We start from the raw sequence: 60,516 nt of genomic DNA, 5'->3' as shown, positions 1-60,516 counted from the left end.
TCTCTCTCTAGCAAACACTCACAAAAGCCAGCGACAGAGGGGCCAGTCCCCTGAAAGGAACGTGGAGGGTGGGGAAAGATGGCTGGAAGTCTGAGCCTTAAGCATACTGGCTATTTCTCAGAAGCTAGGTACCTGACCAGCTCTCAGACTTCACTCTGGCGTTTATAAGAAGGTAGCATTTCTTGAGGTCTAGCTGGTGAATACTCAACACCAAATTTGACTTAAAAAAAAAAAATTACACTAGAGAATCCATCATGGCCAGATTCCCCTGAGAGCTGTTTCCTTTCTCTTCATAAGGCTGCTCCTCCACGGGGTGGGGCTACGGGGAGCCAGGACACAGGCAGGCAGCCAATTCTCACACTAGTGTTTCTTTTACGCTTGTTCAACATTGTCTACAAAACTACACTCAAGACTGGAGTCTGGGGAGCTGGCAAAGCATGTTCAAAGGATACATCCATCCAGCACAATCTTGTTAGGCATTAGATAAAATAACTCCAAGGCAGGGCGCTCTAGCTGAGGGTGGTAAGCTTGGCAAGGCCCAGAGTGGAGCCCCTTCACCCTTGGATCAAAACCCCTTTTGTTTTTCTTAGGAGTCTTAGTAGAGCTTGGGAATAGCATTTGCAACAAAGTATTATTATTTTAACAGTGTTCACAATGACCTTTCCTTACTTTATCCCTAATGTTACAAGCTAGCAACTTACTATTTGTAAAACAAATCAAACAAATTAAACAAACAAAAATATCAAGCGAAAAATTCAACCATGGAACAAGTTGGATTCTGAAAGTAAAAGTGAAGTACAGAATACAGAGATGTTTTCTTAGACAGAGGCAAAATTATGTTGTGTATGGAGAAGGGAGGTGGCTGAGAGACAGGGTGGTAAACGCTGCTCTGGGCTTCTCTGGGCTTCTCTGACCTTCTCTGACCTGTGACCTTGAACAAGTATCCTCTCCTCTCTAGCCCCCCCCCCCAAAAAAAAGAAACAGAAGAAAGAATTCTGGCCTTCTGACCTCTTTCCAAGTGGACTCTGAATAATTCAAAGGTAGAATTAGAAAGCCCTGGGTAGACAAAGGTGAGTGGGAGTTGGCCAGGACCTGCAGATGCTCTGAGAAAGGGCCATTTGCTGAGCCTGTGCCTAGAGCAGTGGGGTGCTATAACACAGATCTAGAAAAGCAGCTCCAGCTGGGTCCTAGAAACCTGTCACGGCAGCCCTGGGAGAAAGAAGGTGGGAGAAAAGGAATGAAGGGGCTCCAGCTGCGGCCCTGAGAGAGCTCGCACCCCAATGCACTTGGCCATCAAAGGACTGTTAAGTCAATGCAAACCTTTAACATACGTCTCCAGAGCTGTCTTCAGTACAGCTCAGGCCATACTAGCCCGTCCCCAAGGATTGCTTACATACCGAGCTGCTGAGGTCAGCCACAAAGACACCGACAGGAGGCACCAGAGAGGTGACTCCCAGAGAACCTAGTGTTCTCCGGGCTTTATTTACCTATTCTGTTCAAAAAAGAAGCTGAGCATTGCCACAGCTGCTAAAAATAGACACTTGTCACCTATTGTGAACTCCTCACAATGCAAGTAGGAAAAATCAGAGTTAGAAAATCTGCCACTTCTAACAGGATCTGCTTTTAAAAACCTGTACTGTCACAGATAAATACATTCTGTTCTCCAACAGTTCAGCCTTTGAACTAATTACATGTATTTATCTGCAACACATGCGATTTGAAAAGTTTAAAACTAAATAAAATATCCACACAAAGGGGCTCTGAAGACGTGTTAGAAGTGGGTCCCGACAGAGTCAGAAGTCTGCAGTGCCTCTAGCACTAGAGAACGTTCCCATAGAACAGTTCTGAGGAATCCTGACACACATCAGTCTCAATTCTTTCATTCTGATTGACATCCTAGAGCCACTGAGCCTCCCCCAGCCCACGAGTAAAGAGACACAACAGCCTATTTAGCAGAACAAAAAAAGGGGTGAAGTTAGGAATCAAAGCCATTTACTTCCATTTTTCTACGCTTTGATTCTCACACATACTCAAGAACAAGCAAAAAACATATACTGGCAACTGTTCCTAATGCACAACTCAGCTACATCAGCACAGCAATTGGAAGCAGTCTTGCAGGAGAGAGTCCAGTATTGACAGGACTCCCCCAGATTAAACCCACCAACCCCTAGTGAAGTTCTTTTCTTTGGGATCCACAGTTTCCTGAACTCTGGTGGAAAGATGGCCAGCTCACCCCATTACTCACAGGGACTCTCTGCCTCTTGCCATGTGGAGCCCAGGCGGCATTCTGGGTGTGTGGAAGACACCCCCATTCCCCAGCAGGAATCATAATGACTACCTTTCCAGCAAACAGCATCTTAAAGACACAGAAGAAATGGGCGTCACTAACAAACTATGTTGCTGTCTCACCTGGGCAAAGCCCTTCAACCTAGTCCCCCACACCCCTTTTTGGTTTTAGTGTTTCTTCTTGTCCTCTGCCTCATCCTGGCTTTCAGCGTCTTCACATATTCACAGGACTTGTTGCTTCCTATGGATATTTTGGATTTAAAAAAACTTATTCTGACGACTGAGCCATGCTATAGCCTGGGTTGGCCTCGAATATTTAGACCTCCTGCCTCAGTCTGCTGAGTGCTGGAATTCTAACCACACATATCACAACAGCCTAGGGATTAATTTTAACATTTGGAGGAGAGGGTAAGGCTGGGAGTAGATGACATATTAGTTATGGTTATTGTTTGTGATTGAGAAAACAAGTGTGTATTACTTTTGCCCTTTAAAAAAAAAAAAGGACTTTCGTGGAAATGTGTCTGTGGCCAGTTGGGGCTGTGGGGGTGGGGTATAGAAATCTGTACTCAGAATATGAGTTTAAAAACAACTAGTCAGCTAGCTAACACCTAGACATCAGACTACTGTGTGTAGCAAGGTTTTGATTCTTAGGCCTACATGACCAGCTCAGAGCAGCTGGTTTAGTTAATGCCTCTCACCTTCCATGATGGTGACATTTTGTGTTCCTCCTGCAGACAGGCAAGTTGAGGCCTGGAAGGCTAGACTAGACATTACAACCCGGGGCACAGAACCTCACAAGATAGAGTTCTAGTGGGGAGTGGGAGAAGCTGATCTCCCCATCAAAACTCAAGAGCTCCTTTCACCTATGGGTGGGATTCTCAAGACAATCTCTGAGGAGCCCAGGGAAACACTGGTTCCTCTGTTCACTACCAACTAGCATGTGTGAAGGGCACTGGATGAGCAGGAGTGTGACCAAGGTCTAGGAACGATATGCCTAAGACCACACTGACATACACAGGGGCCGTGGTGGAGGACACAGGAAAACCAGGCTTCCTACATTGTGAGAAGTGAGAAGGATGCTTCCTATTAGAGAGTGCAGAACAGGCTTGTGGTGGGAGGTTCTTGGCTCTCCTCAGGGTCTCCCTAAGGGCACACAGGTGGGGATCCAGTCTTGGAATCCATTGAGATCATGGAGCTGGATGGCCAAAGCACAGAGCACACATGTCAGAGAAGAGAACTAGGCAAGATGGTGCTGGAAGTTAGTTCACAGGGCGAGGGAGGCAGAACTTCGTGTATTTTGCTCTTTGTTTGAATTTAAAACACAGCTTTAAGTTATTAAGCATGCTGGAATAGCACAAACATTTTGGGCACTGCTAACAGGAGCAGAAAGATACTTGGGGAAGGATGTTCAAGATAAATGTCAGGAATGAGAAGTGTCAGAGGTGACTTCACTGCCTCCTTCAGAATTCTCAACAATCCCTGGGGTAGCCCCGAGGTCCTGCTCTGCAGCTTGCAATGGTTAGTCTCAAGTCAGTCCTATATAACAGGAACCCGCTGTCATATGGACAAGTGCATTCTACCTGCTTATTAAAGTGAACATTTATAGAACCTTACTGAGATGTGCTATGAAGGTAGGAACCCCTTTTTGTAAGTCTTTTCGGGAAAGGGCATAAAGCACCCCCAGAACAGTCAGGGGACCATATTCTGCGCAGCAGCAATTCTTCTAAATATAGAACACAGAGCCATCACACAAGGAGGCAAGAGATGTCCTTGGATGCTCCACAGAACAGGCGGATGACAAAGCTGCTAAGAGGGTTTTGCGCAGAAATCCTGTGCTCCCCGATTTAGCAGAAGCTCCCTCTGCTCCCTCACGTGAGTGGGCTGCGAAGCAGACCTGCAGTGGTTGCATTGTGAAGCTAACCACTTCACCTTGTCCCAGGCCTGCCTTCACAGGTACATAAATAATTCCCCGGACTCCAGGGGTTTCTTTTTTTAACCCCCATGGAAGTAAATTTACTTATCCAAACTTGAGCTATCTCTAACATTTGCCAGATCTCCCGGGCCGATTTTTTTTTTCTCTCTTTTTTTAAACTCATCTTCACGGCAGGAACATAAAAGGGGGCGATCCATAAACATTTCAGATGTTTAATATACTGCTTCCTCTAGGTTGCTCGAAGCGGAAACGCAGCTCACGAGACGAGGTGGGCATCTCTCAAAGTCATCAGGAGGGCTCGCCATGCACTCGGCCACAGCTGAAATGTGTTTTAATAAGGCTCTTCTCCTTTACAAGCTCCGATGCCTTTCAGCTCCAGCCCTCAGCCCAGGCAGGGAGGAAGATGCCTCTCAGATATCCTTTTGTTACTCTAATCGGAGCCAGAAGGGCCGTATTGACTTTCGGCCCTTGGGGAGTTGTAGCTCTTTAGTATCTATCTCATCCAAGAAATCAAGTTTGATTAATTTGTCATCAAGCAAAATGTGTGATCCGCTCAGAGCCAAGCCTTTGAAGTGGAAGGATGCAGTTGGGCTGGAAGCCCAGGTCAGGAGGCGAATCAGCGTTGGTGTCCCATGGAATAAGCGCGTCTAGGCACAGGGCTTGCTCACGCAGACAATGCTGCTTTTACATTCAAGACCGTTTCTATGCAAGCATTCCAAGTGGGATCCTCCCGGGCAAAAGCTCCCCTTTGTTGTCTTTGTTAAAGTGATCAGGGCTACAGAGCAAGGAAGTCCTAGTAAAAGTTGAGGCACTCCACAAAGCCATGGGATGGTAGCGACCTCCGGCCAATCTTAAAAGCCCGCGAAAGTGAGAGAGCTATGGGGTTGAGCTGGTGTCTGACCCGTTTCCGGAATGGCTATGGACGGGGTCTCCTGCTGGGTCACGGGGCAGATGCTCATTTACAATGCTCTGGTCTTGTTAACCTGCACTTAGTGCAGTGCCTGGTTTACTTAAAATGCACAAGACAGTGGCCCTGAGATATTTAAGCCTGAACTTAGCGGCACATTTCTTGTTCAGATGCTATATATGGTTTATAAGGAGTTCCAGGGCTTTTAAAAATTACAGAGTGAACCATCTTGAGACATTCCACAATGTAAGAATCCCACAGTTAACATGCTAGTGCATGGGCTTTTCTAAAATGACTGTTACCCCTCAGGTGTATACATAAAGAAAGACCTAGTGAATTAGAAAGCAAAAGTCAGGGGCTTGCTTGACTTTTAAAGAGATCTGGGAAGTGCCAACAAATTACAAACAGCCTTTGTGGTTACTGACTCCGGTGTCTAAACTGTTATTAGAGAATTTTAAAATAATAATGAGCCTAGTGAAGACACTGGGCGTTAGGAAGTTATGGATATTTTGAATCGAAAATAAAAGCAAACTGCTTATGACAGCATTCAAACATTTTAATGAGTCTGTACTATAAGTCAGATCCTTGGAACTCAAAGAGAGTTAATTTCTTCCTCTTCTTGGGGTCCAGTCTTTGTTGTTGTTTTTGGTTTTTCAAGACAGGGTTTCTGTGTATCCCTGGCTGTCCTGGAACTCATTCTGCAGACCAGGATGGCCTTGAACTTCAAGAGACTCACCTGTGTCTGCCTCCAGAATGCTGGGAGTGAAAGGCATGCACCAGCACTCTCTCAAATCTTTTAATCCTCTGTCTCAAATCTCTAAGTTCTGAGCTCCATGAAGTAGAGGGGATTCGCTGTTTCTGTTTACATTTTCTAGGCCCAGCACAGCACAGCTGGTCAGCAGTCACTAGCTGAGAGACTGAGTCAATATAGCCTACAGAAGTGTGCTCTAGAAATGCCCATCAGATTTCCTTTATGCTGTCAGGGATTAAGATGAATGCATGTAGGAGCCTGGGGTTAGATAGATGACTCAGTCAGTAAAATGCTTGCCATGATTTCAGATCTCAGTTCAGTCTCCCGGACAATAAGAAGTCACATGTAGTTGGACCTGTTGGGAAGGCAGCAAATGGCAGCTCACGGGGGCTTACTGGCTAGCTTCGTGCCCCAGGGAAGGAGCCTATCTCTAAAAACAAGGCAGACAGCTTCTGAGAACCACCTGAGGTTGTCCTCTAGCCTGGACATTCACATACATGCATCCCCACACATACATATACAATGACAGGAATAATGACATTCACGCAAGCCAAAGAACCCTAATGGCCGTCCAGCAGTTACCTCCCAGTTACATGGGTAGGGGCCTATAATTCACAGTGGAAAACAAGGGACTTACACTTCTCCAAGAATTTGTTCAGCTTAGAACACATTCATATACCAAACTTCCTCTGCATATACCCAAGGAATGCCAATAATATGATTGAAAAATGAGTCATTGAAAAGTTCACTTATATTTTAAACTCACAGCAATCAGCTTGGAAAGCACGTTCACAGGAGCCACTGAAGGGGACAATTTGTTTTTCCCTGAATGGCATGAAGGTACAGAGATCAGTACAGAAGAACACAGGTTTGGCTAGTAAACCGGCAACAGAGACTCTCTGGTATCGTAAATAGGTGAGCAGGGTCAGCACCTCAAGCGTCAAGTGAGCAAGTGTCCTTGTATCAGCCATTGGGGACAAAGCCAGAGAAGTGCCTTCTGCTAATTCCTACCAAGAGCAGAGCCCCAGCTGCATCCTTCCTATGCATTTGTTTCTAAGCAGCTGACTTCTCCCTCCTAAGGATGAGGAACCGGTGACTCAGAGCTGTTGAGTAACTAACTCACTCTAGGCACCAGCTAATAGGATTTCAACCCAATAATTAAGCTCCCTGCATTACAACCAGTTTGCTTTCTGACTGTTCACAACCAAGGCCAAGTTGTGCATCCCAGGTGAGCTCTGTTCAGAGAGCCTCCTACAATCAGCTGCCTTAACTAGAAAAACTGCTAAAACTTTAATCAGGACCCCAGTATTCTGGTCAAGAAATCAAGTCACCATGCCTCTGTTCTTCCTTCTCGTCTCTGATGGAAGCACTCACAAACACAAACAGCTAAAGGTCACCCATGAGCAGAGGAAGAGGGCGTTGCGCCTGATCCATCTGTGCTGGGATAATCCAGTGCTGGCCGTGAAGATGTTTAAGGGCCTCCGCACTAGGCAGTAATTCCTTTACACCTGCCATCCACAGCCATCACACGTGTGATTCTTGTACATTCTTTGGGGAAGAGTGTTAGGCATGTGCGTCTGCAGATTGGGCTCTCAATAAGTGAGACAAGAAAAGCAAGCTTCAAATGGAAGTGTTTTTAATTCCCGTTAAAACCTTGAGAAAATAAGCAAGTGCAGAGAGGGGGCCGGGGATGGAAACTATTTTTCAAGACTGATCTATCTGCTCGCAGGATCTGCTGCAGTCGCAGGTGAGAAAATATATACTTTTGGGGGGTTGGGGGAAAGGAATGAGGCATCAAAGTGAAAGCTGGGACCCTGGCAGAAGGTTTGGGGATCCAGTTGTGACCCATCCACAAACTGCTTGTGGGACTTTAAGCAGTCATTCTATGTCTCTGGATCATTGTCTCATCTGTAATGTGAATATTTTGGACAAGGTCAGCAACTCTTCCTTTTTTTTAAGCTATAGATTAAAGAAAGAAAAAGGAGAAGCAACTCCATAAGGAATCTCAAACTTCTTGCCTTTTGGAATCTTCAATGGGAATCAAGGCCCTGGCTTTAGAACAGCTAGAGCCACAGTGACTTGGGAGAGTAAGGAAGACACAGCTGAGCTTTACAATGGGCTCACAGTGTGACCTTGGGCAAGTCCCTCCCCTTAGTCTTCACTTCCACATACAGAAACTGGAGGAGCAGTGGGGGGGGGGGAGCGTCATCCATGTGTTCAGGTGGTGTGCCTGTCTGCATGGGTTGGTCCTACCACTGCGATTTCCATGTCGATGGGCACACAAACGCAGCCGTGGCTACAGCCATGCTGAACTTCGCCCAGGCACTGACTCACAGGGTCAGCCAGAGCTCACAAGACACAAGCAGAATTTTGTGTGTGCTGTTAGAAAGAGCTGCCATAGAGACCTCTTAGAAGTTGCTCTTTGAAGCCCATAAACTTCTGTTAGCAGTTTTTGCCCTAGGATGCTGGGTTTTTTGTTTTTTTGTTTTTTTAAGAAGACACATTTTTAAAAAAAATAGTAGCACCTTGTCCTTTGTAAGTGGGGTACTTTGGGAATATAGCTTCCACCTTCACCCCGTTATCCTTCAGTAGGAAGGAGGGTCACGTTAAACCTTGCTCTGGGTCCAAATTTTACAGAATCCTGTAGGCGCAGTAAAACAAATGGTTTCAGTTCCCTGAGCTGCACAGGAAATTGGGGAGTAGGAGCCTGTCCACATCCCCACCCCGGGGAGGGGCACAGAGTCAGCCACGCCATCTGTACAAACTGCAAAGTTCAGCATGCTTACGGTTAGAAAGGCTTATGATTTATGCTTGCTAGTTAAATATGCTTATGATTTAAACTTATTTTCTCTGGCAAGGAATAAGCTAGTCAGCACCGTGGCCTAGGCAGATGATGGGAAATAGAAATATATTTCAATGATATATATTTGAACTTGCTGAGCCTGGTAAAAGCTACTGTTTTCTTTTCTTCTTCTTCTAACAAAAGACTTATCAGCTTGTAGGATTCCAGAAATTTTTTTTTCTTTTTAGTGCAATCACTAGTGAAGTTTCTTTTGTTTTGTCTTCTTAAAAGTAATCATCACACTGAAAGAGTCAGCGAGGAAGAAAAAGGCATGTGCGCACGGTCTTGGCCTCCTGAGAGCTATGTGTGAGGTAGGAAGACAGAACCTCTGCTAACAAAACAACAAGCAGCAAGTTCCAAAAAGTGCCCACTAGACGATAAAGCAACAGAACATGCTCGGCCATGCCTGTTATGAGTATGAGGAGGCACTGTGAGATTTTACAGCCTCTATGTAAAAACCCTCCCTGCCCCTCACAGATTTCACTTTGCTGTGTTACAATTAATTGAGTATTTTGGATATAAGCTTGAATCACATGGTTGTACGCTGAGACAGGAAACTGTAGAGATGAATGAAAGACACAGAGCTTTCTGGTGTTTCTGTTTGTTCTGAAGGGATGTATTATGCAACCAGAAAGGAAGAATCAATTCGTTTTGCTCGGTGTAGAGGGAAAACTTTAGACAAACTGTAGCACCCCAAGGGGAAGAAAAGTAATGGATTTAATGTACTTAGCTATTCTAAATAAAAGGTTAAAAAAAAGAGTTTGAATATTCAGACTGCTTTCCATGAGGCCAAAATGAGTCCAATGGCATTCATTCCATAAATCAGAAACAAGGAATCACATAGACCCCACTGCACCCTAGGAGCTGTGAAGGAGCCAATGCATATTACAGTCATTTGGTAGAAAGTTGTGCTGTGCCTTGTATGAAAATACACAGGATTATGACAACCACCATGTATATATTTGAAATGTAATTAAGATAAAGATAATAGAGTTGCATGAGATTTTTAAACCCAGAAGATGAAAGGTTTGTTTGTTTGTTTGTTTTCTAATGACAGGAACCCAATTAGTGGCAACAGATGAATGAAGATCTCAAGAGTCTTGAGAAATAGTAACTCTAACTTTTTTTTTCCTTGAAAAAAGGAGGAATGTAATAAAGTCACAGCAATAGAGTCCCAGATGCAAAAGCAGCTAAGACTCTGGTATGAATAAACATCGTACCGAACATATAAATCACTACATTTTTGAGTGAGAAGAATATCGGCTCGACTTACCTTACTGCTGCAAAAGGCTGGAATAAAAATTACTGGCTTATAGAAGCAACTTTCACATGTATCTGAACATCAAACACACAGAGATATAAAATCAAAAATAACTAGAACAGAAAAAGTTTTCAGTCTGACCTTAAAAATACTGAGCAAATCACTAGATGAGACCAGATCAAAAGGAAGGGCATTACACCAGCTTGTAGCCAGATGTGAAGGGTCCCACACTGCACAGGGCACAGATGGTATAATATGGGGTGGCGGAAGGTGGGGGAGGACTGCGAGCACACCAGAAACATGAGGCAAGCAAACCTGGTTTGGCTTACACAGGTAGGACGGCTCGAAAGGATGAATCACTTCCAAGCCACTGATTTTAACCATGAGACAAATGCTGCTAGCTGCCTCTAGCTGAAGTGTGTGCAAGGAGTTTGCATTTGAAACTCTCTTGTGGGCTAATTCAAAGGGGAAAACATGCTCCCAGAGGGTACATGTGCGGTCATGGTGACTTTAGTGGAAGTGAATACTAAGGAGACAGCATCAAGTACTTAAGAGCACATACATCTGTTGGAAGCTTCATTACCTGTTTAGAGTCTGAGAAATCTGAAGGAAATTCAAAATACACCCCCAAACACCACCACTTAGGTTAAAAACATATCTAAAGTCTTCAGTAGTCCTCCTTCATTATAGGAAGTAATACAGCTACTGTTTTATTCTTTTACATTTTTAGTAAAAACTGCTTTTTTTTTTTTTTGAAAAATGTAACAATAGATACTCTAATTTCCCAACTAGAAACTCAGAAGCATTGATTTCAGGATAATTTCTGTAACACAAAGTTACCAGTTTAACAAATCCAAAATAAACACTTCTTTCCAAACAGATGCTCAAAGGAAAAAACAATAATCCAACCTTAGTGTTCAAAGGTAAAACTGGAAATCTTTTGTTTCATCTAATGAATCCTTTTTTGTTTTTTGGGGTTTTTTTTTGTTTTGTTTTTCTTCAGGCCGCATCCGAAACAATAACATGTAACACACATTCCTGTAAACCCATGATTTTAGGACACAGAGCATAGAATATCCAAAGGTCAGTTTATTGGATATTCTAATAAGCACATCTGACACACACAGATACAATGAGACTATAAATTTCAGTAGCAATGATGGACAAAAAAAAGTACTGACTCCATGGTGACCTTTGTCTCCCATCTGCATGCTTTGGGGAGTGCCTATTTGATTCTTTTTAACACTTGTATGTATTAAAGACTCCCTCCAGTTTAGTAACAGCTTGGCTAAGCTACGTTTAGAAAGTGACAATTAATTTTAGTGGAAACTCATTCCCAGGCTACTCTGATAGTCCTCCGAACAGTTTTGCGGTATTTTACATGCGCTTTTATAGCTCTGTAACATTCATTTAATCTTGTTCAATGATGCTGAACCCCAGATGCCATAAGACATTATAGAAAAGTAGTTACTGCACATATGGAGTAGCTACTTTTTTTCTGAACATTAATTTTCCTTCTCTTAACAGGCTGGAATGTTTTTTAGAAAAGAAAAAAGCTGTGGCTCTGTATTAAAGGTTTATATTATGGACTTCCAGAAATGGGTTACTTATGATGGCTGTGGTCCTAGCTATAACGTTCTTATTTATGAGTATCTTCCCTTTGAGTAGTGATTTTCTTTTTTTTTTTTTTTGTAAGACTAATGGTGTTATAGCCTGCTGTCAGGGTAGCTTGGAGAGCTTGGGTGGGTGGTCCTCACGGTCGTATGCAGAAGTTGGATATAATCAGAGGCTCTCAAAGCCTTACGGCCTCAAGACCTTAAGTTACAGGGTGCTAGCTCAAAATGCAGATGTCCAAAGCCCCAGGGTGTAGCTGGGGAACATGTTTGATAAGCTAGCGCCCCCGTGGTCCTTCTGCACACTAAGCAGTCAGACACACTGGTGGATGATCTCAAAGGTTCCTTCCACTCTCAAATTCTATGTCCTTGGGATCTCTTTAAAATTGTGAGTCTTGTTAGCACCAGGAAGGATGAAGACTGACTTCTGGCCTCAGCAGATTAAACAAAATTTAAGAATGCTTCATGTTCGTTCATATGCAAAATAAAAACAGACCAAAAAGCTAACCTCCAGTGCCTAGTTAGCTGGCTAAGGAATCAGTTTAGGGTTTTTCTTGAGACGGAACCCACTTAACTACCCTATCAGTTCATTTCTAAGGCATTTTTCTGTCTGTTCCCCACCCACCCCTTTCACTCTGAGTCTTCAAAACAGAGACCACATAAGGCACTCCTTCCTCTTCTTTCTTTTCCCACAGGGGAGAGGGTAGGGCAGATTTGCATTCTTAAAGGCATTCTTTTATCTATCTAAAAAGAAAGGAATCCTAATCCTTTGCCATTGTTAGTCAAGCTAATCAAATATTGATAAAACATTCCCAATACTCATACAAGTGTATGTGTTTCCTATTTATAAGTACTTAAAAAGCCAAGGAGAGGCTGGAAGCTGAGATTTTTAATAGTGTGTCTACAGCGATTTGTTTTTATTAGGCATATGAGAATTAAATGTCTATCGATAAATATGATTTGTATGCTCTCTAACGAAAGTTTTGTAAAGCCCTAGAGCCGCAGGCAGCAAGCTCTTAAAATAATCCCCCACACACACAGCAGGACTTAGCCGCTAGTCCAGAACTGTCAGCTGGAGGGCAGCGCCACCATGTGATCATTGCAAATGCTGTCAGTTCTGTGTGCACAGGAAAGTTGGAGTCCGTGGGGAGGGAGGGGAGCATCTGGTAGCAGAGATCCACTTCCTGTCACACTACAGTGGTCTCCAACCCCAAATCTAATGCCATTCAGGACTGAGAACAAGCAGCCGTGGTCACGAGGCCATCTGAATATGTGTTTTTACGCTAGCCAGAGTGGGTCAGAGGCTCAGTGCTGACCAGGATGACTTGGAGGGAAGGACAGGCTGACAGATGCCACTGTCTTTCCTACACAGAAGTCTGTGGAGATCACAGTTCACAGACTTTGATGCCTTCAATCAGAGACAAGCTCAGCCAAGGCTCAGCTGCTATATAGTATATTGTGTCTACTGAATGCAATTTCATCTAAAATTCCTTTTGATGGTAAAGTTTTATGACTGTATTTACAGTGCAGGCTAAAGCAAAGGATGGGGGTGGGGAGCTAAGATGGTCTAGTGAACTTAACCTTACGGTTTCTCAGAGGCTTGTTTTTCTTCCCATGTTTGTTCTCTGTCAAGGGGACCATGAGTTAAATTACAGCATTGCAGGCTTGCTGGGTCAGTTCAGAAATAGGAGATGGCTAGGGAAAAAGAGAACATCTTAAAAACATTCAGAAAGTGCTCACAAGTCACGGAAATGCTTCAGGGACATGTCTTTCATGGCTCCTACTTGTCCTGTTTCAGTGGGCATACCTCTCTCAATGTAGGCGAGAGCCTACACTACAGCAGTCAAGGGGATAGTCGGATGGAGGCGAAAACACACTGGTTTCAGCCAGATTTCCTGGCTTGCCTCACAGACTTACAGGAGAAAAAAAGTAAGCATCTTTTTTCCGTGTAGCACTCTGCAGAGTAGCCAGGGCTGCACCTTCAGGACTTAACTGAAGGACAAAGATGATACTGATTTCCCACTTGCTCCAGCAGTTGCCAAGATGAGTCACATGCCCCAAAGGTTGCCTCTATCTCCCCAAGTATCAGCTTCTTTAGGGAGGCAATGAAAGGCTTGAAACTGCTTAGGTCAGCTTAGCTCTCAGCCAATCATGACTAAACATTCAGTTAAAACCATTTCCAAAGCAAGAGTTGGCAAAATCTACTCAGAGTAATTCAGAGACAGGTTCCGAAGATTAGGCAGGTTAAACCCTTCTCATGGTTAGTGTTTTCTAAAGAGAAACAGTTGCAAAAAGTTCACCGGGACAAATAAATGAACAAATGAATAAATAAAACCAAAAAAAAAAAACCCAAACCAACTACTTTGTGTGGTTGTCATGTTTTGTGTTCATAAACAATAGAAACTCAAAAGCATTAACATGAGCCTAACATTCCTATTTATTTTATTTTATTTTTACTTCAAAAGCTACATACATGCAAAAATTGAACATGTTATCACAAATGCTTTAAATAAAGTTCAAAAATAAAAATTTCTCAAAATTTATTTACTTATGGAAATATATATGACAATTATAATATTGAAATGAATTATATCCTTTTTTGCTAATCTATCAGAAAATACTTATATTATAAAAAGAAATTTTGTGTCTAGAATAAGTTTTGAAATCCTTGAGTTATAGTTTTAAAACAAGTTTAGAAACTGTTCGAAGAAATGCATGTCGTTTAGACAAACAAGTCCTGGGATTTTTCTAGAAGGATCCAAAACCCTGATGAGTAGAACTGTTGGGGGACTTAAGTCTGGAAAAGAAAAGCACCTCTTACACCAATTATTTGGCTGAGTATTTAGCAATGCAAGCGGAGGCCACAAGTTTTATAAACAGATGCTACTGGGAGCCATCTGAAATGTCTGAATGGGGAATTTTATTTACAAATGCATGTGGAAGGCTTAGAGTAACCCCACCTCTCTTTCCCACAGTGCAAGGGGAATTAAAAATTCGCCCTTTTGAGAAGTATAGAAGCTGCCCACTGGTCTGTAGCTCTAAACCCAAGCTAACAGGAGAGCAGCCCTTTCTGAAGGAAAACTACCAGGGGGCGGGGCAAAGCTGAGAGGGAAACAGGAGCATCTGGGAAGAGCTATGATACTCTGAAAGGTTTTCTTCTACTGAAACCAGTATTTCTTTGGTAGTTAATCCAATATCTAATGACAGTCTATGGGAATGAGATGCACTCAAGGGCAGCTGTATGGACGGCTGGATGCTTCCTGCCATAGAAGGCAGATGAAGGGAAAAGCCACCGACGCTGGAAGGCCACTGGTTTTCAGAAAGAATACATGACAGGGGCAGGAAAGAGGGCTCACTTAACAAAAAAAGTGAAAATTGGTTTGGGTAAACATGCTGCAACTTGGAAGGAGCTCTATGCCGTACAAGTAATACGTGTTACCTCCTCTATAAATCAGAAATACAAGGTGTCCTTCCAGGACAAATCATGGGGCTTTTGTGGGAAAGGTCAGATATGAGGTTCTGGTTAGAAATACTTGCACTGTGGGCCCCAAAAGCCTAGAGTTCAATTTGGAGCCTGACACCCAATCGTGATTAAAGGTTTTTTTGTTTTTTTGTTTTTTTTTTGTGATTAAAAGTTTTCATGTTAGGCAAACCAACTCTTCTCCTTGTACTGCGTTTTAAAGGGGTTTTAAGATGTGTGTGCTGTCAGTGAGTATGCCGTCTATGGAACACACACACAAAAGAAACAATGCCCAGCTCACAGTATGGGGTGGGGGGAAGTGTCACAACAACTTAGCAGCAAACGTGTTTGGCTAAGGCTAGGCTTCCTCCAGGGCCCTGTGGCTTCACAGGCGGTCCTGTGGCGATTATGCAGATGTTCCTTAACAAGGTACAGTAGAGTCACTGAAGGGGAAACCCAATTCTTATGCCTCAATGAAAGGGTGTGCAGAAAACAATAATTACCCTGAATAAGGAATCTTATGGGAAGGGGGAAGGGTGCAAAAAACCCAGAGAATTTGGAAAGCTTAAAAAACTTTTTTTTTCTCTCTCTTTCTTTCTCCCTTTCTCTCTCTCTAAAGCAAGTGATAAGATGGTAATCCCGCACGTTTCCCCCAACCCCACCTGCCACTTTGAGTCCTAATGGCCCAGACTGCAAGGACAGAACCCACTCTAAATGACCAGCATCGCTCCGGCATCTTCTCTTCACTCTCCCTCCTGTTAAGACCGTTTCCAAAACCAATCAGCAAAGGACAAAGAATTCTTTACAGAGTGCAATTAGTGCTTTCCACGTCCACCTTCAAAAGCATGATGCTCTTCATGGGCTAAAGGACAGAAAAAAACAAAAAAGAAAAGAAGGAAAGAAAACTTTAAGCAAAGGATGGGCCAACCTTCCTCTAGGCATCTCATTTAGCTTCCCCAGATGTTGGCAAGAACTCAAATACCTTTTTTTCTTTTCCTTTTTTTTTTTTTTTCCAGTAACTGTTAGCTAAGGCGTGCATTTCCTGAGAAACGTAATAATGAAAATTAAAACAAGGAATAAACAAGCTATGGGCTTGCTGCCTGTTTCTTCTTGCTGTGCCTAGGGGCATGAGTCATCCACCCAAGCTGATGAGTGTGCTGGGCTCAAGGCAAATGCTATAAGGAAAATGAGTCCCACAAAAATGCATGGGAAGAAGGGGGGAACCTATGACTTAAGACAGAGCCATGCACAAGCCTACCTTCAAGAATAAAATAACACAAAACAAAACAGAACCACACAAGAGGGGGTGGGAATTATATTATACCCCCTGCTTCTCATCGCCTTCCATGGGAAACTAAGCTTCATAAAATCAATGGATCTATTATCTTTCCCTGAACCTCAGGGGTTTTCATGGTTTATCTTGTGGTATTATTAATTAGGAAACCAACTATAAAAAAGTATGCTTTTCAAAGACTTAAACTTCTTAAACTGGGAGATGAGAAATGGGAAGACCCTGAGACACCCAATATCAGCTGTAACACAAAGGGCCAAGTTTGCCTGAGGGGTGTCTACCTGTCATTAGGAGGCAAGGTGTGATATAGCCAGGGCTATTCAGTCCAAGTGCTTCTACTCACTCCTCCAGGTAATAAAGAGAGCCACAGCTGAGTGCTCCACCTCCATGAGCTCCACCCCCAGGAGTGAATGCTCTGCCTCCAGAAGTACTCCACCTCCAGGAGTGAGTGCTCCACCTCCAGGAGTGAGTGCTCCACCTCCAGAAGTACTCCACCTCCAGGAGTGAGTGCTCCACCTCCAGAAGTACTCCACCTTCAGAAGTGAGTGCTCCACCTCCAGGAGTGAGTGCTCCACCTCCAGGAGTGAGTGCTCCACCTCCAGGAGTGAGTACACCACTACCATAGCTCCTCCTTCTCTTGCTTTTAATACAGACTATCGAGGAGAAGGACAGCTGGGCTAGCTCTCCTTCAAGATCAGCTCAGGTAGCTACTCCAAGCATCAATTCATCTGGATCACTGGGAAGGATATACCTTGTAACTCCCAGGGCAACTAGGACTAGGACCTCTGTCCATAACTGCACATCTCTTACAACTTCAAGTTTCTAACTAAGTATTTAACTTTTAAAATATTTTATTTGGGTATGTTTCTGCATGCACAGGTACACTTGCATGTGAAGGGGATAGTGGGGGATCGGAGGAAGGAAGGGAAGGAGTGAGGGAGGGAGAGAGGAAGGGGGAAAGGACAGGGAGAGCAAAGAATACTCTTGGTTGCTATTCCTCAGATGCCATCCATCTTATGCTTGGAGACAGGATCTCTCGCTGGCCTGGAACTTGCTAAAGGCTAGCCTGGCCGGAAGCCCCAGAGATCCACCTGTCTCTGCCTTTCCAGTTCTGGGATTATAAGTAGATACCTGCAAACTCAGCTTTCTGTATGTGTATGTGTGTCTGCATATGTATGTGTGTGTGGTGTATGTGTGTGTGTGTGTATCTGCATATGTATGTATGTGGCGTATATATGCATGTGTAATATGTGTGTGTGTGTGATGTGTATGTAGTGTATATCTGTGCATATAGTATATGTATAAGTGTGTATGTGATACATGATATATATATATATATATATATATATATATATATATATATATATATATATATATATATATATTGTGTGTGTGTGGTGTTTCTTTATATATGTAGATGTGGTATGTCCCCCTGATTGTGCTGGTGCACATAGCTCTACCACATGACTAGATGTTGTAGAACGACTCTGGGTGTCCTGCTTTGTCACTCTCTGATATATTTCTTTGGGCAAGCTGAACTTGGGGCAGGATTAGGGCCAGAGAGCCCTGGTGAGCCTCCTGCCCGTTCTACACAGTGCCAGGATTAGTGTGTGGCAATGTCCAGCTCTTCCCATATTGGGATGTCACCTCAGGCCCTCATGCTACTGTAGCAAGTCCCTAGCCTTAGCTAGCTTCTTCAAGGATTTATTTTTAAGTCACATGTACTTGTATGAGGTATATACATGAGTGCAGGTGCCTGCAGAGGCCAGAACTGGGTGTCAGACTACCTGTCCCCAGTGCTGGGCACTAAACTCAGGTCATCTGCAAGAGCAGTACACAATCCTAACTGCTGAGACCCCTCCTCTGGCCCTACCCCTGGTTGTTTTTAAGAGTGGGTTCTGGGGATTGAACTCAGGTCCCCTTACAGAGTTGACTCCCCAACTCTTATCCCGATCTTTAAGAAAGATGTTTTAGGGAAGACACTAAATTAGATAGACTGTTCAGTGAGATATACTATGTTTCAAGGCCAATGTAAGGAGCCATAGGATGACAGCAATGCTCATTTGCAAACTGTGAATCCAAAGACAGTGGCGATACAAAACCCTTTCTTATCTTGAGGTGTACGGGCTCGGGACAGCCACAGCTGAAACTCTGAGGTGTCAGTGTCAGAACTTGACAGCAGCTATGCTGCAGCACTGTGGGCTGCTTGTCATCCCTGGGCAAAAGGGAAGCAATTAGAGGACTGTCCCAGTCCAGCAGACTTTTTATAGCAATTCATGCAATTCCTGACTGTTGAAGAAGCCATAGGAAATATGGACTCAAATGAGGGCTTCCTTATGCTATCCAGCTACTGAAGGGTACTCAGACTTAACACTGAGACAGTTGTCATGTGTCACAAAAACAGTTTTGCTCTTTCCCAACTACAGGGAACTGTAGAGACTGCTCTCTGCCGCACCACATGGCAGGACTGAGCAGGGAGAGGCTGGCTCAGCTTCAGTTCTGGACTCTCCCACCCCTGCCCTCTGTAATGCTCACACCACATAAGGGCTCTCTAAGGAACTTAATGGAACTAGGGAGGGTGCATGTAAACTGTGACTTTTCTCATTTAAATCATCATCTGGATAGAAAAGAAACCCTATGAATGGCAATGCCCGGCTCCTCAGCTGCCCTCTGGAGGCCAGGACTAGATAAACTGGGACTCACTTCCATCATCTAGCTAGCTGGCTTTTACAAACTCCAGAGAGCCAGGACGAAGACAAAGGTGATATGAACTGGCCATTCCCAGCCTATCTCACCTGGGACTGTCCCTCAACCAGTTTCATTTTTCCAGACCTCATTTTTCCAGATCACTTCTGCAACATGTGCTGGCAACCATGCCAAGTAAAGGACAGCCTGCTTCAATGTCAAATAATTCAGGGAATTCCAATTTTTTATTTGCACAGTCTGAGCTTTTAAATGTTAATGTGTATCATTAAAAAGCAGTTTTCTACTTAGACCTGCAGCTAGTGCCTTGTGACTCACACACCTGATAATGTTAACTACCTGCAGGATGTCTGTTCAGCTTTGATTCAGCTGGCCTGGCTGCAATTGCCTTTCTCCTTGCTTGTGTCCCCCTAACCCTGATGCCTCTTTCCAGCCACCTCAAGAGCTAAGCGGTGAACTGCCTGCCCTTGGTTGTTCTTAGGTAACTATGCCTTGGCCCTAAAGTTGGGCCCTAATTATCTAGGAGGATCCCGACTTGACGCTGAGCTGCTGACCAGTTTGCTACCTGTCAATTTGTTCACAGAATTGTAAAGCAGAAGGAACCTTGGAGATCATCTGAGACCAACCTTCTGGATACCCATGTGAGAGAGTAGAGTAGGGCAATTGTGACTGCTTAGGGTTACACTGTATAAGTATAGAAAAACCCAAGGACTCCCAACTGCTGTCTCCTCCCAGGCAAGTGCTGGGCAGACTCAAGTGTGATGCTAGCTCATGTTTCCTTTGCAGTTGCTGCTGGTTATTCTTTCGGACTTGAAACCAGAAAACACATTGGTATCTGGGATGAACTAGAGTTGATCTGTCCTAAGGAACAGGAATGGTACCCATGTGCCTGTCCTGTCTCCACTCTGCACAGACAAGGGCAACACTCCAGAATGCGTTTTCTGTCTCTTTCATTTCAAGGGCACAGAATAAGGGATCCATCTCCCTGTGTGGATCCTGATTCTTCACTGTTGCCTAAGAACTCCTCCCAGGGAGGTCTGGGCGTTCGTGGACGCTAGAACACTAGGGCAATATCTGAATCTTAGCCTCTTGACAAGGACCAGGACTAATGAAATGATGGTGACATGTATTTCAGAGATTCTAAGATGCTTCTGCTCGGTCCCTGACAAATCTCCAAATTTCTAGAACCAACAACTCATCCTGGTTTAACTGAAGACCCTTTCTTGTTTTTTTTTTTCTTCCATTTTATGAAATAATAAAATAATAGGGTATATTGTGCCCATGAGCACCTTAGAGTCAATGAAATACAACAGTAAGGAAAAAATGGGTTAGTGACTCCCAAAACAGTTTGGGACACAGAAAACCTGTCACCGATGTGTGTGTGTGACTGTCGGTCATTTCCCGTAACTCACTATATCAAACACCGGTTCCCTCATGCTCGATGTTCTCAGTATGAAAAGGACGAGTGTCTGTGGAGAGCACACAAAGGCGATGAACACACACCACAATGGAAACAATGGGTCCACACTGTTCAGACCAAAAGTTGTGTGCACCCCTGCATGGGAACTCTCGGCGACTGCCACAGTCACAATGAGGAAGGGGTAGCATTTACGGGGAACTGTCAGTCATACCTGAGCCCCTCCATAAACACAGATGTGAGACATGATACATTCCTGTGTGGGAAGGATGCTTGACCATCTGTCTGCCAGCACACTGAGTGACTTTCCTCGTGTGCTCTTATTAGCACTCCCAGCAGAATGGAGTTTCCTCTGACGAATTTAAATTCAGGTTCAACTATGTGAACTAATGAATACAGGATAAAGTTGCTTTTCCAATCCATGCACTTAGGCAAGAACAAAATCTCATTTTAATTTCAGAAACTGAACGTGATTTAAAGATAAAAACACTTAAAGAGCATTGTGTTGAACTGTGGTCTGCGTGAACAGAGTTTCGAGTGGTCCTGCCTTCGCCTCATTTGCAATGTGCTTCTATCTCTACAAGTCTGGCAGGAGAATCTCGGAAATAGCGATTGGAAATGGAGCACTTACGTTTATAAAACACTGCTTTAAAAGATATGTGGGGCAGGAGCTGGTGGATCTTCTCTAGCACAGTAGCTTCGCCCACTAGCGAGGCGTTGACATTCCAGACCTGGACGACATCCTCTCGGTCTCGAACGCTCACGCTGACTCCTATAATCTCATCGTCTGAGGAGAAGAGGGGGAAAGGCAAGAAGAAGTGAGTAAATGGTGACAAGCCGGTCTGATCACATTTACGTGCCTACCGCTCTAGCTGTGAGTTACAGACAGGAAGGGGACCTGTTGTGAGTGACTGCTTCCGTGGGGGACCGCTGAAGAAAGTGGGATCAGCACAGACACTGCAAGAGCCGCAGCACAGTTAGCCAGGATTCAGCAAACAGTGTTCAAGCCAAATGAGTCTCCCAGATAAGGCATTTTACCCTTTTGAACATGTTACCCAAAGCTTTCTGTCACTTTCTGACTCTGTTTGGATGAGACTTTTTCAAAAATAGGTTGCATAATTCCCTGCCCTCTGAGAGCCAAGTGAACTCAGATGAACTTTTTGCTTGAAGCCTGTCCCTCTCTGTTAGGAGCAGTAAGACTCTCTGTGGCATCCTGGATGCCTCGGGACTGTTAGTACCATCTGCTCCAAATCTGTCTGGATTCGGACTCTGTCCAGTGGCTCCTCTGCTCTTCTGCATTGTCTGCTCTGTGAGCTTTGCCTGTTCTTTTCCTAGTTGCTCTGCCCTCTGGTGCGTCCCTCTAGCAACCACCCTTCTGACTGTGTTGACCCAGGGGTTAAAGAGCTGTCACTACCTCTTAACATCACAGGTGCAGTAGGTATCTCCTGAGCGGCACTCTCCCGTTACCGCCCAGCAAATGGCCATTAGGCATCAACCTACACTGATCAATGGAGGCTTTAGCCAGTATGGGGTTGGTGTGGGTGCCCCTGAGCATGACGGCTGGTCGCTGAACACACTGTACCCTGTGTTCATGCTCCCGTGCAACTGCTTTGTCCACACTAATTGGCAGCAAAATGATAGAAATTGAGCTTTTGACTCCCAAGTTTTGCATGTTCAGGACACACTCATGTGCCAATAAGTAACATGCAAGAGAGAGGCATTACAATTAGAAGGTTTCCATATTAGCTGACATATGCTGCCTAATTTGCCATCGACCACAGGTCCTGGACACTTGGACATGGTGCTACTTAACATGATTTACATAGTTGCACACCCAGTCTACTTACTCAAAGAAACCATTTTTCTGCAAAATGACTCCCCTTTCTTCTCCATTTCCCCCTTCCCTTTCTTCCTCTCTGCCTGTTTTCCTTTATGAGTTAATTTGATCAAGGCTATGGCACAAATTCTGACACCTTGTGAACGTGTATACAAGTGTCCAAAACCAGACAAAATTAGACTGTGCCGTTCATAGCTGGACGGATGGTAACTTACGAAGAAGAGAAAGAAGAGCGAAGATCGGAGCACAGAGGGCAAATGCTACGCTTTTTATATGTAGGCTTGTGACATGGACACATTGTGACTTGTTGCCTGGCTTCACAGATGTAATGCAGGGACATTTCTATACATGCATCAAATTCAGACACATCTCTCATCTCACCAAGATGAGATGGGATGATAAATTTCATGTAAAAATACAATTATTACATTAAAGGAAGAGGTGATCCAGCGTTCCACTCTTACGAAAGGCCAGGACACCACTGACCCAGTTTTGAGGGAGATGTGAGTGTTCCCAGTCCTTTGGGATGATCCTTTCATACACTACTAGTAATGGGTGAGGTCAGCAACAGATGCCAAACGGCACAAATGGTCACTATTTCACTATGGCTTGGCTTCTGGCAAACAGAGCTGAGTTCAGCCCTTTTGCACAGTGTTGTAAAAGGCCCACAGATCTTATGAGAAGGCAGGTCCAAGGTGAAATGCATAATGTTCATGTGGAGAATCAGCTAACTACACCTAGGCCCTGGCAGCAGAAGACAGGGTGCCAGGAGGACCCATTGTTTGAAGATGTTCTGTAAGTGAGGCTGAGAAAGATTAGTGGTTGCCTCAAGTGACAGAGGTGGTTAATGGAAGTGCTGAAGGTAAATAGTCAATAATGTCCTCCTTTCCAGTCAGCCACAGAGGAACTGGCCTTCTCGTCTCACTACTGGGCGTTTACTATTACTTATGACTATTCCAGGACTTCTGTGTTTATAGCTACACACAGAGTGTACTTCAGGCTGGGTAATATCAAGTTTTTAGCTTTCCTCCACCAGAAGAAATCTGCGCTTGTAAGCCCATTTCATTTCAATGTACACGTTGTCTGAAAGGCAGTACAGAAAGGCAGGACAGCTGAGCACCCTCTTCACAGGTGAATGTAAGATTGGTTATGGGTCTGTCAGGGTGACAAGAGCTCTCAGAGGCAGCCTGCACCTGGTGCCAGCTGATATATGCCAGTCCCCAAAAAACCAATATCAAATCGACAAATGAAAACAGATAAAACGCCAAACAAGAAGCCGCACAGAACAAGACAACAACAACATGCTCACAAAACTTTAATTGTATCCTGGAAAGTTTTGGAGAGTCCCAAAAAGGAAAGGGACCCTGACACAAGCAACGAGCTGTTCTGTGACAAACAGGACATAAAGAAAAAGGGCTCACAGAGGGGAGGAGGTGTGGGTGTGTCAGAGCTCAAGGCTAGACCATAAGGTCCACGGTTCCAGCCCCAGCACACTTGAACCTCAGAGGGGCTCTCTGAAAGCTACCCAGCACGTCAGAGCCTTCTGCTGATGTGAGTCTCTTGTTTCCACGTCAGCAAGAACAGTGAGACATTTTTGTCTCCCAGAGTCTATGTCTCTCTGTGCAGAGGCAGGAGAACAAGAAGAAGGGATAACCCGGGAAGAATGAAGCCTACTCACCCAGACCCCACTAGTCATGGTGGGCGCCATCCCCTCCCAAAGATGAGGCAGCTACAGAAAACCTACCACAAGTCATGGTAGCTCACTGACAAAGATTTACTCTTTCTTTCTGCCTATTTATATCAGATGAGTGGCTACAACTGTTATTAGAGGAAATAATGTAGGTGTATGTACATACATACGTTGACGTTTCTATAGATGCAATAGCCACTCCTCGGTAGTTACGTAAGATAATTCTAGAACCCCCTCCATACCAAGACTACTTAGTTCCTTTATATAAAATGTCCTTGGCATATAATATTTATTTAGGTATTTATTTTGTAGCAGTTTATTTTTGTACACCAGGTGAGCACTCTACCACAGAGCTATATTACCAAGCCAAACTTATTTTTGAATCATCCCTTTTTTTACTTATAATATTTAATGCAAATGCCAGGCAAATTGTTTGCATGGCACTGCTTCTCAACTAATAAGGAAAGTACATGTATGTGCTTATTTCAGATACTATTTGTGCCTTCTACTGTGCTTTGATATGCAAATCCATGGATGCAAGAACTGAAGAAAGGGCTGACTGCACACACATGTAAATATGCACATGTGCTTATATACATAAATCGCACACCAAACCCCAAGCCCCAGGAGCAAGTCTAAATTACATCACAGCTACAAAATCAATAGTCTGTAGGCAAGCAGAAGGACCAGCATGAGATCTGGTCTGGGAATAACAAACATGAACCAGGCATACCAGGGCATGGCAAACGGCTGTGGCCTCCCTACCTGCTGCAGCACAGTCTGTGAATTGTTCCCCAATGGTTGCTAACAACAATTCTTTCCAAACCGTGGACTAAATGTGGGAGAGAATAAAGAAAACAAGAAAACATTTAGGCAAACATCATCCAGTGCTAAAGAGACACAAGCTCTCCACCCACAGATGGAACCTCCAAATCACTGAAGTGAATATGTGCAATCATACATGTACAGGAGCAGCTTGCAAATGACTGTGCACCCACATACAGGTGATCCAGGGCCTTCGCTGCTAGTGCAGCTAGCATGGAAGCTCCCGTGAACTCCAAAAGAACTGGGGGTGGGGGCACCTTCAACTCACTCCATTTCCCGATTTCTTTAACTCTCAACATGTACAATCCCATTACATTTGAGTGCCATTAGTAAAATCCTTCTCTTTATTTTTCTCTTACAGTTGATATGGTATTTAAAATGTTACCACTTAAGATGTTACTCTAGTCAAGAATGTTAAGAAACATTGTTGTTTACTGAATGCCAGAGACTTGCAGAATTCCATTCACTGCTGACAGGTTATTTGCACTGAATGATAAATGTATGTACTATTGTACATGCACAATTTCCCTGTAAGCACATCCACTGTACTCTGCCTCCTGCCAATGAGAAGCACCAGAGCTCCTTCTATGAGCATGGACTAATGCTGTCAAGTAAACGAATCCACTCACAGGACACTGGAGGCTCAATGGCTCTCCCAGTTTTTCCCCTGGAAAAAGTCTAGGCTCCCTTTGCCACGGTTCCTAGGCTTTGAGGCCTCTCAGAGCTCAGTCTGAATCCTGAGAAGTTTACTCTCTGTGACCTGACAGGCCATGAGCCACTCCAGCTTCTATCAGGGAGGGAATAACATCAGAACGGACCTTGGAGAGATGCTGCAAGCATAATATTTGTCAGGAACTGCTTCACACAGTGACTGCAACAAGAGGGCTCAAGATTTAAGACTGAGCCATAAATAGCAGCATGCATCCATATGCCAGGCGCTCAGTACACATTAACTGCAACAATGCTTATTATTACATTCTAATGAGCTTGCAGCAGCTGCTCATCTCTTAACTGGGGAGCTGAAGGTGAACCTGTCTGTGCTCCTAGTCCTTTCCTTCTCCCAACTGCCCGACTTTGATCTTGAGCTCCCTTCATGATGAAGCCGGGGTGGGAGAGAAGAGCATGGCAAGGGGTGGGGGGGCTTCAGGCTTCTGTTGTGAATACAGGCAATTCTAGCTTCCCACGATTCCAACAGGGGCTGAGACACAAGAGCCAGGCACCTGTCCAGACAAAACGTGTATCAGTGGCCTTGTGAGCTGGCAGGGTGGGTCAGAACAACTCTGCCTTGAGCAGTTTTCTATGGGTGTGAGTACCATGGTGGCTTCCACTGAGTTCCAAGTCTAGGGTGAGTAAATGAAGCACATAAAAACACAGGAATTCAGGGTTGCTCCCCATCACCTCAAAAAGAAACCAGCAAATAAGTGACACTGGGTGAAGTTTAAGAAAATCTAGGAGTATCTTGCACTTTCCTATTTTCTGCCTGCTCTCTCCTAGCAGGGCAGAGGGTGTCGTACGCCTGGCCTGGCTCCCATTCAGCTCTAGTGTTTTTCATGTTTGCAATGTTCACAACCGGATCTGCAGTGTTGACCAATGAATCTGGTTGTAACCTGAAATGTGTGCTCACAGGAAGATTACTCCTGTGCACGTGTGAGGCTCTCCAGAAGTATTTTCATTCTTTGAGCATACTCGCATGAGACAAATCAGGAACAAAAGTCCCTTCTGTCCATTCTTTTTCTTATGACTTGTTATCACTTATGTATTGATTGGAGTGCGAATATATGTTTGCGTATGTGTGGGCAGGGGCATGTGGTAGCCAAAGGTTCATCTCTGGTAACTTCCTCAGTCACTTTTCCATCTTCTTTGTTGAGAGTAAAGATCTTTCACTGAACTGGAGCTCACTGCTTTCTCAGACCCGCTGGCCGACAAGTCCTAAAGATGCTTCTGTCTCTGCCTCTCCAGCACTGGGTAACAGGTAATCACAGCCACACGAAGCTTTTCTACAGATTTTGGGGATCAGAACTCAAGTCCTTATGCTTCCAAGGCAAGCACTTTGCCAAGTGGGCCATGTCCCCAGCCTCTATTTTCATGATCTTACACAGGGTCTCACTGAACGGCACATTAACTCATGATGCTCTCACCTCTATTTATACCTCTGCAATAGAGGGACGCACTTCCATGCCTAGATCATTTTGTCTATTTTCAAAGAGTTTTGTCTTTTCCCAGGGCTTAATGGATGTTCTTTTTTTTTAAGGCTTATGCTTTACTGCTGAGAAATCTAGACTGCTGAGGCTTGCCCAGCTTCATGAACCCCAACAAATGGGGACCTCTAAGTGTCCCCATTTCATGGCCCCTCTGTCTTTGGCTGGGAGAGCAGAGCCTTTGGTGGGAAGGATCTGCTCTCCTGTGGAAGATCAGTTTGCATGTGTTAGGCATGCCTGGTGAGGTCACAGCAACCATGAAGCTCCCAGATGGCTCTGCATTTATAGATCTAGACCTTGATGGCTATATGACATGGGGATGTCACTGCAGGATTTCCGTAGACTCACAATTAGACACTTTCTTATCTCCTTCCTTCCTTCCTTCCTTCCTTCTCCTTCCTTTTCCTTCTTTCCTCCCATTTTTTTTTTCTCTGTGTTGCCTTGGCTGTCCCGGAACTTTGAAGACCAGGCTGAACTTGAACTCAAGAGATCTACCTACCACTACCCCCTGAGTGCTGAGAATAAAGGTGTGAGCCACAACACCTAGCTTTTTCAATGATACACGTTCAAGGTGATAGGGTTAAGGGATCATCACCAATGTCAGAAATGAACTTCTCGACCTAGGGCTGCCAGGAGACTTGTGGACAGACGAACTGAAAAACACACCATTCTTAAGCCCATGCCTAGGCGGTCCTGGGAAATTACCAGCAGAGACATACCGTGCTGTCCTTGGGAACTTTCATCTTCCACACGCCTCCCTTTGCATTACTCTCCTCCTCCCTACATCAAAGAACAGCATTTAATGTTGCACTCCATGACGAAGGAGTATATCTATTTTCATTTATCAATAGATGACGTGAAAAAGAGGTGCACAGGTGTCTTTTAGTAAACATTCCCCAGTTCTGTGATGAGATGCAGAGGCAGAGGCAGAAGAATGAAAAGGGAAGGGAACGGAGATGAGAGAGGGAGCAGCATGGAGTTATCTGGGATGGGATGAGGCTGGGTGCAGGGATACGAGGTCCTCATTCTCAAGGAGATGGTACCCAGGGGCTCCCTGACTCTCTGGGGATGGACAATTGATCCAAGTACTCTGCAGGTGTGAAGAACTATACATTCCAAAGTGTCAATGATTTTGTCTCATTTAATTTACATGTAAACCTGGGGTCACAGATTTAGTAGGTGTTCATGTGCTGGACCAGGGTTTAGTAACCACTTCCTGTCTAGGAAAAGCATGCCAAGTTCTATGGAGAGAGATTCAGGGAGGGTTGGTTCCATACCCTAGCTTTAGAGACACTAAGTTTAAAGACCCTAGGTTGGCTTGTGAGACTATTGTTTCTTCCTTATCTTCATGGTTGGCCAGGGATGGGGAGATGACCTGTAGTGAGCCAGTGGTGGCTTGCAGAATGCCGACAACTGGTAAGCTTGAAGGGTGTAAATCCTGGCTCACTGCTAGCAGGACGGGTGGTGCAGGTCTGTCATTCTGGCTGTTTAGGAGGCTGAAGCAGAGGAATGGCACGTTCGAGGCTTATCATGGCTACAAAGTGAGTTCAAGGCCTGCTTGGGTAACCTTATTGTCAGACTTTCTCTCAAAACACAGGGGTAGGGGGCAAGGATGTGACGTGTTGTAGCTCAATGGTGTGGTGCTTGCTTAGCACAGGGCATAAGGCTTTAGGTTCAATCCCAAGAGAGGGATCTGTCTTTTCCCAAATGGGAAAGTCCAACTTAAAACTCAGCCAACAACAAGAAAGCAAAGGAAACATGAAGGAGAGTGGATGAAACCTGGAAGATGGAATGTGGGGACATTCCTGTGGGCTTCTCAGTTACAGGTTCCAACTAAACTCTACTTGGTTTCTGTTTAATTTAGATTTCTACCATTTACTGAGAAATGAGCTGAGGCAGAATCCCATTCCCCTTGTAAGTGACTGTGAAGAGTTAAATAATGTAAGGTACTGGGTTAGGTTACTGGTATTAGAGGCTCAGCCTGGGCAAACAACTGTCCAGTGCCCTCATACTATATCAAGTAATTACGGCAGCTACGGGAGGCTCTTCCGGGGCTCTGGCCTGGATGAGCTGGGCATACTTGCTGCTCAGAGGCACATTGTAGGCAAAATGAGTCCTCATGAGACATTTCCCTCCCACCTTGACCTCCAGGTGAACCATACACACTTACCACAGTGGTCGCCTCTCTCCTCTCATTAAGTGATAACTGCATCTCAAAGGCAGGCTGGTCACAGGAGGGATGTTATTGTATACACTCCAGAATATCTTTAAAAAAAAAAAAGACACTTTGTTTAATAAACCCAGGACTGATTAACTATGGCAGGACACTATAAAATTAATATATTAAAGAAAAAAATTCTCATTAATTCCTAGCTAATTAGAGTGGATTTTTCTCATTAGCTCTCCACAATTTTTAATGCAGAACATTAAACCATTGCTCCTTCTAGATATTTGGCTAGGCTGTATGTTTTAGAAAGCTGTTGTTATGAAGTAACATGTATATATAAAACCGGAGAGGTAACAATGTACTAGGCCAGAACTGGGGTTGTTTAGATATATCTAACTTTATGAGTTAGGACTTTTGCTTGCATGCATGTAAACACACCATGTGTACGCCTGGTGCCTTCAGAGGGCAGAAGGAGGTATCAGACACCCTCAAACTGAAGTTATGAATGGTTGTGAGACATCATTCGATCGCTAAAGACCAAACTTAGGTCCTCTTGAGGAGCAACAAACACTTTTAGCTGAAGCGGCTCTTCGGTCTCAAGGACTGACATTAATAAAAAATTGTTTTTCATCAGGAGTTTTTATTAACTATATAGATTTCAGCTGCTCTTATCACAAGAGAATGTGAGATTTGTCTGTTAATCCATAACCTTAATATGTATGGAGCCTGAATCTTTTGTTTTAGAAGATTTGGTTAGAAAGACAACAGCAAAAGCATGTTCTGTATTCTACATTTCAATATGATCCCATCTAAAGGCCCTCATCACTGGTTTGGAGAGATGGCTCAATGGTTCAGAACACTTGCTACTCTTGCACAGGACCTGGGTTCTCTTCCCAGCATTCATATCAGCTTCCAGCCACCTGTGACTCTTGTTCCAGGGGTTCTGATGCCCTCATCTGACCCCTTGGGCATGTACATGGTACACATCCAGGCAGGCAGAAACACACATGTAAACATAAATAAAAATTAAGGATTCTCATCAGTTCTAACTTTATCTGGAATGGAGATTGGCCAAAAATAAGTTGACCCTGTAAAATTCAGCTTCTTGTAACTTTCAGTCATGATCTCACATGGGTTGCAAAGAACCTGGCAGGAGAAAAAGGCTTCTAACAGGCAGCAACAAAATTAAAGCAAAATTAAATGCTAAATGCACTATGAACTGGGAATGTTTTGTGGAGCATTCCTCACCTGTGTTGCTCATGTAACTTCACTGTGTGTACTTTGCATGTGCTTTCTGTCACAGAATGTAACACTAATGAGCATGCTGGGACACCTCCCCTTAGATGCAGGAAGACTGAAGGCTACCATGGCAGCATTTACACTAAGCATAGGAAAACTTCTGCCCTGATAGAAGCACAGTGCTTAATTTTGGAATCCAAAGACTTTTCACACTTTCCCACCATAGTTCCCCAGCATGCAAGTATCAAGTTAGTATATATTTGGGTTGTATTATGTTAGAATGTTTGGTTTGAGGGCTGGTGAAATAGCTCAGTAGTTAAGAGCAATGGCTCTTTGTACAGAAGACCCAGGTTCAATTCCCACACCCACATGGCAGCTCACAACCATCCACAACTCCAGTTCTAGGGGATCTGATGCCCTCCTCTGACTCTGCAGGTACCAGGCACACATATGATAAACATAAAGACAAAACGTGCATCCTCGGGAATACAAAAATTTTTTAGCATGTCTAAGTTTTGAAAATTGGTGTTTAAGTTGCTTGCTTGTGTGTCACTGAAAAAAAAATTAAACAATTTTTGGCTTGGGATTAGAACAGAATTTAAAATTTCTTTTGAAATGGCTATACAAACACTTTTGCCATTATGTAAAAGTGGCATTCTCAGAACTATTATAAAATCAAATGTCTATCAAGTCTAAACCATGACTGAATGTACTCTATGTCCTGCAATAGCAAATCTTCAGCCAAGATGTATTCTTTAGATAGAAATTGCGGTCACCCATCCCAGCAGTATGCACATTTGCTTTTGTCTTTAGTCAATGACAAAAGTATACGTTCATACCAAGTAATTGGGCTACACTAACTAGTTAGAGTCCCAAGGATCCACCTCTTTCTGTCTCCCCCAGTACTTGAGTCACAAGCATTGCACCTATCCAGATTTTAACATAACTGTAGGGAACTGAACTCAGGTCCTCATGCTTGCTAAGCAAGCACTTACTGGCTGAGCTATTGTTTTAAACAAAGATTCTTATGATGCATTACCCACAATTTTAGAAATGTGCATATCTAGTTTATATTCCTATATACCTATATGCATATAACCTTTGTTAGATGCAAAGGTTCAGGAGTGAAGACAGTTCCAGAAGCCCTGTTCTAACACACACACATATTCTCAAGGGAAAGAGTCTTGCAGCAGATGCTCTAACAGTTATGGTACGAAGCAGAGCCTTTAGTGGGATCGTTAAACTGCATCTCCTTGTAACAGACTCTGCCAGGAAGATGTCTGTGGTGCTTTGCCTTGGGGCTGGGGGTAGAGAAGGAAGTCAGAGGAATCGTATTCGATGATTCTGTCCTTTTCTCTTGTTCTTCCTACAAGGACCAGAGAACAGCACAGCAGCCAGGCCATAAGGTACCAGGAATCAATATACTGGGACTTCAGGTCTGTATCTTTGTCAAGGCAGCCCTCTGACTTTATATACACAAATGTGTGTGCATGTGCATACACACACACACACACACACACACATACACACACACAAGCATATACAAATACATCCAGCTAAATTAACTGCAGAGATAGTAATAATGCACTGAAAAACTATCAAAGGCCATATATATAAAGTATATGTGCTAGACTTATCAGTGGGGAATCTACTTCACCACTTCAGGAGCCTAATGTTGAAACAGGAGGTCCTTTAACAGATTTGTGTCCCCGTTGGAAGGCAGATGCTTTCTCTATGTCAGAATAAACAGATCTGCAATACCCCAACTTCTGTCTGTGCTGTTGCTGTGAGGAAGCAGAGCTGGAACTTGATTCCAAAAGCCCCTATTTTCTTTGATGATTCTATTATTTTTGTTTGTTTGTTTTATGCATATCTTTCTCCAGTCTTAGAAGTCACAGAGAAGTCATGTGTAGAGTCACAGAAGAAGGCACATCTGTTGACAATGTCTTCCAACCTGTCAATGCCCACTTACTTTGGTGATGCATGTAACTCCAGCCCAAGACTCTTGCTAGGACATGGCAATGACCTCTGCAGAATCCATGGACAAAATGATGCAAAACCAAAAGCCCCTGCTCGAAGAAGGCCGGGATCATGCTGCTGACAGCAACCTCGGCTCTGAAAGTCAATCCTTCTAAAGCTCCTCCCATGATATCCTGCGAGGCTTCTCCAGGCCTGACCTTTCCCTAGCATTTGAAGTACTTAGAGAATGACATGCAGCATGAATTTTTTTTATCTCAGAAATGAGAAGAGACCAGAGGACTCTGTTATGGGTTGTAGCCTTGGAAGAACAAAAGCAAGAACATCCCTGAGCTTGTTTACGTCGGTGAATCTGGCAGGAAGGAGACAGACCGTCACAGTGCAATTGTGGCTGTACCTGGAAGTTGTTTATCATTGCACGAGTTTGTGCTTGAACACAGAATGGGAGCAAAAGTTCTAAGCATGCCAGTGGAAGGGACCCACTGAGAAAGCACAGGGCACTGAACAGCTGTTACAAATGTCCCTCTTCTGACTGGGTGCAAGCCTGATGATCTGCAATGACTGTCTTCCAACACCTAAATGTTACTACAGGTTCAACTTTGTAAGTGGATTTTCAGAGGCACCAGGCTTACAGTGAGTTCCCTTTGGCCTGGGACAGAGCATTATAGTTCAGCTAAGCACAATGCTTCTTAATGATAGATAAGTGCTCCCCCACCCTACAAAGGCTTACCGATCACCCAAGGGCCAGCAGAGGTCTCATTGACCCCATCCATTCAGTCAACATTGCTGGGCACCAGTTGTCTGCAGGACACCGTGACGGAACTAAGTTAATGTGGTCACAGGGGCTGCTTACTACTTGGTAAGTTTTTAGCATCATTGTTGTTCTCCTCAAGGATCTGAGGCAGCCCAGACCCTTGACCAGTGAAGTCTAGCATCTGAATTTAAGGCACTGGTTCTTGCTGTGCACGTAACTTTAATCCTAGCGTTTGGGAGCCAGAGTAAGTTGGATCTCTGTGAGTTTGAAGCCAGTATGCTCTACAGAGTAAGTTCCTGAACAGTTAGAGCTACACAGAGAAACCCCTGTCTCAAAACCAAACCAAACCAAATAAAAAGCAGACATACCACTCTACCCCACATCTCTATGTGTGCAGTCAGAGCGAGACACCGCTACCTCCTTGGGCGGGCGATTCAAAGGCAGTACACCCACAGCAACGGGAGAACCACAGAAGGAAGCCAGACATGGCATTTTTCTGGTTGCACTTAGAGCTATTCTGTCTGACAGTTTTCTGCCACAGAAACCCATTCATTGTCTGTAAAGTTCACAAACTCACTCTTCAGTTTACACCTGAAATGCTCGGAGACATGAGAAAGGATAAGTCCTCATAGGTCTTAAAAAGGTGATACTTACTGACAGAAAAGAACATGATGTTTAAACAAAGAAAAATGATCCTGGGGCTGGAAAGATGGCTCAGTGGTTAAGAACACTGACTGCTCTTCCAGAGATCCTGAGTTAAAATCCCAGCAACCACATGGTGGCTCACAACCATCTGAGATCTGATGCTCTCTTCTGGTGTGTCTGACAGCTACAGTGCACTCATATAAATAAAATAAACAAATCTTTAAAGACTGATCCTGGAAATAAGGGCGTGGGGTAGGCAGGGAAGGCAGCGTGGTGACTATTAGTAGTTGTCAACTTGACCATGTCTGAAAGAAACTGAAACCCAGAAATGAAAGGCATGCCTGTGAGGCTTTTTGGTTTTTGTTTGTTTGTTTGTTTTTGGCTTGGTTTGAAGTGGGCATATTCATGTCTAGTCCAGACCACTGAGGCAGGAAGACATGCATTGTTTTTTGTTTGTTTTAAGACAGGATTTCTCTGGTAGCCTAGGCTGTCCTAGAACTCACTCCATAGGCCAGGCTGACTTCAAACTCACATGGATCCAACCGCCTGTTTCCCAGTGCTGGACTAAAGGTGAGCACCAGCACTACTCTGAAGAAGCACATCTCTGATCCAGACCCTGAGGCTGGAAGTCACACCTTTAATTGGGCCATGCCTTCTGCTGGAAGTCTATGTAAGGACACAGAGGAGACAGGTTTTCCTCTGCCTGCTTGCCCTTGCCTTGCTAACACAACTATTCCTTCACCAACAGTGGAGCCTACTTCTTTGTGACTCCAGCATATACTGAAGACCAGATGGGACCCAGCCTTGTGGACTGAGCTAGATTCCTGGACTTTCAATTCACAGCAGGCCATTGTCAGATTAGCTGGACTGTAGCCTATAAGTCAGTCCAATAAATTCCATATATATAAAATAAGTTCTGTTAACTCTAGTCTAGAAAACCCTAAGTAATACAAGAAGGAATGAGGAAATAAAGAGAAAGGAAAGGGGGAAACAGAGATGAAGACAGAGAGGAAGGAGGCAGGAAAAGAGAAAGTCAGGAGGGGGGAGCAAGGGAGAGAGGAAAAGCAGCAGAGGGCATGAAGGGAAATGGTAGAGAAGGATGATGGGAAAAGAGGGAGAGGAAGAGAGAATGAGAGAAAGGAAAGAAGAAATGGTCCTGTTTCTTCAGTGTTGCAGTATGTGTAGAGGAGAGCATTTTCCAGTGAACAGCCTCCAGGCCTGCCTACCTTCTTACAGAGAAAGGCTGCTCAGAGGCTGGAGAACACAGCATGCAGTCTCTTTCTTTGGCTAGATGTTTTAAACTCACAGCAGAACCCAGGCTGAAAGCAGAGTGCTGATGGTTTACAAATGACCATAGAGCAGACAGAAGACTTTGTTGACTTAGTCTGAGTTGAGGACTGTGGAGTCTGATCCTTAAGAAGGGGGAGGGGCCAGGTCTGGGGACCCCTGAGCAGTGTGCAGCTGTTTCCTGGATACAGCCTGTGAGGCCAAAGTTCTGCTGCAGGTGCAAAGGGCAGAAGACAAGACACCAGCTGAGGAGGCAGTGTTCTTTTAAGAATAATTTATTTTATTGTATGTTTTGCCTATATGTATATCTATGTACCACATGAGTACAGAGACCACAGAAGCCAGAAAAGGGCATCAGATTCCCATGGAACTAGAGCTACAGATAGTTATGAGTTGCCATGGAGGTGCTAGGAATTGAACCCAGGGAGAAGAGCCAGTGATCTTAACCACAGAGCCATCTCTCCAGCGTAAGGGAATATTCTTGTTTCAGGGCTTACCACAGCTTCAAAGCTCCCTTTGCTCTGAGATGGTGAGGGAAGGTAGACAACATTCCTAATTCCCATGCTCTTCCCTGCCACGCTGGAGGATGAGGTTGACAGAAAGCATATGGGCATGGGACCTGAGGTCTGGATGTGTGTACCCAACAGAGGCCATCATGCTGAGGCCATGGCAGGGCCAAAGGTGATGAGCAGCTGGCACGTACCAGGTGTGCTTCTACAGTTCACGGGTAAAGGGGGCAGGGCAGAGAGGTGTCCTCAGAAGGCTTAACACTAGAAGACTCCAAGTTCTACAACAAAAGTGACTAAATTATTTGTAGTTTGTAAATAAAATTGCATTCACTTTTCATCCCCACCTCTGCAACACACAATGGCTTCTAGTGCCACAAACAGGACTAGGAGAAATCTGTCTTAATTCTAGCTCTGTATAGCTGGGTTGTGACTAAAGATATTGCTTTCATTATCTATACAGGACATCATGACGTTGGATGGAACTTGGATGAAAGTCACAGGCAGAACTGGCTTCAAAGTCCTTGTTCTGTTTCCCCATTTTTCTTTCTTTCTTTCTTTCTTTCTTTCTTTCTTTCTTTCTTTCTTTCTTTCTTTCTTCCTTCAAGGGGGCTCTACATCCTTCCATGGCATGATGTGTACGTGTGTGTATGTGTGTGTGTGTGTGTGAGAGAGAGAGAGAGTGTGTGCACATGCGTGCGTGCATATGTGCATGTTCTTATGGAGGTCAGAGGATGACGTGTGGTATTCCATTGTATTCTTCCTTTGTGTGGGGTTTGAGCTTATGCACTCAGGCTTGTTGGCAAAGGCCTTTACCTGAGGAGCCATCTGATGGGCCCACATTCTCCTAACATACTACATAGGGTGTTCATGGTTTTTTTAACTTTAGTGGAATATGCATAAATTTTATATATACATATATATAATTTATGAAGATGTTGTTGTTTCAAGGAATGATGCAGAAATTCCACTTACAGAAAAAAACATCACATTTCTGTTCTTTGAACTTTTTACTACTGAGCCATCAACGGGATGTCCTGGACAGAACATAGGCGAGATAGGACCAGAGGGGCAATTTCTGAAGATGACAGCACAAACTACTAAAGTTTGGTATACAATTCTGTCCAGGGGTGCTTTAAAAGTCAACAGGCAGGCACTGCTGGAAAATGTGCTACAAGCCAACCCTCCCAGCTCTTCATTTTCCCCTAGGGTAGATTGGGCCCAGAAACCAAGTTCTATTCTGAACTCTGCTCACTGAGGATGCAGAAACACGAGAGAAATGGGCCAAGTCTATATATGCCCAAAAGTGCAAACACACTGAAGTAAAAAGTGCACTGTCCATGAAAGACAGGAAGGCGGCAGAGAATTCCTGTGTCTGCAGCGAGTGTTCCCAGCAGAGCTCAGGGCATCCTCAGCCTCTCCCGCTCCACCCCACACACAGGGCAAGTAAGAGAGCTTACAAAGAAGCAAAGGAACTTCCAGCCTTAGAGTCCACGATCAGCTGTTTCCACTGACTCAGTCTCAGTTTCCCTAGCTCACAAAAGAGGACATAATTTTCTACTACTTACAGCACACGGATGGCATTTAAACCTCATCAAAACGTACATGGGAGGGGACTCAGATACCACTGGACAAATGTTTACATAAACACCGAGGTAGCTGAGGGGACTAACATCAACATACAGTCAAGGAATAAAGACAGCAGGTGCAAAGCCTGCCCCCTCTGTGCTCAAATGCTCTGGTCCCTGCCACTTCTTAAGCAGTAAGGGACATTCCTGAGATGCTAAAGACAAGCACAGCTGAGTTACCAAAAGTTACAGGCAAGTCAAATTTGATTTTATAAATAAGAGGTTAGAGTGGTGTCACCCGCTTGACATACTTGTGAGGAGGTGGTAAGTAATAATCTTACATTAAATGTGACTTAGGGGTGTTGGCAATAGCAGCACGAGGAGACGGAGACGAAAGGCAAGCGCATTATCAGCATAGGCCACTTACTGTGCAGTGAACTACCCCATCCGCACCTCAGCATGGTAAAACCTCTGTCGTGATTATTCTTGCTTTGAAGATGAGTCAGTAAGATATATAGAGGTTTTTAAAAAGAAAGAAAAATGTTCACATGCTACTGAGTGCCAGGTACTCAAACGGTGTGACTACCCTGCTTTCCAGCGGGCAGAGCCAGCAAAGGGGCAGATTCCAGTGACCTAGTAACACTTGGCAACCCTCTTCGAGGGCTTACAAACGCAAACCCCACAGAGAGCTACATCCTCCAGTCAGCCTCACAGAGTTGTATAAATAAGGAACTTGAGGTGTTTCACAATCTCCTTTGCATTGTTGTCCCTCCCTCCATCTTGAAGGAGTCCTTTCTAAGTCAGTCCTGAAATATTTACAGATGACAGGGAAACCCTGTGTTTATCTATGGGCTTGCATGTCTGTCTGGGCTCCATATACACAAAGATTAAGATTTTGTCATGGACCAGAACCGAACCATTGCCCCTCTGTGAAGGTGCAGCGGCCAATGGATACAGCTTTCTGAGAACAGTGTGCAGGGAGGGGTTCAGAAAGTCCATGCACACAACCGTCTCTCATTCACTCCATCCTTCAGTACTGACTTGGTGAACAGAGGTCAGATATAGCTGAGAACAGTACTGTGAGCTTCAACTTGACTCAAGTTCAGTCTCAGATGGAAGAACATACACGAGCAGAACAAAAATGGTGGTTGTAACCAGGGGAGGAGAGTCTGATGGTAAGGGACGTGAGGGGACGCTAACTTTTCAATTATATCTCAATACAATGGAGACAAGCCTCTCCTCTGTCAGCCCGGGGCCTTTAAATTGGTCCCTAAGGAGCCTCACAAATACAAGCCTTAAAGATTCAACCCCTGTTGTATGTACTGTGACCATGCTGGAGTAGGAGGATCACCCTCTAGCCTCTGTCCTGGGACCCCACACCCCATTCTGAGGCTCTCATTGTCACAAAAGACTGGAGAAAGGAGGAATCTCTCAAAATCCCAGTAGGGTTGAAGGGCTTCTTCAGGTGGGCCTTAAAACCAAGTGCCTTGATGTTCTTCAGTGGCTCCTGGGAAAGAGTAGCAAAAGCCAAATAACATTCACCAAACAACAGCTAAGGGGAAGCTCCCCCAACTCTGAGGGATCTGGCTCGGTGGCACCGGTCCACACGGCTGCACTCAGCGCCGAATAGTGACCCCAGAGCAACACTGTTAGTCTGCTTGTCACATGCCTATACCATTTTCCCAAGAAAACGAGAAACGGCCTGTGGTTGGGACTGTCCTTACATCATTTTACTGTGTGCACAGGGGTCACAGGTAGCACTTAACACCCGGGCTCCTTTGCTGTGCATGTCTGAAAGTGCAATTTGTTAAACTCACGTGGGAAGAAAAGATGTGACAAGATTTAGAGTCACACTAGAAAAATGTTTATAACCTGTTCCTTGTAGAAGACCCAGGACACGTAGTCAGCATGGCTTTGATGCAGCCTCAAAGGCCTTGTGCCTGTAGCTGGAAAGGACACTAGGGGAGAGAAACTTAGTAGAGTTTGCTTGGGAAGAAATGGGAAACGGGATTAATAAAGTAAATCAGTTTTTGGAAACCGTCTGGGGAAAGTGGCTTAGCCAATAAAGTATACACCTTATTAAGGTCAGATCTCCAGCACTGGTATTTAAAAGGTGTGTGGTCATGTCTACTCCCACAAATGGTGGGCTGGGAGCGGGTAAGGGAGGGAAGGAAGGAGGGAGGGGGGAAAGAGGGAAGGGAGGAGTAAGGAGGGAGACAGAGACACACAGAGAGACAGAGAAAAGTCAAACAGAACCACAGACTTGTTGGGGGGTCTCTTGAACATCAAATATCCTGCCAAATGGTCATCCTCAGTCTTCATGGTGATCCATGTTGGTGGATGTCATTGTTGCACTACTTACACAGAAACTCAAAGGGACAGAGAACCATGTGGCTGACACATGGTTTCCAAGGGGGACAATGCAGCTTTAAGACCCTTACTATCGCTGTGTGCTCCTCTTGCCTTCCCTGCAGATCAATCAAAGATTTTGCTGATGGAGTTTTAGCTAGAGCCAGAGAAAGCCTGCCTCTGGAGTAGATAGATAAACAGTTGCTATAGAGACGGACCTAAATAACAGCTCCAGGGCAGAGCCCTGAGAAAGGACTGTCCAAGCAGTAGAAAGTTGAGTGACAGGTGTCGAATGTATCCCTCACTGGCCCAGACATCCCTCCCCACTCTTACCTGAACTGTTTGTACCGTGTAGATTTTCTTCAGATTTGAGGCACACTCAGCTGCTGTGGCACCAGGGAGTGATCTATCAACAGGAAGATAACAAAGAAGCAAACAAATCCAGTCAGTGATTGTGAGATATTCCACAATATAACTATGTGGGTCTTGACTGGGCACAGGTCTAGAGCCCCAGAAAAGGACATTTAGAGATAGGTGGTGGCAAGAATTTAAATCCTTCTTCCTGAGGGCATGTATTTGCTTCTCCTAATAGGCAGAAATATTTATTCTGTGGAAATTTAATAGATAAAAAGGTAAAGTACATGAGAAAGGTATTGGAATTACTTTAAAATCACATAGAAAAAAAAACTTGAGAATATCTTACTAACACGTAGGCACCGTTCAGGACTTCAGATAAGAAACTACTTGCCATTGGCAATTCGGATGCAAAGCTCTCTTTGTGTGATCAGCTTAAAAAGCTATAACACCCTGTGGTAAATGCCCATGTTCCCCTTGGAAGCAGGGGACCATTACGCTACTTTAGAGACCTCTATTAACAGTCAGTCTTAGTTTCCCCCCTAAATTTCTTGCCTTAATACTTTCAGTGGTGTCCCCTGAGCTTTTATGAATTGCATGGGCAGAATACATTAATCTCTAGTTTCTATATGTTCCACTAGATGGCAGCACACTACAGGTTTATCCTCTGGGAAAAAGATCACATTTCAGCTTTCCAAGTACAGTTCCTGGGATCGGGCTGTGTGGATCTATAGGTGTTCAGATGTAGCAGTGTGTAGACCCCCTGTTAGCACGACTGTTTCTCCTTCTTCCTGCTGACTTAGCAGTCTGTGCTCACAGGCACACTGGGTCCTTGTCAGGTTTAACCACACAAACAATGCTCAGAGCCCATGTCTGGCTGTGAGGAATCAAGGGCTTGCTAAGAAGAGAAGCACCCAGCTCACAGCAGACACACTAGGATCTAGAATCTATGAAAAAACACTTTTCTCCAGCCGCTGACCCTAAGGACCCTAAGAGTCCCAGAGGTTATTATCAAGGGACACTTTCTACAGAGTTGTTTTTCTACCACACCCCAAAGATGCAGGGAAAACCCAAACCAACTCTGAAGCAGAGGTGACGAGATAGCCCCTGGGGACAGGGTGATGAGATAGCCCCCTGGGGACAGGGTGATGGGATAGCACCCTGGGGACAGGGCTCCACCAACCATGTTCTGGAAATCAGAGCTGGGGAGATGGTTCAGTGAGGGAAGTGCTGGCTCTGTAAGCATGGAGACCAGCATTCAGACCCTTGCTCGGCATCCATGTGAAAGCCAGGGGCAATGTCAGACATCTGTAACCCCAGTGCTGGAAAAGGGGAGAGAGGTGGGTGCCAAGCGCTTGCTGGTCAGTCATCTTGCTGAAATGGCAAACCCTAGGTTCAGTGAGAGACCACCCTGACTCAAACTAAGGTGGAAAACAATAGAGGAAGATACACAACATTCAGCTCTGGCCTTCACATGCTTGCACAGAGGCATACAGATACATACATCATACACATATATGCAAATCAAATTATAAAGGACATTTTGACTACAGCACCTCTGTCTAGAACTCATGATTTTATAACTATTTCCTAGCTTTCAGGCTATGGGCTTTGTGTCAAAAGCAAAACCACAGCCACAAATGTGACTGCTATTTTGTGTCTAAGCCAACCCAAGCAAACAGCAGTGAGGACCACATAGGGACCAACACCCTGTTGATAACAGCAGCTGCCTGGACCCAAAGAGACCCATCAGGTATCTTGCAAGGTATGGGCTGTGGATATTAAAGCCTCTACTTGGACACAGAAAAATACGCTGTGTAAAGCAGGTTAATGTGCTCATAGATTATAGACATTAGCTAAGAAACCAAAAGTACTCAATCTCTCTCTCTGGTTTCTACCACATACTCCCAGCAAATACATTCCAGGATCCTACAAGCGCTTTAGACAGGGCTCCACCCCTGACTGCACTCAAGCACCAGATAGGTGAGAGCCTAAGGTAGGAGATGAATTCTGCAGCTTTTTAATCTGTGAAGTTTTCACTGATTTTCAAAGCCTCAGAATGAGTGTTATATGTGTGTTCACTTTGTACATTATCATCTCAAATTACACAAAACACAACACTCAGGTGGTGGTTCCCATTCAACTTTCCAAAGTTACTAATGAGTACTTGGTCTCCAAGGCTCCTGATTCTAGTCTAGTTTCCTGACACTCCAGAGTAGGAGACAATTGTACAAGTCACTTAAGGTCTCTGCTTCAGTGTCCAAGTATTTGAAGATGCTGAGTCTCCAGAGCTCAGGAAAAGCATCTGGAAGGAAGTAACTAAGACATTCGGCAGCCAGTGTGAGGAGCCGGGCTCCAGCTGCTGTGGGGAGCGTCCTGCAGGGGCCCTTGCAGCCTGCAGTGGTGCTTGTGACTATTCAGCAGTGATCACACCGGGGCTCAGACAGACATGGTGACATTCCCAGTGACAAAAACATTTAACAAAACCAGATGATGTGCTTGTGACGGTCTCTCCTTATCCCACATGCAGAGCTACCCAGTCAAATCTCAGCAATTACAAAACCCACATCCATCTACGCTAGGCATATGCGCTATAATTGAGTTTACCCAGTTCTACGTTTTCATTTCGGTGTGTGCAGATGCGTGTGCATGTGTGTACCAGGACATTTCCATCAATCGCTCTCTACCATCATTTGGAAGACAGGGTCTCTCAGTAAACCTGGGACTCACTAAGTGACTAGGCTGCCTGGTCCATAAGTACCTGGGCTCCTCCTGGGCCCTGCTGTGCTGCTCTGGGATTGCAGGCACGCTTCCCACACTGGCTCTTTACACGAGGGCTGGGGGTCAGCACTAAAGTTTTCATGCTTGCATAACAAGCACTATCTCTACAGCCCACACTTATATTTCTAAAAGTACAAAACAATAACAAAAATGCCCTACCTTCTTAATTGTATGTGGTGTGTGTGTGTGTGTGTGTGTATGTATATATGTGTCCGTGTATGTGAATGTATATGTGCTATGTTTATTCATATGTGCACATGTAGAAGCCAGAAGCTGATGTCATATATCTTCCTCTGTAACTGTCCACTTTTAAATTTATTTATTTTTCAGAAACAGGGTCTTTAATATATTTCCCTGAACCTGGAGTTTGCTGTTAGGGATACATTAGTTCTAACAGTGAATCTCCAGGGCTCCCCACTGTTGGGGCTTGGGTGGGGTCATAAGCACACCAGGAATGGCTTTCACGCAGGTTTTGAGCATCCGACCCTCATGCCTGCACAGCTACTGAGCCATCTCAGCACTGTCCACTGTCATTTCTTCAGGAAACTTTATGGTAGAATCTTGGTGTGTTCTCAAGGAGGCTACCACTTCTTCCAACAGGAACATGCTTGGCCACAGCCAGCCTTTGATAGGCTAACAGCATCAGGGCCAGGAAGGAAATATCTGGCTCCACAGAAACTCAGTGAGGTGATTAGAATGAAGAAGGACCTGTTTGAAGAACTGTACCTAAGTGGTAGCACTGTTTTAGGGGAGGTTGTGGAATCCTTAGGAAGTAAGTCACTAGGGTGGGCTTTGAAGGCTTACAGCCTCATTCCTCTTTCTGTTCTCTATTCCCTGTGTGCAGATGTGATCAGCCAGCTTCTTACTGCTGCTGCCACACCACGCCTTTCCCTGACATGATAGTGTGTGGGATCCATTTAGTTCTCAGGAACCCTAAGCAAAAACAAACCCTTTCTCCCCCAGGTTACATTTGGTCATGGTGTTTGATCCCAGCAACAGCAAAGTAGACAGTTTCCCAGTTAATTCACGAAGGAGGTTGTGATTCTGATTTCAGAGGGATCTATCTGCTGGGTCGTTTTATAAACATCTGTCTTGCAGACCAGTACAGCAATGTTGTCAGGCCTGTGTTGGCTTGGCTGGTCAGTGCAAGTTGGGTATTCTATGCACCAAACTTGATTCTGATAGTCACTAAAACACACTGCTATGTCTCAACCTCATCCTGAACCTCAGGTTACCTTAAGAAGCAAGACTAGGGACACAGCCACAGAGCCCATTTGAGAAGGGCAAACGAGCCAAGGTTTTCAAGTGGCCTGCCTTGTAAGCAAGCCAGTATGCACTGGATTTGCTGATTCAAGTTACTGTCATTTCCCTTCATTACTTAGGGCTAAACCCAGACCTCACACATGCTAGGCAACCTGGCTACATCTTCAGTATTTAATTTTTTAATATTTTGAGACAGGGTCTCACTATGTTGTCACTTGAAATCCTCCTGCCTCAGTCTCCTGAGTAGCTGGGGCTATAGGCTGCTTCCTGAGAGGCAATGCAGACTGAGTAAGGCTGCTGCCACATAAACAACTGAAGGGCAAAGATACAGAAGAGATTTCAAACAAGAGACATGCTTACTAAAACCATGTGTACAACATGTATAAAACCATGACTATAACATATATCTTTATTGTCTATTTTTACTTTATCAACACCAAGGATCTCATCTTCTATAGAGAATAGTAGTCAGAGCCCTCTGCCTGGGTGCTCATCTGGCATGCAGTGACCCAGATGATTAGAGGCAATATTGAACGGCACTTTGTGTTGCTGTAAGTAAGCAGGTGAACCTTTATAATGCCCCCAAATGCGAAAGCTTCTGGCTAAAAAAAAAAGTCCATTGTGCAGAAAGCCCTGGTTCAGACATGAAAAAGCCTTGAGGGATTGATCATTTAATCATACTACAAACATTCGTTTCTGCCTCTTTTGGAGTTTAGGACAAAGCTCTTGAAGTCTTTTTCTACACATGACATTTCTGCTTTCTGAATCTCGCTCCGCTCCCCTCAACCCCACAGGCTCCTGGAGGTAAAGAAACAAAGTTTGGAACTGCTTTATTTTCCCAGAAAAGAAGAGATGAGAAAGAAAGCTGCTGAGGGAATACACATGCAAATTGTGGCCATTCCTAGAAGACCACAGATGTGGGCCATTCTGCAATCTAAGATTAGGCCTGTACTCTGGTTCTCTCTCTGCCTACATGACCCTCCCTGCAATGTAGTACTAGAGCTGAGAACTCAGCAACGGAGAGATAAATGCCTCCAGTGGGCCAGAGTCTAGATGTTGAATTGTTCTAGCCAAGTCTACCCTCTACTTAACGGCTGTGATGGAATCTCAGCCTCCTTCTATTGAGCGTGTATTATCTCTGATTTTCAAAGCAACTCTGCCAGGCTGATAACATAACCCACACTTACCTGGATTCTTCCTCATGTGCTGCCTCAGATACCATGGCCTTCCTACCTCCCAGGACTATTCTCCATCTCTTGAAAATCACTGTCAGCATGGTGACCCACAGAGCAGATATGGCGAATCCCTCCCTCCTGCTCCTATGTTACCTATTTTCCTAGGGTCCATCCATTACTCTTGTCCATTCTCCATTCTTTGTTACACTGTGGGAGACACCGAGTCAGGCAATGCAGCTAGCATAGCTGTGGAGAAGCAGCATTCTAGATCATTGCTGAGGGGTCGGCATAGGAGGAAGCCAGCACACCCAACAAAGGCCACTGGGGAAAGCTATAGAGACTAATTACTCTCTGTAATCAATCCCTTCCAGGACAAGCCCAGTTCTGCCCCCAGCCTCACCCTCTGCTTTCCCCCTCTCTAGAAACAGCCCTACCTATGGCTTCGCTGCCTGGATACATGAGCCAGTGCTAGACAGAAGTCTCTTTTACACAGTGCGTCTAAAAGCATCTAATCAGCAATAGTTACTGTTGACTACAGACAGACAGACAGACAGACAGACAGACAGACAGACAGACGGGACACAGATGATAAGAAACCCTCATATGGACCCACTAATTAAAAACAGAGAAAAGGCCACACAAACAGCTGAGAGCCTTCTCTTGTGTTCACTTGCTGAGAGGACACCCACCAGGCCCTCTCGGCCCTAGGCTGCAGCCATGGTAGAGGTGGTCTCTGAGTGAATTTAAGTAATTAAGAGACCATTGGTTAAAGCACAAGGGAGTTGGCCCTGCCAAATCAGTGATTACAGTGAAGACATGAGAGAGGTGTTGATGTTACTTAAGACTCAATCCTAAGCTCCTTTTTTATTACTGCTGTGTCTCTAACTTAACAGAATAATACACAGTGGATCCTAAGATTCTCTCTATAGAATTGGTGAAAATCTTGTCTCATTTGGAGAGTCAGGAGGATGCTGAGAATCTAGTAATACTAGACCAACTGTTCTACTCAAACCGTTCCCAAGTTCCCACTTGGGTACCAAATTTAGTATTTACAAACCACATTTACTCATTAGGTCAGATCCCTGAGACACTCCACAAGAATACACTCTCTTCACGGACTTCTCAAATGTCTGAAAGCACACTGCCCCCTTGGTTTCTTTAAGAGGCACCTCGGGCCAGTGACCCAATCGATTACATGTTTTTTTGCATGTGTGCATGTCATGTTCCGCCTCCACTTGGCAGATGAGGCTGAGCTGGTACAGGAACTCACTAACTGACACACAGTTGGCAGTGGCACAGCCGAGACTTGAGCCACACTTGGCTGGCGTATTTTGTCGGTGGTGGCCTTTGAAGGAACCTACCCTGCGTGCAACACAGACTCAAAAAATCCTTGACTCGGACATTCCAGATGAACACTCTCCATGAGGTGCGCCTTTGAAGAAATGGCCACTGCAGGCAGACCTTGGAGTCAGTTCCACCAAAACAGTCTTATCCGTGGCACCAGCCATCTAGATACTTGGTGAGACTTCTCACAAAGCGCAAGTATCGTAAAGGGTTCCCACACTACCTGCACCTTGGTCACTTGAAGTGTGATCAGTCTACAAGCAGCAGCACCTGGAAGCTAGTTAGAGGCGGACTCAGTCCCTAGGTCCCACACATGGTAAGTTGGTGGGGTTTCTAATACTCCTCCCACTAGTGATGCTGGCCCTGTATCATCTGAATAAAATCACCATATGGACGGCAAACACCTTTATGGTAAAGTCCAGTGAGTAGGAGCATCATAGGCAAAATATAAAAGCCACTGTTCTAACAGAACACTCAACACTACTCAAAGACATCACCAAGGCAACAGCACTCTTGATTGTGGAGGACTGTCCTGTCCAGGGGCTTGGACATGAGGTTTCAGACAGGGCTCTTCTTATTCTCTGCATTAAGCTCTCTTTCTCTGTGCGGTGTGCACATGCGCACAAGCATATGAGCACGCATGACTATAAAATCAAATGTACCATGTCATATGTGTCATTCGTAGAAGTCCAGGTGTTGTCTCACCTTCCACTTTGAGGATGGCTGGCCTGAGCGTGTCTGGGACTTGTTTCCTTTTATCTGGGGGAACCCGGCTGGGATCACAGAGGCATGCTCTTACAGCTGACATGAAGTGAGTTCTAGGGTTCAAACTCACAGCCTCATGCTCACACAGAAATTGTTTTACCCAGTGAGCCGTCTCCTCAGTCTATCTCTGCACATTTTAATGCCGGGGTCCTTGGCTGAATCTTCTATGAAGGCAGACCTCAGTTTCTCCATATGTGAAGTTAAGTGGCTGAAATTAAGAGCTTACCTCTAAGTCTACACCACTGCATATGACACATGAGAAAATGATGTTCCATTCACTGATCCTATTCCCAGGGAAGCACCAGGGGTCTCGTGGTCACTACATGGTCACTCAGTGCTTTATTTAAATTGTTTCTCCCCTGCACTGCTAGGTGAGCTTAGCATCTTCATCTATACAATGTTCCTGGAACATCCACTGCAGTATCGTGAGAATACTTGAGTTTATACAGCACTTGGGTCACTGTTTAATACACAGGAGTCATATTAACAGGGTAAGATGGGGAAAGGCAGTTTATAGTTTGTATAGTACAATATCTCCAATTATGCGCCCTGTATAAATATACTTTGTGAAAGGCATGAATGGTGAGAACAGTCAAATGTCCTACAGGAGATGATTCCATTTTAGCCATGAGAACAAATCTGAAGGGGAAAGACTTCAAAGCCAGGGCTGCATCTGCCGAAATCCAGCCTTCCTAAGCAATTTACATCAACTGTCAGAGGGAAAACACACAGAGGCCCAGTGCCGTGATTAAGCCTGCCCCTCGTTCATCATTCACTCCATTAAAGATGATTTCATTTTAATCACTTTTAGATAGAGCTGTGGCTTGCGGCTACACCAGTTTCCTGTTTGAGAGTCACATACAAAAGGGGGCTGAGCTTGCTGCTGACAGCAATACATCTGCTGAAGCTGTCCGCATTACCAAGCATTGTACATGTTTATCCGGCTTTGATCTCTCCCTGCTTTCAAACATTGCCCTTTCTGCTCTACAGTAGCCCTGGGCTCTTTTCATCTTTTGGGGCCAGAAGTGGGGTGGTGAGGAACAACACAAGTTCATAGACCCCATTAAGATGGACTGGTTCCTGAAGTACCCTCATACCACACTGCCTGCTGTCTTGGTTTTCCCAGCACTCAGAAGGCAAAATAAGACAGAGTCCCAGGCCAGCCTGGTCTACAGAGTGAGTTCCAGGACAGCCAGCCAGGGTTATACAAGAGAAACCCCATCTCAAACAAACAAACAACAAAGTCTTTTTTGTTTTGTTTTGTTGGTTTTTGTTGTTGGTGGTGGTGATGTTTTTGTTTTTTGCTTTTTTTCAAAGAAGGCACTACCAAGGATGAGTAACTTTTCAGAGTAAGGATACTGAATTCAGGCCCTGAGCCATTCTACAATAAGCACTCACTGGTCCACATGTGAAGAGACTGTTCAACCATCCCTCATGGAAGGGCACTGAATGCCAAACAGATCAATACTGAACCCTTTAACAAAAATAAAACAGTCAGCTACTCAGAGAGTTTGCAGAGACATAAGTGAAGAGTGGGGGAGGAGGAGTCTCAATGTCAGTCTGCCTCTTCAAGTGCCTTCTGCCAACCTCCTGCATGGAAGCCACTCAATGAAGAGAGTTTATGTGGGGTTTCCTTCTGAGAGCTCATGGGTATGGACCACACCATGTATTAGGATGCATCACATCTGTAAGGTGGATACCTCAGAATCCCTTGCCTTCGGATTCTCACATGCTCCTGAAGCACCGTAGTGTGTGAGGTGGCCTGCTGAGGGGATGCTCACACTGTAGCCATGGCCACACTCCCTACTTTCTGATTCTAAGAGAACTGAACTCCGATATGTTCAGTTCACAGCATCAGTGCATACATAGTAACATTCCAGTTCAGGTACAAGGTGCACTGTGGTGAGGCACATTCAAGCTCTGCACCCAGAGGTCTTACTGAACAGGTCCTGGGCAGAGTGAAATCTGGTATTTAATAGCACAAGCTGGTGATTCTGATGTAAGAGTCAGAGAACTGTACTTTCAGACACACAAACTTGGTGCAGCTGAGCTGGATGGATTGGCATTGGCGGCAGATGTAGATAATGGTCCATATTCGTGGACCAAAACAAAAATCTGGGGGCAAACAGACTGCTCAGTAGTTAAAAGTACTTCCAGAGAATTTGGGTTTGATTCCTAGTACCCACATTGCAGCTTATAACTATCTTTAACTCCAATACGAGTTGATCTGATAACCTCTTTTGGTTCCTGCAGGAACCAAACATGCATGTGGTTCACAGACATACATGTAAGTAAAAGCACTCATATACATAATAGCAGTAAACAAAAACAGAAGTTCACAAATACAAAACACCTGCTACGTGCCAGGCACAGTCTTAGGCCACAGACCCGAAGACCTGACGGCTGAAGCGTCTCAGCATCAGGAGTAAGATAAAAGTGATCAACTACAGAACAAATGTAGAGGAACCAAAGAATAACAAGGAAGACTGAGTTAGCCAGGTCCTCAGGGCAGGAGACAAAGTTCGCTAAGTCCCCAATCCACTCAAGACATGATCACAAGTTTGCTGTTCCTGGGGGAAAGAAATGGCAGAGGTTTAGAATTGGCAGTAGTTCTCCTGGTCAAAAGGAAAGTTTCTAACTTGAGACAGCAAAATATACATTGTTACTATAACCCGTGAGCATAAGGTTTTCCTTAAAAACAAAACAAACAAAATCTAAAGGTTTTTTTGTTTGTTTTGAAATATGCCTCAAGTCTAAGGCCAGCTGTGATGACACATGCCTGAAATTCCAGCACTCCAGAGGGTTGGGCAGGAAGATAGTGAGTTCACAGCTAGCCTGGAGTACATAAGACCTTGTCTTGAAAAACAAAATGAAATAAAACCCACCATGACTGATATCTAACATCACACAAGAACGTGTGCGTGCACACACGTTCGTGCTCGCACACACACACCACAAACACACACACATACACACACACCCCTCACCACTGGGGTCATTCAGGGAGAGATCTAGAACATTACTTCATCTGATCACACACACCTCAGCAGAGGCATGACAGAAATTAAGTAAACTGCTTCGTGCTAAGAGAGAGGCCATGCTGGGCAGATTGGATATATGTGCAGTATGTGCAGAAGGGTTACCTCCCAGACAGGGCATGCTTGGAGAGGGAGGAGCCTGGGTACCATGCAGGCACTAGGCAAGCTTCGATGTTCCTGAAGCTATAGATGACCAAAGCCAGCAGAAAGAGTTGAGAGAGGCTCATGTGGAGAGGGAATGTCTTAGATCTTAGTGAGTTTGCTAAGAATCACCAAGCCTGCAAAAGTAGAGATATAGACAAAGCAGGGTACTTAGGAAAAAAGATGCAAGAATCAGGCAGAAAAGGTACTTTGAGATCCTGGTGGTCCCGTGAGGGAACAGCATGGGTGAGCAGAAAAAGGAAGACACTGTAGAGATATCAGCTCCATTTTGGAGTAATCAGAAAAGCACCCAGACTGCCAACTTCCTGACTCTGGGCTATACGTGTCTAGACTTGAGAAAAGAGTGACGGGAGACTGATAGGTGTGTGCAAGAGTGAAGTGAGTCACCACAGGACAGTGCAGTTACTATGGGAAGAATTTAACACCACCATGAACACTACGCCAGATCTACGAGCTGAGCAGTAAGCAACCACGGACAGAGCTCACATTCTAGATAAAGACCAGCCAATGGTGGAGATGCTAAAGAAAAGATGTAACACATGTGGAGGCATGTGCACCTTCAACATCAGTGGTCAGGGAAGGCCTTGCCTGGAAGACTACAGAAGCAGACACTGGAAAGACACAGAAGAGCAGACTACAGTCTTGGGAAGGCAGTCAATGCAGCAGCAGCAGCTGCAGAAACAAAGGCTGGAGAAGGGTGGCCCGGGGGGAACAGCAACTGAATTGAAGAGTATGGTCTCCAGTTATTCTCCAGTTTCTGGCCTGGGCAAGGGTAGCTACAGATGGCTCCAGGATTTGGGGGACTGAGAATCAGGAGGATGGAGATGGCACTGTTAACTGCTCAGAGGATACTAGGGGAGCGCTGTGATGGTGGCTGAAGAGGTGGCGGGGTGCATGTGCAGTGCTGACAGAGGCCGCAGCACCTGCCTGTGGCGTTGTCACCTCCTGCTTCTCGGGGAGCTACAAGCCTTCCTTGTGTCTGGGTGGCAGTCCTGTGCACAACAGGCCCAGAGGCTGGGTCCTGTGAGAAACAGATGGAAGGAGGTCACCGCACAATGACCAGGAAACATACGGAGACACTAGTGGGAGTGGAAGGCAAGAACCAAGCAGAGATCAGAGACCCAGTTAAGGGGAAGAAGTGTCTTCGTCCTGTGCACTGTCCCATATACTTACATTCTTAGCCATGTAGCCCATAGATTTCAGCCAAATCAGGTTTGGCTTTGCACTTGACTACTTAAAATGAAAATAATTTCTGAAGGATTCTCCAGTCTGTCTGGTAGGGAAATGGACTTAGGATGCTGGCTTCTTTCTACTGAATTTGGATCAGTGCTGTATGTGGAGGCCAGGGGTCATCCTCAGTAATGCTTCCCCCAAACCCCTAGGCTGGAGCATAGGCCAAGTAAGGATAGGCTGGGTAGCCAGTGGGTATCAGTGAATCACCTGTCTCTGCCTTCCAGGACGGAGACTGTCAGTATGGCACCAATACTTATGAGTGCTACATCACTATGCCTGGCTTTGACTTGGGCCCTGAGAAAAAGCTGGAGGAATGCAGGTCCCCAGGTGTGCACAGCAATTTACCAACCCAGCTTGCTCTTTACCCCACCAGTTGAAACATAGTAAGTTCTTACTCCACACCAGCACCTGCTTGGTACTTTACATCCATAACTCACATAGCCCTGTGCAAGTGGTCACTTAACACTGGGTGCAGCTGGATGAGCCTGGGCAGGGGGATCATCATCCAGTCAGCCTTAAGATGAGACTGCCTGAGACAGGAGCTAGAAGGAAGCTCCGTGTGGCAGGCGGCCTTTGGATGCTGTGGATCTCCAGCCTGAGGGAAAGCTGCCCTGCAGGTCTCTCCTGAGAACCCCACTACGCTCTGCCGTATTCCGTCTCTGGAGGGAAACTCCAGGTTAATTTCCAGAACCTGAGGTGTTCTTCCCAAGAGTGCCTGGGGGTGGGTAGAGGCTCTATAAATAAATATGGTAGTCTCCTAGAGAATAAAAAAATAAAGATCAATAAAAATTACCAGATCAGGCACCATGTTGAAACTAGTTATAATTTCTAAATGAACACAGCATTTCTACTAAAGGTTTAGACACTACAGAAACAGTACATTTCATTTATTGACTTTTCAGCGGCGGGCAGGGGGAGGTGCAAATATAAGAAAGACATAGTTTGTATTTTTACTAAAGCAACCTATTCTTAGGGCTGGCCTCCCCCTGCCCAGGGCTGAGAATTGAACCCAGGATCTGATTCATGAAACATGTGCTCTACCACTGAGCTACACTACCAGCCTACATACGTTAGAAGATATATGTTTTCATAAAGCACGCTTGGAAATATAGGACTGGTACCCAAAATAGTCCTAAAATATGCTGTTTTAAACAGATTAAAATTTAATCCTCTGGATGTAGAGCTCTCTCAATCCTGTTTTTACTGGTCGGCATACCCACAGTTTGGACCCCGGGCCTGGCTGTATACCTGGAGTAACTACTCCACAGTTAGAGGACACCTCTGGAAACAAAGACACGATTTCACTCTGTTCATGGCTGTCCAACCCAAAGCCACTCCTGTTATGACAGCCAAATTCTGGAAACTCAGAATGAAAGTGAAAATGTTTTTGCAAATCTCTTCCCATCCCCAACTTCTCTGTGTAACAAACTGGCTCCAGGTGTAAATTTTTAAGAGGTAGGGGCTAGTCTGACAGGAAAAGAACTGTCTTCACTTAAAACATGAATATCAGTTACAAAAAAAACTTTTAGATATTGGTGCAAAGCTAAAAATAAAACAAAGCATTCGAGTAGAGTATAAAACTAAGTTTCTCCGGAAACTGTCACATACATTTCCTCCTAACTCTTTAAACCATGGTAAACAGTTTCAACAAAATCCCCACTCACTTGTGGAAACAACTTGATCATCACTACCTGCACAAATGTCAGGTATTAAGGGGCTGGATAGCCATGAATCTATCCACGCAACAAAACTAGTAGTTTCATTACCACTAAGGCACAGTTCTAGGTGCTGGGACTCTGCATGCAGCCAAAGCCAGCCCCCTGCTCCGTGAATCTCGCTCAGGGCAAGCGAAGGAGGGCCTGATAACAAACTGAAAATAAGTTCACACTGTAACAACGCGGTAGCATTGGGCATTGTGATGAAAAAACAAGGCAGGATGGAGATACAGGAGCATGTGAGAAGTTTCTGTTTTGAACAGGGATCCGAGACGTCACAGAGGCGAGGGCACCAGAGCTGCCCCCCACCCCCGCAAAGCTGTCCTGCATCACAGAAGCCCCAGCTTACCCCAGACCCCCCTGCTGGGGCTAGGGGTGCAGGTGCCCGCAGCGAGGTCCTGGCGCTTCCCTGCCGCCGGCCGACTTTTCTGACTGTTATCGCAAAGGTCACGTCCCAAGCAAGCCCAGCACCCCAGGGATACGCGGGTCAGCCTTCTCCGGCCCGCCGCGACTCCCTGCCCAGCTGGCTGGGCGCTATCGGGGACGCGCGGAACTCTAGCCGCGTCCGCGCGAGACCCCCCAGGCAGCGGCGCGCACCGAGCGAGGACGCGGCCGAGACAAAGCGGCGGGGCGCGGCCCTCACCTGTCCAGCCAGAAGGTCCAGGGCGAGTGCAGCGGGACGCCGCCCGGCTCCGGCCGCAGCGCCGACAGAGCCTTGTCGAGAGGCTCGCTAGCCCCTGGGGGTGCGGCAGCCGGGGGCAGCGCCATGTTCTCCGCCGGCCAGGCCGAGGACAAGCGGACCCGAGCTCCTAGTAGTCTCCCGGCGCCAGCCCCGCCCCGCCCCGCCCCGCGCCCCACCCCGCCCGGCCTCGGCCCTGCCCCAGTCCAACAAAGGCCTGGCCGGTGCCCGGAGCAGAAGACCCGAGGGAGAAGGGCAGAGAAACAGTCACCCGGCTAGCCCCGCAGCTGGGGCCAAGGACAGATGGAAGGTCCGGCCAATGGATCAGTGCGGATGGAGTCTGAGAGTCCAACAGTGTGAGAGAGGAAGAGAGGTGGATTGACATACCAGCAATCAGAAGGCTGGATGGGAAGGCTGGCAGATGGCTGGAGGAGGGACGGAGGGATGGAAGGGCAGATGGAAGCACAGTTGGATGTGACAGAGAGATGGAGAGAGGACCAATGGCCGAGCAGATAAAGAGACCCAGTGTCTGAGAGCGCAGAAACAAGGTACTAAAGGCAACACTAACCGAGTCCATGAAGTTGTACTGAAGCTTGCATGACTACAGGTGAGAATAAAGTTGCCTAACAGTTACTTTCCTTCCATCTCTGGAGCCACAATGTGCCCACAGAATGCCCAGCTTTCAAGAGAATCCTCAGAGTCGGCCAAAGTTCTCCACCTCTGCCTCCACGCCCAGTAGAGGAAGAAAAAGGGGGCTGCAGTTCTGCACACACAGCCTATGCTTGTGAAAACCCAGGAAGTCACTGTAGCCCTGAGACTCCTGAGGTCACAGTAAGAGGAACCCTCAGGCAAGGCTCCTCCTAGGCCTCTGTTAACTCTGTCTTCAGGAGAAAGGCAAAGGTCTGGAGATTCCCGCAGCTGGGGACTTGCGGTTGGTTAACCCTTCCATTTTCTACTTGATCAGCAGTTACTTAGCTTTCTGTTTGAGAGAGAATATCTAAAGGATAGGGACTTTCTGGCTTCATGATAGCTTGTCTGAACCCAGGGCAGGTGTCCTGCCCACAAGCTAGCCAAGGCAAATAACAACAAAACAGTCTGTGTGCTTTGTGACGTCTTCTTGGAATGTAACAAGGTTCTGGAAGTGTGACTGAGCAAGTCTTCCATCACTGAGAGCTACCAGGGTTCACCTGGTCACATGCATTTGTTGTTCAATCTTTCTCTACCTTTTCATAAAAGCACCCCTATGACATCATTAAAGCCTTTCTGAGAGCTTTACCCTATTAGCTTGAATACCCCTTAAGAAATGTGATGTGGATGCTACCATCCACCTATCTTACAGACAAGGGACAGAATAGGCAGGTTAACCCCAAGGCCACGTGGTTACTACATGGCAAAGCTGGGATGTGAAGAGGTGTGTTGAGGATCCTCTAGAGTTGAGGATTCCCACTGCCAGACTCTGCTGCGCATCTGAACAACAACAAGAAATAAAATAAATTAAAAAAATAAAAAGGTCCAGAGAGTGAAAGTAAGTCATAAGTGGGAGGTCTCACTCTCTTCCCAGACTATCAATCTGCCTCCTGGAGGAAACTGTCGCTAACAGCTTCTGGAAAAATACACATGTGTTCATACAAACATACATCTCAATTTATAAACTGCATCTCCAAATCTTTTTATAGAAGAAACAGACACACTTAAAATCAATGCTGCACTTTGTTTCTTTATCTGACTTTGTGTCTCTGAACATCCTCTATATCAAGACACACAGATCTAACTCACCCAGGGTGTGAACAGGGCTCAGTGTAGAGCAGCGGCCCCCCAACAGTGTGCACATTCTAGCTATTCCCTTTTCTGAGTAAACCCAGCCTGGGCGTCTTCACAATTACATCCTCGTCCGTCCAGGCTCACTTCAGAGTGAGTCTGGGGGATGAGAACAGCTGCCTGTGTTTAAAAATCTGATCCACTTTGCCAAGCTGTACAAGATAAGCTTACCTCCATGTATGTGCGTTATAAACAGCACCTGACTCTGAGGACATTTATCTGTATGAAACTCTAAAGCATCAGTGAGGAGTGATAGCTGCTTTCTAATGATCACAACCAGTCAAACTGTCACAGTCTGATTCTTCCTCATACCATGTAATAATCACTCCACCAGAAAGGACTAGATTTACATGTTTATCTGCAGTTCCTATGAAATAAAACATCACATAATAAACTCCTTCTAGGACTTAGAACCAGAAGGAGCCCAGAAGTTTTTCTGCATTACATAATCACCCTTTTGCTTTGGCTTCTAAGGCACTCAAAATTACACAGGCTGCCAGATCATAAAGTGGATATTAATCAATGAAAAAGGAGCTCCTGTATTTCTATGTTTATTCCTGTTAATGTTTGAATGGCCTAACTGCATGTCTGCAGCTTATACTGTGAAGGCCTGAGGTCCATTTGGGAAGTTGGTGACACACAGTAAAATATAAATGACCTTAGGCTAAGGGCCAGAGAGAAGAAGGTGAGCACTTCTGACCCCTTCCCACCAAACACATGTTGATTCTGATTATGCTTGAAAATTATACTTCAGTGAACACACACTAGACGCATTCCACTTGTATTCCCCACTTCGCAAGTAGATGGCAGGCGCCAGAGCCTCCAGGTAGACAGGGCACTCTGTGTTCTCTAGACAAACACAAGGCTAGGAGAAAGGAGGCCCAGAGAGGTGAGTTGACTTACCTGAGGCCACTGCTTTAGGACATGACAAAGGCAGAACTAGAACAGTAGCTCAGTAGCTCGGGTAGCTCGAGGTCCAGCCAAGCTGCTCTCTCATTGCATAACACACAATGCAGATGCCTTGGGGTGGCAGGAGAGAGGAAAAGGTGACCCCACAGCCCCTAGCAACAAAAACAACAGAAAGGACTTGAGGCGCTCATAAATAATTAAGCAATTAGCTGCAGCACTGACTCCCCTCCCCTCCAGTATCCAGTCACCAAGGCAACTTGGGCAGGGTGCCTGCTGGTTGCCTGGATACAGTGTGGTCTGTTCCCCTGACGTGCTCCCTAGGCATTAAAGGATTTGAGAGCTGGAAAGAACCTTCGAAGGGGATCAGCATTCCAACCCTTCCTTTTCCAAATGGGGAAATGGAGGCCCAGAGAAGCTGGGTAACTTGCTCAAGGTCACACAGCTACTCAAAGCACAGTCAGGTTCTATCTCCATTGCTTTCCATTAGTGTACCAGGAATGGCCCAGGAGAACCATAGATGAGAGAGAGAGACTCTATGGTGTTTAGAAGAACAAGAGAGTTGAAGCCAGTGAGCAAGCAAGAAAGAGACAGAGACCTTGAGTGCTCATGTGCAATTAGCAGGAGCTGGTAATCCCATCAGCCCAACTTTCATCATCACCATGGTAACATGGGTGAGGTGGGTGCTGGTTGCCTAGTAACAAGTGGTCTCTCTTCCACTCATATCCGGCTCCCTGGGAGGCACAGAAACAGTAGAATGTTGGAGTTAGAAGAGAAGACAAGGATGCTCAGTCCTCTTCTTTAAACAATGAAGGATGTGTGGAAAGACTGTGCATATATATAGTTCAGGGCAAGCTAGGGACATTCCCTTTATGTACTCGTGCAGCACAGGGAAGCAAACCTTCTATTTTAAAGCCAGATTATGGGTATAAATGTCTGGTGGTTTTTTGTTTTTTTGTTTTTTCTTTCTTTTTTCTTTTTCTTTTTTTTTTTTTTTTTTTTTTTGAGAGACATTACCATGTGTCTCTATATGGCAATGCCACATACAAATGCCACACACTGCCCAGAGTAGATCCTAGCAGTTAAACTTTGATTCTCTAAGGCCAGAAAGTCTGTGTCACATGTGCCAAGGTTCCAGATGTGACAGATGGGCCGGTCCAGATCCCACAAGCCATCATCCAACAAGGAAATGCACACATGACAGGACAGCCACAAAGATGCTGCCACGCTCCGTCCAGTGAGTGCTTGCAGATCTGCTACACAAATGCCACCAGCCTAGGCTCTTGAGATCACAGTGAACAGTACAGACAGGAGAAACCCGTGTCACAATGACCAGGACACATGTAAGTATATGGCTGATCTGTACTCACTTGCTAATTGTTTGTCACATGAGCTGCAGGCCCTCACTGGCAATATGCTGTTTACATTGCTAGGCTCCTTCTCTGAGACCGACAAGTTTCCTGTTCACAGTTTGTGGTGCTATAAATAAGCCAGCCTGCCTGTCTTCCACCTAGGAATTCCAAAGAAAAAAAAGGATGTCTGCAGCCACTAGGTGGCAGACCTCAGACTATAGACATAAGGTACTGAAGGCACAAGCTTGGAGCACAGACCTGTCTGGAGCCTCCGGCAAAGCCACTGTTTACAGTTGTCAGTCCTAAAGCCGCGGCTTGGAGGGGAAACATGAAACTAGTCTGGGACTCTTCTAGGGTGAGAGGTAGCTGCAGTATGTGCTTTACACAGCAGTTGCTTTGCCTGAGTCTGAACTAGGCTTTAACTGCACTCCATGGACGTTAAATTTGCTGAGCCCCAAATTCCTCACCCAAGACAAGGAGATGGTGAGATGAGCTACCTTTGGTAGGACTGCCCTCTTTTATGTGTCACACACAGTAAAAGCTCAACCTTACTGACCCAGGATCTAATGGCTCAGCCAGAGGGGCTGGTTCTGAGCTGCAAATGAAAAGATAGGTAGAGGATGGAGCACATCTGGGCAAGCATTTGCCTTTAAGAGTGCAGTCTTTAGTCACCGAGCACAGAAACTGTGTCATTGAGGAAGGGGATTCTGAACTCCTAGCCACCCACATACCCACTGTGGGCCTTGTCCTGTCTTCCCTCTTTCATGGGGATGCCACCCACCTGTGCTAAAGACATTATGGGCAGCTGCTACACACTCCTAGCCAGCCTCTCCTTCTCCAACCCTGTCCTCTAAACAGCTGACACAGAAGTCTAGTCCAAGCCTCCAACACTGATCCCATCGTGCCCTACGGCCCTTCAGACTTCTCATTACTCCCAGGGGCACAGGGCTGTCTGAGCCTCCGGCAAAGCCACTGTTTACAGTTGTCAGCCCTAAAGCCGTGGCTTGGAGGGAAACATGAAACTAGTCTGGGACTCTTCTAGGGTGAAGGTGGCTACAGTATGTGCTTTACACAACAGTTGCTTTGTTTCTCTTTTTGCCAGCCAACAGAACCTAAGTTTGTTGTGCCTGTCCATCACAGAGCTGCCTCTTTTCCTGCCCTCAGAACTTCTCTCTAGAGCCACTGGGAAAATGTGTATCTATTTCTTTATTGACCCACCAGTTCCTCTGCTCCCCATAGCTGGTTCTGTCTCTTGCCCCAAGCTTCCAGTAGAACGTAAATGCCCTCTCCTGATTATTTCCTTTAGAGATTATCTCACAAGCTTCATGAATCTACACCACACACACACACACACACACACACACACACACACACAGAACTATCTGGTCCCAGTTCTACAACCCAGCACCCTGCACAGGTCTGCCACCTACTGGCATATCAGCAAGACTGGTAAGGAATTGAAAAGGGTACCCAAGTCACATGGACTGCCTTGCTTTCAGTGCCCACTCGTCCTCTTGTCTAAGAACAGCATGTTGCCCCCCTACAATGTGCTTTGTTTTATTTCTTCTTTGTTCAAGGCTGCAGTGGCTGTCTCACAAGCTGAGGTCTGAATTCTCCAGTCTAGTGCCTGAATCCTCCTCCCACCTTTCCAAATGCAGTTGGAAGTCTATTTCCAAATGTATGTGGATATATACGTGTGTATATAAATAGAGGTACATAAACATACCTCTATTTACATATTCCTGGAAATATGTAAATTTATATTGAATATATTTAAAAATAAATGTGATCCAAGCGAGCCTACTCCTATTCCCTCCGTGTATCTAAGCTTAGCCTTAACATGAGCTCCTGGGGACAGGTCTGGTCCCTCTCCATTCCCGCAGCCCAATTCTCAGCACCCGTCTGGCTCATGGGAGAATCAGATCTCCTGACCTGTTGGCCTGCTCACACTGTGGTGCTAACATCTCAGTACAGTCCTCTGAGGGTCAGGAGAGGTTCCGATGTGCATCTTTGTGTACAAAGAGATGTGGAACAATGCCAACCAGGGATGCAAAGTACTTTAGGACACTTACTCTGGCAAAAGGGATGCTGGATTAACTCTGCATTTGTTGTTTGAAAAACAGAGCCCTGAAAATTTCAGAAATAATGGTCACATGCCTAGTCTTAGGAACTCTAAATAAGGACCTTTGCTGTGACTGCAAAGTATTCTGCCATTGTTCCCTTAGACAGTTCCTGCTGGAACCAATCTTCCATAGAGGAGTTGGTAAAGTCTGCATACCATGAACAACCATCTCATCTGCTTAGGATTGTCCTGGTTTGAGCACTGGATGGTATGTCCCAGTATCCTGCCCTGGACAACTTGGAACAGCTGTTAGAAGCAGGCTGATAGCTCACCATCAGGTCCCCCTGATGTCATAGCATGAGA

The 60,516-nt window shown here is 45.3% G+C and overlaps 1 protein-coding gene across 1 annotated transcript; it reads right to left on the bottom strand.

The window, feature by feature from the left end:
• Positions 1-14,039: 14,039 nt before the first annotated feature.
• EIF4E3 (eukaryotic translation initiation factor 4E family member 3) lies at positions 14,040-54,153 on the bottom strand. The gene is made up of 7 exons (XM_080913948.1): positions 53,980-54,153; positions 39,840-39,912; positions 29,185-29,279; positions 27,734-27,794; positions 24,757-24,823; positions 21,096-21,251; positions 14,040-15,915 (listed from the first exon to the last, which is right to left on the bottom strand). Exons 1-7 carry the CDS (start codon positions 54,102-54,104, stop codon positions 15,869-15,871), a joined length of 624 nt encoding a protein of 207 aa, XP_080770074.1. The 5' UTR covers positions 54,105-54,153; the 3' UTR covers positions 14,040-15,868.
• Between the last annotated feature and the right edge of the window lie 6,363 nt (positions 54,154-60,516).

The sequence above is a fragment of the Micromys minutus genome, assembly GCF_963924665.1.
Source record: "Micromys minutus genome assembly, chromosome: 3".
Lineage (NCBI taxonomy): Eukaryota > Metazoa > Chordata > Mammalia > Rodentia > Muridae > Micromys > Micromys minutus.
The sequence above is the reverse complement of the archived record's forward strand: the minus strand, read 5'-3'. Positions and strand labels throughout refer to the sequence as shown.

Bases quoted from the DNA above. Each gene is read 5' to 3' on its own strand.
- EIF4E3 (XM_080913948.1), bottom strand. From the start codon at position 54,104: ATGGCGCTGCCCCCGGCTGCCGCACCCCCAGGGGCTAGCGAGCCTCTC. The intron at 39,913-53,979 runs GTGAGGGCCGCG...TCCTGTTGATAG, and splicing joins TGGACCTTCTGGCTGGACAG to ATCACTCCCTGGTGCCACAG. The intron at 24,824-27,733 runs GTATGTCTCTGC...TCCCACATTTAG, and splicing joins AAGTTCCCAAGGACAGCACG to TCCACGGTTTGGAAAGAATT.